Source organism: Carex rostrata, chromosome 1 (genome assembly GCF_964058835.1).
Source record: "Carex rostrata chromosome 1, lpCarRost1.2, whole genome shotgun sequence".
In the NCBI taxonomy this organism is placed as follows: Eukaryota; Viridiplantae; Streptophyta; class Magnoliopsida; order Poales; family Cyperaceae; genus Carex; species Carex rostrata.
In genome coordinates, this window is record NC_135918.1 from 2,445,626 (window position 1) to 2,517,714 (window position 72,089).

The 72,089-nt window shown below is 34.0% G+C and overlaps 5 protein-coding genes across 11 annotated transcripts; 4 read left to right on the forward strand and 1 right to left on the reverse strand.

Annotated features, from left to right (window-relative positions):
- Positions 1-2,604: 2,604 nt before the first annotated feature.
- Positions 2,605-7,084, forward strand: LOC144551702 (protein FAR1-RELATED SEQUENCE 9-like). Its single transcript, XM_078299778.1, has 5 exons — positions 2,605-3,114; positions 3,714-4,129; positions 4,607-5,713; positions 6,162-6,259; positions 6,628-7,084. The coding sequence occupies exons 1-4, from the start codon at positions 2,662-2,664 to the stop codon at positions 6,163-6,165; spliced, it is 1,980 nt and encodes a 659-aa protein (XP_078155904.1). The 5' UTR covers positions 2,605-2,661; the 3' UTR covers positions 6,166-6,259; positions 6,628-7,084.
- A 10,679-nt stretch (positions 7,085-17,763) lies between these two features.
- On the forward strand, positions 17,764-21,285 carry LOC144551712 (PHD finger protein ALFIN-LIKE 8-like). Its single transcript, XM_078299788.1, has 5 exons — positions 17,764-18,034; positions 18,149-18,181; positions 19,273-19,501; positions 19,936-20,062; positions 20,459-21,285. The coding sequence occupies exons 1-5, from the start codon at positions 17,941-17,943 to the stop codon at positions 20,750-20,752; spliced, it is 777 nt and encodes a 258-aa protein (XP_078155914.1). The 5' UTR covers positions 17,764-17,940; the 3' UTR covers positions 20,753-21,285.
- A 9,369-nt stretch (positions 21,286-30,654) lies between these two features.
- On the reverse strand, positions 30,655-32,161 carry LOC144565032 (ENTH/ANTH/VHS superfamily protein). Its single transcript, XM_078314663.1, has one exon. The coding sequence runs from the start codon at positions 32,016-32,018 to the stop codon at positions 30,951-30,953; it is 1,068 nt and encodes a 355-aa protein (XP_078170789.1). The 5' UTR covers positions 32,019-32,161; the 3' UTR covers positions 30,655-30,950.
- A 27,811-nt stretch (positions 32,162-59,972) lies between these two features.
- LOC144551769 (protein STICHEL-like) lies at positions 59,973-68,204 on the forward strand. 7 transcript variants are annotated; one of them, XM_078299890.1, is made up of 8 exons: positions 59,973-60,221; positions 60,293-60,452; positions 61,177-63,008; positions 63,484-63,703; positions 64,843-65,235; positions 66,136-66,607; positions 67,619-67,694; positions 67,797-68,204. In XM_078299890.1, the coding sequence occupies exons 3-8, from the start codon at positions 61,236-61,238 to the stop codon at positions 67,887-67,889; spliced, it is 3,027 nt and encodes a 1,008-aa protein (XP_078156016.1). In that variant the 5' UTR covers positions 59,973-60,221; positions 60,293-60,452; positions 61,177-61,235; the 3' UTR covers positions 67,890-68,204. The 7 variants fall into 7 exon arrangements, with proteins under 7 accessions (XP_078156016.1, XP_078156002.1, XP_078156031.1 ...); XM_078299876.1 differs by having other exon boundaries at positions 60,293-60,385; XM_078299905.1 differs by having other exon boundaries at positions 60,293-60,385; positions 61,181-63,008.
- Positions 68,205-68,926: 722 nt separating this feature from the next.
- On the forward strand, positions 68,927-70,856 carry LOC144551719 (NADH dehydrogenase (ubiquinone)s). Its single transcript, XM_078299800.1, has 2 exons — positions 68,927-69,241; positions 70,547-70,856. Exon 1 carries the CDS (start codon positions 69,021-69,023, stop codon positions 69,228-69,230), a length of 210 nt encoding a protein of 69 aa, XP_078155926.1. The 5' UTR covers positions 68,927-69,020; the 3' UTR covers positions 69,231-69,241; positions 70,547-70,856.
- The last annotated feature ends 1,233 nt before the right edge of the window (positions 70,857-72,089 follow it).

Below are 72,089 nucleotides of genomic sequence, written 5' to 3' on the forward strand. Positions count from 1 at the left end.
AAAACTAGATCTGCTGCAGTAAAACCGACGGAATATAATGGTGCCATTCGTTGGATCTTTTCTAATTATGCTCTTCCTTATGCTGAACCCTCTTTTTTGCGTAATCATTGTAAAAATCGTAAGCTTCTTCTTGGCTTGAGAAAGTCATACTTACAAATTTTTCATACTCGATCAATGATTCCACGTTAACTTTGTTAGCCTACAAAATTTGTGAAATGAAACCATCATTAGAAAGAGTATTTGTCTATACCTCGTGGATCCATGGATGTATGGTCATTACTAAATGTCAATTCCTCCATAAATAAGCTAGGGTATAAACAGACTTCTATAAACTATTGTGTAAATAAATGTACTGGTACAACAGTTGTCAGTACATTATTTTTTGTCTTATTCTTTTGGTGTCATCATGCCCGGTTGTATTTGGGTCAAGTAGAAGCAATAGTAGCTTTTTATATATTTTAAGTCCCCAAATTAAATCTTATGCCTACAATATGCACATTATATACTTTTATAATCGGCAACAAATACCAAAATAGATAAATACCAAGTTTGATTATTTAGGGTTCTGCAACAAGTATGGCTGAAATGGCTTAATTTACCCTGGCATTCATTCTACAAACTTCAGTGCTGATTTGGTGGTAAAAGAGACATGAAAATATGTAGGCACAGCTTCTGAATTTTGATATAATATGAAAGTACACGTGACTTGCTTTCAGTGTTCTCAATTCTTACTGGACCTAGTTAATTGCAACATTCCACAGCAGCAGCTTGTAAATACGGCTCAATTGGTTGCAATATCCTTAGAACTTGTCTAGGTATTTGATAAAGTTTCAATCTACAAAAAATTCTATAACTTACCATGCCTTTTGCGTCGGCGACTTGGCGCTAGCTACCAGTGTAATTTCGTTTCCGAGACCCAAGAAGTAAAAGAACCACAAACGTCGATCCCGAGCAGGACCTGCTTTGACCTCTCCTTCAAATCTCTTCCTCCTCAATGCCCCTGCAAAAGTTAATTCTTCACTTGTTCTCCTGGCTCTTTTCACTGGCTTATCACCAAGTATAAATTCTTGAACCAAATAAGTAAAAGAAAAGAACATTATTTAATTATCTTCATAAATGTAGTACAAAAGATTCCACTCCTTACCCAAACTTACACACAGGGTCCATAGTTAACCTCCAGTGGTACAATGAAGATATATTATTCCTTTTCCCCTCTCCTACCTTTAAAATATTAAATATTTGCAGAATTGATTAATAATTATAAATTATCAATTGAGCTGATTGAATTGATATATTGTTGAGCATCATTGATACTATACAGGCTCTACTTATCATGCTTAAATCAGGTCAGGTACTGGGAAGGTCTGATAAAGACTGTTAAACCTTGGTTCCAACTTTTGCATGGTACAGAAGAAAATCCTGCAAATTCTAACACATACCTAATGGTATATACAAATACTGGCAGAAATTAGTATAGTTGCTACAAATTGGAGGGCATATATGCAAAAAAAAGATATTTGCTAGGTTATGGGTGAAAGAACAAAGTACAGTATATACAAAAAGAGACGGAGGCAACAGATATACAAAAAGAAATGCAAATTAACTATAAAAAATGCAAACTTATTAGAAAACAAAAAAGATATACAAAAAGAAATGTATGCATTGCCAAATAGAAAAATTGTGCGAAAAAAGGTGAAATTGAGAAGGTAACAGATTTTCTACATGACTTATAACACTCTGATTATGCAAGAATGATGAAATTGTGAAATTTTCTACATGATTGGAACTTATATATGGGCTGTGCAAGAAAGGTGAAATTGAGAAGGCAACAGATTTTTGAAATAGCGAAGGCAATGGATTTTCTACATGACATGATTTCTAAAGCGCATCAGCGTGATGTTGTGACCATAACACATTTTTATTGCAAATTATTTGATATCTACTACAAGTTGAACCTGACACGACTTGATGGCAATCAGAATTTTGTTTCATATTAGATTATGAATTCGTCATTTCTTCGATCACCTTGAGTGCATCAGAATATGTTGTTTTTAACAACTTACAAGAAACTATTATTGTTATACCAATTTCTTGACAAAACAGAAATTAAAAGCAGCAAAAATATGGAATTAAATAAGTAATTTATACTGACAAATCAATAAATAAGGAATATAACTTGGGAGGATAACTTACAAAGCGACTGGAGAGATATCTCAGACCGACGGGAGAGGAAGATATAGAGCAAAGGAGGGGCCGACCGACGGGAGGGAGGGAGAGATCTCAGAGGATGCGAATTTGTCAGGGCGATCCATGAGAGGAAGAGACGATGGGAGGGAGGTATCGCAGAGATGCGAATTCGCCAAAGGAGGGGTGATCTGCGTGAGGAAGAGACGGGAGCGAAGAGACGGAGATCTAACAGAAAAGTTAACGGAAAGATATTATTATATGATGCTATTCCAATTTTACCCTTTTGAAATTAACGGCTGTGATTAATTCGGACAAAAATCTGAAAAAAAATTCCGATCCATGACAGCATCACTCTTTTTTTAATATTTATGTATCATTCTACACGATACACGGTCAGGTATATGTTCTGGAACTGAATTCTCCGATCAGAGCCTTACTCCAAAGTCCGAAGTCCGAACTGCAACAACTCTAACCATGGCTTTCGACCCCAACTCCACTTCCATGAACTCCATTGACACTACCCCATCCCTAAACATGGCTTTCGACCCCAACTCTACTTCCACCTTACTCCCACTCGATCCTCAATCCAACGCGCCTCTCCCTACCGCCGTTGAATCCGACGACCCTACCCCATCCTCCTCTCACAATGAGTCCCTCGCCGCCGACGTAGATCCCTTTCTTCCCCGCGTCGGCATGGAGTTCGTCTCTTCTGGGGAAGCGCGCTCCTTCTACAGCGCTCATGCGGAGCGGGTCGGTTTCCGGGTCAGGAACAGCAAATCGTTCACTTCCCGGCTCAGCGACGCCATCATCATGCGGCGGTTTGTGTGCTCCCGCCAGGGTCAACCGAGCAAGAAAGACCCTTTCGACCTTACCAAGAGGAGACGCAACCGCACTTCCTCCCGTGAAGGCTGCCACGCCATGCTCCAGGTTATAAATTGGTAAATTAGTGTATCAGATGTTAAATTTGGGCATGATTGTAGACGATTTTTGGTGTTTAGACAATTTACTTGATGAATTCATGAGTTTACAAGCAATTCCATTTTTTCCTTAAATGTCATGCATGGTTTTTTGTAAAACATCTGAATTAGCAATTATTTAGCTAAGTACGAAGACAATATTCAACACCCAAATGCCTATTTTTGTTTTACTGGAATGCCCATAGTACCTGTTAGCTCATTTTTTTTCTCTTCTTCTCAGTGATGAAGGATTTTTGTTTTAAGAATTAGCGAGAGGAAGCTACCATGATGTTCTTGTTAGTGGAGGTTTATAATACAGTTCCAGTTTTGCTGGGTTATGCATAAATGTTAGACTTTATGGACAAATGTAATATATGTCTAATTTAAAATCCATTTAAAGAGAGCCTGTGACAAATTATTGCAAGAACACTCGTGAACCGATTCACAACAGTCTGAAATTTTGCCCATTAATTAGCACTATCATTTTCATTTAATTGTAAGTTTATAGCAATATCAGTGCGCTTGAATGTTTCATTTAACTAAGGTAATAATGTATAGTACTCATTCCAGGTGAACCGCCGTGAGAATAATGGGCCTTGGTACATCTCAAGATTTGTATTAGAACATTGTCACCCTTTGGGCCTCCTTTCAGACCCCTCTCCTCAGAAGAAGTTCCCAACGAAGCCATTGGATCCACTTCTGACAGGCGCTGACACTGTACCGCCACGTCAGAATGGGCTGGGCCCAGGAGGGGGCGTTGCACAAAGCCTTCTAGAATACTTCAAGAAGATGCAATGTGACAACCCAGCTTTCTTTTATGCGGTCCAACTGGATCGCAATAATTGTATAGGGAATTTGTTCTGGGCAGATTGTAGATCACGCATGGCATACACTTACTTTGGGGATGCTGTTTCGTTTGATATGACTTGTAAGAGAAACAAGCGGGCTGTCCCATTTGCGGCTTTCACAGGCTTCAATCACCACAGGTACTAGAATTGTGTCAATACATGAGCATTATGGTAAGGTACTGCTATGGTTCCAATTGTTCAAACCCAATTATATGCATCTGTAATCTTCAGTTCAAAATGGAGATCCAATGCTTCCTATTGATTGTTGCTATACACCTAATCTAGTGATGTCCCGATGCACGTTCCATTTTCCTCAAATAAGTTTAATTTTAACTGATTAAGCTTTGAATATATCCAGCATAGCCTGACATGTCTATCCTTAATCTGGTGAATCCTTTAGCTTTGAATTTTCGTCAATTTAGCCTCACTTTGCCTCCATTGTACAACCGAAAACCAAACAATTTTTTAACGACGAAGAAGAAGAAAAAGAAAACTATGAAATGTTTGATCAAATATGGAACCATAAGATAACAGTCGGTGCAGTTCAATACTATGCTGGATCAAACTACCAGAAATTCTGTTGTTAACCTAGTTTTAGTTTCCAATTAACTACAGGCAACTGATTGTCTTTGGCTGTGCTTTCATAACTGAAGAGACTGAAGAATCCTTCACATGGCTGTTTGACACATGGCGCACTCTCATGAGCTGCCACAAGCCCACCTCCATTACCACCTGCTATAATGAGCCAATGGAAACAGCAGTTTCTAGGGTTTTCCCAGATGTCAAACACAGGTTCTGCCAAAGAGACATCTTTAGTTGTTTAAAAGAGAGGCTTTCTGATGTCTATGCCTCAAACCCAGATTTTAAGCCTGAGCTGAAACGTGTTGTAAAAGGGTCTGAAACCCCTAATCAGTTTGAATCTGGCTGGGGGTCCCTCTTGGAACGGTACAATCTGACTGAGAATTTCTGGTTAGGGTTTTTTTATAATATACGGTGTAAGTGGGTCCCAGCTTTTCTAAAGGATACATTCTTTGGGGAGGTTTCTGATGGCATAAAGCCAGAAACTATGCAAAAGTTCTTTCAAAGGAATTCAATAACCACCACCACCTTGCGTGATTTGGTCACTCAATTTGACAAGGCAATGGTGTATCAGTACGAAAAGGAAATACAGGCAGATGCTTTAACTATACAAGCCCGACCCATTATGAAAACCCCATCACCTATGGAGAAACAAGCTTCTGAGGTTTACACGAGAACTATTTTTGATATTTTTCAAAAGGAGCTTGTTGAATCGTCAGGCTTCTTTGCTGAAATTTTCGAAGAGCAGGGACCGATCTGCAAATATCGTGTTGTTAGATTTGGTGATACTAACAACTTACACATGGTTAGTTACAACCCATCTGAAAAAAATTTAACCTGCAATTGTTTAAGATTTGAAAATACGGGAATACTGTGCTGCCATGCTTTGAGGGTTTTCATAGCTGCTGGTGAGCTCTTGATGCCAGAAGGCTATTACCTTAAAAGGTGGGGTAGGAATGCCAAAGGGAATGCATTGTATCTGAATCTGGCTAGCAACTGGGTGGACGATTTGTGTAGAGATGCAATTCGGCTTGCCGAGGAGGGGGCCACATGCCAGGCGGTGTATAAGGTTGCCAAATCAGCATTGTGCAAGGCACTTCAAGATGTTCGATCTGCAAAGAATGGGACATTCCATTTAACAAAGTATATTTTACCATTCTTTGCCCTTTTGTTTTCCAAAATTTTGTTTCGAGTAGAATTTTGTAAATGAGAGAGAATTGATTTACCATCATAAGGCGTGAATATATTGCTTAGATTCTGCTCAAATTTCTTTAATATTCCAGACACCGTCCATTTTGTCTTGTTCTTAGCATTTTAATCTTGTATGGTTTGGGTTATTACACGGTAAACACTACTTGTTCTCTTACAAATGATTATGTTGTCTTGCTTTACTTTTTTTTTTTTTTTTTTTTTTTGGAGATACTTCAAATTGCTCTCATCCCTTGTAAGTGCCTCCATTATTTAGGGTAAAGGAGTTATTTGGTAGTTTGGAGGAAATGAGGGATTGTTAGAGGCTAGGGTCACTTTTTTTCCTTCTTTTCTTTCTGATATCATAAAGTTCTCTTGACATTATATTTTTTATTTTGCATAGGTAATAGGGTAGGAGCTTTGTAGTTGGTTTGCTGAAACCCAAATGGGCGAGCATTTTTAGAAGATGGAGAAGTCATGTTAAGTGAGGAGACATACAAGGTAGTTTGGAATTATTGGCTAACCAAACCAGTTTTTGGGTCAAGGTTTGTTGTCCCAAATTCTCAGGTTCCTATCAGTCTGATTAGCATGTATTAAAACTTCTATTGAAAGTAAAAAAAAAATGCCCTATTAACACCGAAAAAGATTTCATCAAGAAACACTTAAAAAGAAAATAGAACTTTAGTATCCAAAGAAGTCTTATTTTGTGAATTTAGCGATACCAACTCTTCAGTTTGATTTGGTGTGACTTAAGCCTGCAATTTTTTTCTTTCTTATTTTGGCAAACCCGTGCTGACCTGAGCTGAACTTGGCCTAAATCCACTCATTGCTACATCTAATACAAGCTATTATATTTGTCCCTTGTGCAGGACATTCATTGTCTGTATAGTCATTATTTCAGATAGTACGAGAGGGAATACTAAGGAGACAAGAAATGATGCCGTATGTGCATCATATATGGCCAAATTTTGTTTTAGTATAAAACAAAAATATATAAATAACAAAATGTGGTTGTTAGTTTCTTAGCCATTAGTCCGGAGGTTTCTTGTAGTTTATTTGTTTGATTTAGCTCCCAGTTAACTTTTGTGGTGGAACTGTGTTATTCTTTGTTCTCTCATGTATAGTGTTTTTGCTGGTACTTGCATAGCTGAAAAATTATGAAACCGTGGATGTAACAATGTGCTACATAGTCGAGTATTATGTATAGTAATAATAATAGGTTAGGGAGTTCAGATTAGTAAGCTAAAAACTATTATCAATGTGGCACCATTTGCTTTGGATTGGTTTGGGGTTCCAGTCAAGTTCCTTGTACGGGTCGTATCTGGTTAGTTCTTATCTTCGGAGATATCTCAATTTTTCAGTTTATCTAAAGTCAGGCTAAATTTTCTCTGTGCCTATTCAGAATGCGGGGGTCAGTATTATTGTGTTTTGAGATTCTTGCATAAAGGATTTGAACGGTTCGGATTTTCCACGTAGGATTTGAACAGATTTGAACGGTCCTATTCAGTTTATCTAAAGTCGGGCTAAATTTTCTTGGTGCCTATTCAGAATGCGGACTTCAGTATTATTGTATTTTGAGATTCTTACAGAAAGGATTTGAACGGTCGGGATTTAAAGTTTGAGATATCTCAGAGATGTGCATTTGTATCTGATGTGGTGTGGTGTGGGTCATCTCTGGATCGAATCAATTTGGATTTTGAGTCAAATTAGATGAAGCGTAGGTCGGTTCAACTCAACTCAAATGTCGCGGTGAGTACAATTGTTTCGTTTAGGTATTGGTTCAATTCGGATGCACAGTACATGCTTGATAAATTAATTAAAATGGTATTTTAAATCGGTTGGATGTGCACGATCAACACTCAATATGTTGTAAATAACGGTATGCGCTAGTCAGGTAGTTGGGTACCGTCAAGTGATTAATCGATATGCAGTTTAATTGAAATTATTCATTCGATTAATCGTTTTTATTAAAATTATGTGTATATATTCATATTTAATTAAAAATAATTTATTTAACTCATCAAATTTATCAAATAAATTTATAAATTTAATATAACTTAGTTCCATTATTATAATATAATACTACGCTTATTTCTTCTTAACAATGCATACGCACTTTACATGTACAAGTAACACATTTATTTAATGCAAAAATAAATTCGAAAATTAGGCATTTTCAAATACTAACAACATATTATTTGAAAGAAATCAAACATTCCATCATAAAATCACTAAATTTAGTTGATGATAATAACTAAATTTCATATATGAACATGTCATACTAATTGAAAAAATTACATCAGTAAATAATATATGTTATATAAATAATCAAAGGTTTTAAATAGCGATTATCGCATTATAGCGGAAAGGTTAAAAAAAAGCTATTGTGAATAGATCAATAAATAACACAAAATTAATTAAGGAAATAGAATATTTATATTGAACCAGAACAAAGTCCAAATTACTATTCATAATATCTCTAATAATATCATAAACTATTTATCTTTTTCCATTCAAAATAACCTAAACATCATGGTATAAATTATATATTTTTCAATTAAAAAAACATAGATATCATGAAATAAACTATCTATCTTTTTTTCTATTTAGAAGTGAAATTAATTTGGACATTGAAAAAAATGATCTTTAAAATTAATTTTCAGTTTGAACTTTTATATCTTTATATAAGAGCCTATGTAGCATAGCATCCGTTATAGTGTGTAGCGTGTAGCGCAGATAGAGGACCGCTATTATAGCTATAGCGGTCGTAGCTGAAATAACGCACTTTTATCCCATAGCGTAGCGTTTAAGGTCTGAAAACACTATAGCGCTGCTATTGTGTCGCTAGCGCACTATTTAGAACACAATTAGAAGAATTAATTTCAATTTCAAATGTAAACATATATACAAATATTAGATGTATATCCAAACACAAATAAACTATAATGTATGATTTATGAAACTTATTATTACACACAATCACGGAAAAACAATGTGAAAATAAATTTTTACTGGAATGAACGGAAATAAATTAGAATAAACGGAATAATCGAGAATAATCGGCCGATTAATCGGAAAAATTTATTAACATACCTTCGATTAGTATATTCGTAATGATTTGACCGCCTTAACAATTAAATAGACATTTAATCGGCCGTTAAAACCGTTTTTTACAACACTGTTTAACATTATAGGATGGTATTAACTATTGGTTAAAAAATTCCATCTCTCTTTCATTGACATGAACTCAGTCTAATTCTATAAAAAAAAAAACCTGACGCTCGCATTTAGTATGAGATTTATTTATTATTTATAAATTTGGTAAATAATTCACTATTCAAATATACATCGTTTTGTTTCGATGGAAAGGACGAAGCTTGTACCAAATGAAATTTAGACGATTTTTATCATACGAGTGAAATTATTACCCAAATTATAAATATAATACCAGAGTGAAAACATTTTTTTTGTTTCTAGTTTTTAGCTTTCTACTGATCTTTTTATTATGCTTATGTTATATAGTTGTTATGGTCTTTTCGTTTAAACATTTTTATTAGTGTCTTTAACTTTTTAAAATGTGGAAATAGAAATCTGGACCTACTATGTTTCAAAAATAAATAATAAACAAAATAAGAGGGATGGTGATAATATTTACGTTCTTATTTATTTGGAAATTTCGAATTCATTAGCTAGTTTTGAAGTTCCTACGTTTTTGAAAAAAATGTTGAAAATCAGATTTGAATTAGATAAAAGATCTGTACAACTCTTTGTTAGAGGATCTCTTCTCACTTTTGTTGAGAGCATTGTTTTAAAATGCGGTTTTGTTCATGCATGCGGAAGGCCACTGCATACCGCATATGCGAAATGCGGCCACATATGCGGATTTGTATGTGGAAGTACATATGCGGTTTTACTATGCTTTGTTAAAGAATTATAGATAGAGTAAGGCTACGGTGCTATGGGTTGCATAGAGGACTACGGTGCTACGGCTCAATATTCGAGTTTTCAAAATCCTAACGGTCGATCCGAACTGTTCATTTTGTTCTCCATATTAATGTGTTAGGAGACCAAATTTTACATTTTTTGAAAAAAATTTACTATTTTTTTAGATAGGTAGAAAATCACTTGATCTAAAAAATTCTGCACCATTCAGATATTTGATTTTCTATCTATCTAAAAAAATAGTAAAAAATTTTCAAAAAATTGTAAAATTTGGTCTCCAAAAACATTAATATGGAGACTTGTTTGATCTAGTGGTTTGTGCTCTTTACCATATTATAAAGGTTATAAATTATAATTTCCTCCACCACAAAATAACTTTTAGGCTTTTAAATTTCAAGTCTGTATGGACCGTATATGTGTCTGTATATTCAAAACTGCATGAACTTGACTGCATGAGATTCTGTATGCAGAAGACCACTGCATAAGCATATCTGACCGCATATGCGATCCATGCGGCCGCATTTTAAAACACTGGTTGAGAGTGTAATTGGAACTCAAATGTTTTTTGAAAAAAATCCAAAAAACCGCTAGGGACAAGAAAGCAAGGAAATATAAAATAAACACCCGCTATGTTTCTTCTTCTTGCATAGTTTCTATTCGTCAAAATCAAAACGGGGAGTAAAAGACAGAAATAGTGAAAAAAAACTAAGAAGGATTGAACGTCACCATTTTTATGCTTTTATCGTGCTTTATTTTTTTCAAGTTCAATAACTTGCAATTTATAACTTAAATATCAAAGTGAAATCGTTAGATATGACCTATTTGTAAAATGAACATATTTTTACTTTCAAAGTTCAAACAGTCGATCAGAACCGTTCATCTTGTTCTCCATATTAATATGTGCTTGGAGACCAAATTTTACATTTTTCTGAATTTTTTTACTATTTATTAAGATGGGTACAAAAAATATCAAATTCAGACCATTGAATTTTGTACCCATCTTAATAAATAGTAAAACAATTCAGAAAAATGTAAAATTTGGTCTCCAAGCACATATTAATATGGAGAACAAGATGAACGGTTCGGATCGACTGTTTGAACTTTGAAATTAAAAATATGTTCATTTTACAAATAGATCCTTATGTCCATAGAAGCCTTTGCCTTAAATATATTATAAACGGAGGTATTTAACATGAAGATATTTAAAGTCTTCTATGTTTTTGTTTACTATATGATAAAAAATCCAAAATTCTTGCTGGATGACAGTCTGACAGATGATTAATTTCTTATCCTAAAAATGTATGACTACTTTTGGTTTGAAAATTTGCCTGGCGCTGTTGGCGGGGTTTGAGGATTGATTCGTCACACAAGGACACAAGTTGGTACCCAGGAAAGCTTTTGCTTTCAGTTTATGCTTTTTCTTCGAGGCTCCTAGCTTTCCCATGCGGAGACTAAAATTATGCGGCCATTTTTATTAATATTCTAAAAAAAAAAAAAAAAAAAATTAAAAATACTTTTCAATTTCATTTTTTTTTATAAATGTCTCGACCGCCAGGCCGACAGGTGGCCTAGAAATACCACCAGACCGCCAAGTTCACGGGTGGATCACAGCACAAGCGGACCGCCCTCCACGGGCGGTCCACTCTTTTTTTTTTTTTTAGAGAGATCTTAGTATTTTGATTAAAATAATTTTGTAAAGAAAAAGTTTTCTTGTTTAGAGTGTATGCCAAAAAATAAGACATTTGATATATTTATGAAGTGATGTCGTAACTTTTGTGGTTCGAATCTCATATATGTATGTGTATGTGTATGTGTATGTGCATGTGTATGTGTATCTGTATGTGTATGTGTGTGAGTATGTGTGTGTGTATGTGTATGTATATGTCTAATGTCTGTGTCTGTGTGTGTGTGTATTATAAAAATCGAAAAAAGAGAAGAAGATCAACAAGCTGTCAGAGCTTGAAATTTTTTGAATAAAGACCAAGTTCTTAATTAGTGTTATATTTAGACTTATAATATCCAACTGACAAATAAAATCAAATTTCACCAAAAACATAAAAAAAATCAAATCAAAGTTATAAAGAATTACGACATCACTTTATAAATATATTAAATGTCTTATTTTTTGACATACACTCTAAACAAGAAAATTTTTTCTTCACAAAATTATTTAAATAAAAATACTAAGATCTCTCTAAAAAACAAAAAACAAAAGAGTGGACCGCCCGTGGGGGGGGGTCCGCTTGTGCTGTGATCCGCCCGTGGGCCTGGCAGTCTGGTGGCATTTCTGGGCCGCCCATCAGCCTGACGGTCGGAGCATTTATAAAAAAAATGAAATCGGAGGACATTTTTAAAATTTTCTTTTTTTTTAGGGTATTAATAAAAATGGCCGAAAAGTATGGGACGAGATGCCTTTATTGAAATGACTGTATTCTTTTGTCAGCGAAATAACTTAACGGTAATTGTTTTATTTTCTGTAGATTAGATAATTAAAATATTTTTTTAAGAGCAGTTAGGAAACATTGACCGCATTACAAGACCCTTTTAATCTATTTTTATGCTTGAATTGATGAGAATAGTAGTTAATCTCAAAATAATTATTATTCGGAATAGCAAAATTATTAAAATAACTACTATTTTTTAGCTATTCGAAATAGCTATAACAGCGTTAATTCTTTATTTCTTGTAAATATTAAAACAACTACTATTTTTGTGTGCGAAGAAAGAAAAAAAAATGTTTCTTTATAGAATTTCCATCACATAGTTCCGATCTGACAAAATTGATGTCGCTTCTACTATCTCTATGTCAATTTTTTTTTTTTTAGGATCACATTAAAATAACACTATTTTTTTATCGCACTTGCCAATCTTTCATCTTTATTAGCATCACATTAACACTATTTTTTTTTAGGTTACAACCATTCACCATTCCAAATATACAATTAAATTAACACTATTTTAATTGATGTCGCACTTGCCTATCTTTCATCTTTATTAGCATCACATTAACACTATTTTTTTTTAGGTTACAACCATTTACCATTCCAAATATACAATTAAATTAACACTATTTTAATTGATGTCGCACTTGCCTATCTTTCATCTTTATTAGCATCACATTAACACTATTTTTTTTTAGTTTACAACCATTCACCATTCCAAATATACAATTAAAATAACAAAAATAAAAACTTTAAGTTATTTAATAATTGTTATTCAAAAAGAATTCTCAAAATAGATACAACTTTTTATAAATTAAATGTCATAGAAGGATCACAATATTTTTTAGATTACATAGAAGTGACTTTTGAACCGGGATCAATAACTCAGAATCTAAGCATTTTTATTTTTTTTCCAATAACACATAAAGAAATATATTAATTTTTCTTACAGCCGCGAAAAATCCGGCCTGAAAAATATTGATCCGGGTTATTTGTTGCAGTCTTTCTAATAAATCAAATTATATTGTATTTCATCTATTTTTAAAGAAATATATTCAATATTTCTAATATTTCAATACAAAAAATAAAAAAATTTCTGTTTAAAAAAAATACAATTTTTTGGTGAATGGTTAACCGAATATATTGTTTTGAGTCTGGGAATCCATTGACCGGAAATTTGTCACAAATCCGGTTATTGGATAACCGGATTGGGTATTTTTCTAATTTCATTCAAACAGTGGGTAGATTCTGTAATTTTATATTTTTTTTTGGGTATTTATAAAAATTTCGGAGTTCTCTGATTCTACTCTATGTTCAATTCAATGTTATTCCATCTGTCGTTAGCAAATAGACTAACATTGTTCTGTACATTATCAAACATATTAACAACCGACCAATTGTTACAAGAGAAAGGTTTGTTACAAATAATTGCGACTATATACAAATCTAGAATGCAACAAGATATATGGCATTACCCGAAGGGTACGTACACGCCAAATTTCTGACGTCGTATACCTATTTTTGGAGAAAAAAATGTCATGGGTGCTGGAGTCTGCATAATGAACATTTTTTTAAAAATAAAATAAGGTATGTAGGTCTAAAATAATTGTGAAGATTATTTCATGTGGTAGGCCGGAGGCGGAAATTTTTTAAATCGGGTAAATTTTTTTTAATAAAAAATAAGAAGTGTTACTTGTGAGATTTTGATTTTTTTTTTATTAAAAAAGTTCTAAGATATTAGAAATCTCCTAAATTATACACAATTTTTTTAATTTTAAGAATGGTGGTCAATAGTATAAAATTTTACAAAAAATATGGGGGTCAATTTTCTTGTACATGTAGCATTTTACTATAAATTATACAATAAAAGTCCACTTCATTTTGAATAAATAAATAAATATCAATTGACCTCCATTCTACACTGTCACTACCTCTGCCTTTGGTAGTACTATACTTATATCATACAATTACACATAGCCCGAGATGGATGTAAGTTGAAGGTATGTGGTTATATTTAAAAAAAAAAATATTTATATATAATTTTTTACATATTTTACTAAAATGTTATGGTGCTATAAAATTGTCTTTCATTTTCTATCGAAAAAATTTATATAATTGACCCATACGTGTTTGATTTTTATAGTTTGAAAATCTAATTCCACTCCACATGCAGTCATCTTTTATGATTTTCTTATGATTGTAGCTACATGTGCAAAAAATTTAAATCTTATCCATTCATATTCGAATATATATGTAGATATTGACAAAATATGGATAATGCGGTATGGAAATGAATATACTGTCTTTAATAAGAAGTTAATAAAGTGATTATTTGAATACGAATAATTTCAATATCTTTTTAATAGGAAATATCTGTTTAAGAGACTTATATATCACATTCAATCTTGGAAATTTAATATATAATTTTACTAGTTATTACTCAATTATTAATCTTTATATTTCAATTACTAAATTACAGTAAATCCCACTATTTGCAGTGCATTCCTCCATGCATTTCACCTTCTATATATTAAGTTTTATAATTTGATGGTGTAGTCAGGGGCGGACGCAGGATTTTTGTCAGGGCGGGGCAATAATCGGATGCAAATAGCTTATCGGGTTCAAATCCAATAGCTTATCGGGTATAATTCAACATAACAAAAAAAACTACCAATCAATATAATAAAAATCCTAAATTACTTGAAAAAAATCAACAATTCAACATCTATAGGACATTTGAAATCAACATTTTGGTTCAACTTGGCAACCTCTGCCTTTGAATTAAAAAAATATATATATTTTGGTTCAACTAATTTTCGATATTTGGGATCAGCGCCTATTTGGGCTCCGCTAATTTGTTTCGCTCAGAGTTTATATGAGCTCCGTTCCATCTATTAGAATTCCAGAATGGACTACAAGGGGGCAATTTGAATTCCAGGGAGGGGCAGAGGTCCGAAAAGCAGATTTTTAGCACTATTTTGAAAAATCCAGCGGGGGCCTGGGTGTAGTTTAATTAACAAGAGGATAATTAATGATTATTAAACGTTGGCTAAATATGTGATTTCCAAACAACAAACTTGTAAAATGAAGTTTGTGTTATTAACCTTATAATTACACATATAATATGCGCATATACTTTTGCGAAAAATGCAATAATTACATCTTAATATTTAAAATATACTAAAAAAACTGCATTATTTGATAATATGCAATCCGCATCGTATTAATCTAATATTAGATATGTTTTGCTATTCAATGCATTTGTATCCTTTTATATATAATAACAAATATGGAAATAATTTGACTACGATATGTCTGTATCCAATTAATTTGCACCTCTAAATCTGATAATAACAGTTACTTTAAAATGTGCGCAGCGCATGTATGGACTATGGACTCTGGTCAGGATCTGTATCAGAGCAGTACTGTATGGTGGAGTTCACAATTTTATGGTCCAGATTTAATTTCAATCGGATCAAATTCAATTCAGTATTTATTTAGATCGTAGGAATCTTCTTTAAAATATGTGCCATTAAAGAATGTTCTGATTCATTTCACTCTATACAAATTTCTGTAGCCACAGGCAGTAAAAAATTAAAGCATTCAGAATTATGGTTTGCATAATATCACGTAAGATTTGGCTCGCCACACACTCATTTTAAATATTTTGCAGTGTTTTAAATAGCTAGTTATAGCAGCGTTATAGTTTTTATGAATCATAAACACTAAGTTATGAGATAAAAGTGCGCTAACTCAGCTACGACCGCTGTTACCGCTATATGTGACCCGCTATGCTACATGGACTTTTTTTGCAATTTATACAGACTTCTGTACTTCTATTCTTATTTCTAATGCTACATGGTCTTCTACAATAAGTATGCTAAACCAAACTATGTGCTTCTATTTATTTGTGATTTATTCTCTCATTCTATATTGAGAAATATTCAAATATTAATTCTTCATTTTGATTGCTCTTCGCATAGTATTAATTTGTAAAATTATTATCGTTCGTTTCAATTGAAAGCTGATTTTGATTATTATTATAATATATAAAATGTTTAAATATGTATATTGACTTCATTTACCTTATAAAATTAATCGCTCTTTGTCTATTATAATATGTAATACTATGAAGTATGAACTATTAAATAATGTTATTTTTTAGATTTTTTTTTCCTTCTTATTTCCATAATCGATAAAAAGTATAGACTTAGATTAGTTGTCATTTAGTTGTTATATCAATTCTCTAATATTAATTATGTTGATAATTAGTAGAAATATAGAATATAAAATTTGAAAAGGAAAAATCGCTATGTATGATAGCTTCGGTTACAGCTACGCTATTCGCAATAGCTTTTTTTTTTTCTCCCCGCTATGCCGCTATAATCGCTATTTAGAACTTTGATAATTTGTGATAATTAATATTCAAATACCTTTTGATTTTATCTAGCCTGCGCAGATTTGCCCTAGGCTGCAGTGCTATTGGTGATCTTTGAGAGTTGAATTATTGTATTTCATTAAAAGAATCTAATATAATGAAAATTATTAGAGATTATATGTTATGAAATTTATGGTTTGATAGAAATAAAATTATTTTTAAAGGAGAATAGGTACAGGATGTTTATGTTTAGAGGCAAAAATTTTAGCTATTGCTAGATTTTGTGCTTTAAATAAAAAATTATATCTTACATCTCAATTGAATCTAATTTTTTCTTATAATTTGAAATATTTGATAGGATTTACACTGATGATTTTCATAGATAGTGGCTACACAGGTTTCAATCTCTATGCTTAGAGCAGGGATCAGTTCCAAAAGTGGTGATACCAGCTCTACTGAGAATGAAATCTGCTCCTTTTCTTGAGAAAAGGAGGACCCTCCTATTCTCCAATCCGAACCGTTTAAAATCGATTGAACGGCTTCAATTACATCTGATTTATTTGTGCTTTGAGATTCGTGCCATGTTAAAAAGAAATTGAAGCTGTTTGATCGATGTTGAACGGTTTGGATTGGAGAATAGGAGGGTCCTCCTTTTCTCAAGAAAAGGAGCAGATTGGCTTCCGCTCTACTGAAGATTCTGACAGTAGCTTCAGCTCCTCTTTGCAAACTTTTGCAGTTTCTTAATTTCTAGAGGTTTTACTGCTTATTTTTCGTATTTTGTAATATTCTGGAGTTTTAGTAGGGGCTGTTATGTTTTTGTTATGCAAATGTGATGTCATGCTTTTGTGAATTCTTAGTTGTATCAGGTTGTAATCTGTTTATGTTAGAGCTATTTCTCAATACCATTAGATTAACTCTGCTTTAATACTTAGTACAGTCTGATAGTACCAGTGAACAATATATGAATCTTCATGTTAATGAAAATCGAGGGAAGATTTTACTTCATTCAAAAAGAAAAAGAAAAAATATTCAAATACTTCATTAGTATACCCGACCGTCATTTAGATTTTTGCTGTAGCATTGTATTGGAACGACTTCATAATCTGAAGCGCTCGATCAGTATCGGACAATTATCAGCCGTTCGTTTGCATTTCAAGTTCCGTGCATCACGGGAATGCACATTTATAAGTGTAATTAAAAACGTGTATTTACGGGGGTGTGAACGCAAAAGAACCCGAAACGAGAAATCACTCAAAAAGAGAGACTAGTGGAGAAAACAAAGAAACCCTTCATAACCCCCTTTCTTCTTCTCCAAACTCTCTAGCAACTCCTCCAGAACCCTAAACCTAATTCGTCTCTCTCTTTGCTTCCTTTACAATTCTCCTACTCGCCTCTCACCAATTCCGATAAAAATTCCGAGTATGGACGGCGCAGCGTACAATCCACGGACGCCAGAGGAAGTTTTTAAGGATTTCAGAGCTAGGCGCGCTGGAATAATCAAAGCCCTCACTACTGGTATCGGTTTTTCTTGAAATTGATTCCGATTTCATCCCAATTTCTGAAAAGTTTTCGCCTTTATTTTCTAATTCCTGAAAATTGTTCTTTTACCTGTCTTTTGACGCTTTTCAGACGTCGAGAAGTTTTATCAGGACTGCGATCCAGGTTAGGTTTTGTCTCATTTGTTATTAACATTTATTTTACTACTTTCTCACTTTCTTTTTAATTTATAATTTTTGGTGCTTTTCCTCTCTTCAGTCTTCCCTTTCCTTTTCGTTGCCGAGTGTTTAGTTCTCTATTATTAGGAATTTACTTCGGGCACTTGTATAATTATTAGGAATTTTACAGATATGTTCCTAGTAATCGTGAAATTAATGTTGATACCCTTAAAATTTTAGTTTAATGACAAAAATTCTAATTGAATGCGTCTTACAACCTAAGGCCATGGAATTTCTGAGTTTTTGTCGTTTGTCTTTTTCCTTATCCAATGCCCCATCGCAATACTTTCAGTGTTCCTGTGGCTCAGCCCGTGTTGCTTTCGCAGTAGCTGTGTTGAATAGGCAGCAAACGCATTACCAGCTACATAATACATCCACATAAGATCCATCTTCAGAAACATTTGACCCAAGTCCCAAAGAGTTATTTTTTCCTTTTATCAATAAGAGGCTGGGGCCCACGTACAACACAACTACTCCCACCAAATTAAAGAGGAAAATATTTTCTCCGATATCTTCTCCAATTCGAATTGTATAATTTGTTGACTAGTCAATTTTATTTCGAGTGCAAATGTAAATTAGGGTAACTTCCCCTCATTAAATGATGAAGACTACTAAGCAAAGATGGATATCTGTGCTTTTGTTCCATAAGTCTCTTCTGAAAAATATGGGATTGTCGCGGTCAATGATTGCGGCATCCAGTTTCAGTGTTACATTACAGTTATCTGGTAGAGACCCTTCCAGAGTTGCAGCGGTGCAGGTCCTACTAACAACCAGCAATCAGCAACCAAGTGGCCTTAAATATTAAGGGATGGTGAGGTTGGTCTTGGTCCATCATTGACTTTGCAAAGGAGCCTTTAGGAATAGAACAAAATATCTTCACTCCAATATATCTGTCAAGTTCATCCTTTTACAATGGGGGGTTGGTACTTATCTTTTTTTCAGGCTCACTGCATTACTGCCAATTCAGGTTCAAGTACTGGAAGTCTGGAACAAACCAAATATTATGTGAAATACTGACATGGCATATTCTTGATGCAGAGAAGGAGAACTTGTGCTTGTATGGACTGCCAAATGAGACATGGGAGGTGAACTTGCCGGCAGAGGAGGTACCGCCTGAACTGCCCGAACCAGCGCTGGGAATTAATTTTGCAAGAGATGGGATGGATGAAAAGGATTGGCTGGCTCTTGTGGCGGTGCATAGCGATGCGTGGCTACTCTCGGTTTCATTTTACTTTGGAGCCCGCTTTGGATTCAGCAAAGAGGATAGGTAATGCAGAAGAGGATGTAGCTTTTTATTTGTGCCAGCATATATTGTGTGCTGCACATGCATGTATGAAGATATTTGTTTCTAGCCTGTCTGTACATCAAAACCCACCTATAGTGCGGTTATATTATCAATTAATTGCTAAAGTAGTAACCTGTGTTTAGAAAGCGAGAGAAGGTAATTTTAAGTAAATTGAAAATGTTGAATTAAGATGAAAAATATAAAGAGCTATATTTTTCAATGTGTATTTGTACAATGTTGTTTGGACTAAAGGCTTGGTTGTTGTTGTATTTGTACAATGTAGATAAATACATTTATTAAAGAGTAAGTCAGGTTAGGCACTGTTTTTTTTTTTTTTTTTCTAAATAAATATGTTTATGAAAACTGAGCAAGATATATTCAAACAAATTACAATACTTTGGTATGTTGCATTGCAGGAAAAGGCTTTTCATGATGATTAATGGCCTTCCCACCATTTATGAAGTTGTGACTGGTGCAGTGAAGAAGCCAACCAAAGAGAAAACACCAAAAAGTAACACCAAAAACATTAAATCAGGTTCCAAGGTAATAAACTCTGCATTATTTAGATATCTAAAGACATCCTAATTATTCTACTGCTATTTTTATTTTTGCATAAATAGCAGTCAAGTATCTAAAGGTTAATTACAATTACCATATTTGCGCTTAACTTCTTCATATGAAGTGAACCAAATGACACCTAACTTTGTATTGTATAAAACTTACAGAACCAACATGTAAATATGCTTGGTGGGTTTTTGATTCAACTAAGCCTATTAACATAGGTTCCAATTAGGGTTCAGATAATTATGAATATTTTATCAATGCATGCCCCTTTTTAATAACTTCAATGAGTTGAACATTTGGTTTTACTCTTCTTTTATTTGCATGTACTTGATCATAAAACAAGTTGATTGACATTGCTTATTTCCATGTTGTCAGTCTGATGCACCACCCCCAAGAACTGCAAAGCCAACTCCGGCCCTGCCAAAAGAGGAGGGCGATGAAGGTGAAGACAATATTGGGGGCGAGGAGGGGGAAGAGAACGAGGACGAGCATGAGAACACCCTGTGCGGGGCTTGTGGGGACAACTACGCTGGCGATGAGTTCTGGATCTGCTGTGATGCTTGTGAGAAGTGGTTCCATGGCAAGTGTGTCAAAATAACCCCGGCCCGAGCTGAGCACATTAAGCAGTACAAGTGCCCTGGTTGCAGCAATAAGCGTGCTCGGGCTTGATGGTTGGTCATGTAATGCCCCTCATTGTAGAGTCTCTCTCTTTTCAAAATGTTACAAGAAAAATTAAAAAAGATGCAGACAGGACGTAGAGGAGTTCTATTTTGCAAGTCTTAGGCATAACTTTCTTTTGTCGCAGCTGAAGTTGAATTAATTTTCAGATGCTAGGATGCCTAGACTTGCAGAAATTACTATCCTTCTGCCTTTTTGCAGTCTTTTTAGTTTTTCAGTGATTGTTTTGAAAAGGGGAGCCTTCTTTGGACATATTGTTAGTTGTTGGCGATGATGGTAGTTTTTCTGAATTTGGTTTCTTTGGGATGGTTTCTTAGTCAAACTGTGTAGCAAGTTCCTGGATAGAAAAAGTGCACCAGAGAAAACTGTTGCAAAGGAATTGGAGTTACCTTGTAGTTTAGATTTATGTCGCTCATGTAGTGCTTAATTAAGGATTAGTTGATGTTGTTCTTGTAGCGTAGGTGTTTCTGTATTATGATGTGTAGTAGAAAACAGCTTTGAAGGGACGTTGTGTTAATTATGGAGCTTAATTTTGTGGTCTTAAAAGTGTGTTTATTTTAGCTGCTTAAACTCGGGAAGAAAGTTGGATCTCTTTTACCACAGGTTTTATGTTTGCATAATTTTAGCATTGCTAGTAATTTATATTTTAACCTATCTATGACATAATTGTGGTTAGATGATGATGTACTAGGGCTATAATAACTGTAGTGTGTTTGGGCTGTTGGGTAGTAGTTGTTCTTGCCTTTTTGAATGAGCGGGGAGGTGGAAGTATAAAAATGCTTGGGCTATATTTATCACTACAATGTCAAATTATGTTCTGTTGGCATACGGTTCTACTCTTGGTGTTATTCTGCTGATCTTTGATCTCACTATGTATTATTTTATTGAAACATCAGATTTTTGCTGTTTAAACTCACGTTGTTAATTTGTCAATGCTATGCTATTTTGTAGTTTGTACACAAGCAAACTTACATTGTTAGTTACTCTCATTGGCGTTATTCTTAGATGTTTTTCATTTATTGGGCCAACTTCTCTGGCAGGCCTGATTGTTAACACATTGAAGAAATAAATTGATCTTTGACAAATGGATATGGAGACAAAAAAAAAGACTTCTATTAATAAGTCGCTATAAAGTCCGGACGGTATAGTTTAAATTCCACCTGACCAGATAACTCACTAAAACGTTTTTTTATTACATAAATACATAATAGTGGTTAATTAGATACAACTCGAATCATTTGATCTACACCAGTTGGTCTAGAACTACTTGAGACTCGCCAATTGTAGATAACGCACCATGTTCTCTAGGCGTTAAGCGAAACCACCAAGTGTTTTTTTTTTTTTTAATATTTCTCCGTGTCTTTCATGTCAAGAAAATAATCCTAAAATGTAGTCACGTTTCACTCGATGCATGGCGTCGTCATTGAGAGTGGGGCAACTGACATTCACCTTGTTGTGTTGCATATTCTCCAACGATCATGCATGCACTTGATCAATGAATAGATGCTTTTGTATATTTCACATTTTGAAATACATGGCCCCCAAGAAAATTTTCTCTATTTTGTTAGATAAATGCTAGTTACACACAAATAGTAGTGTTACTATTTCAAGTAACAGACCTTAGACCTAGCTACAAGAATTCCAGCAAGGTGTTGTTATTTCCTGTGGTCGTTGCTATTTTATAAAATGACAAATCAAATCGTCAGGATCTGAATTTTGTAGCAAATAATTGATTTTCTGTGACATTTTTTTCACTTAACTCAATAAATACTATTTTTTTTAAGAGAATCAATAAAAACTATTTAGTTGTAACTTTTCATAATATTGCAAGTTTTTTGTTTGGTGAAAGCTTTATATGTCACTGTTGCGTGTATACTATTTTGGGATTATTGCTTGGAAGAACTATGTTATAATTTGCAAGTAAAGATTTAATTTGATTGCTATAATATCGGTTGAGAAAACTCACAGAAGTACAATTCCATAAAAATGTATCACTGCATGACAGATTTGTTCAGCTACTGCATTCTAAGATTTGGATTCGTATATTAATGCATTCTTACGAGATGAATGAAGCTTAATATATTTAATAATGCATCACATGATGGCAGTAGCGAGACTAGAGTTGCATATATTTTAAATAAAAATATTTAAATATGATCAAATAGCAAATCATAATGACATCCGAATCATTATCAGATAAACTTAATGATCATATTTAGTTTGGTTGCTACTTAAATTTAAAGAAGATAGTTGCTTATTCGTTTAACAACTTAAGTAATTATTTAAATTAATATGTCCGAAGGTGAGTGAAATTGAAAAATAAATTTGTCTATGACAATAAACTCCATATAACAATGAACTCTATATATATAGAGTAAATATAAAATAAATTAATCTATTTGAAAATATGATTTAACTTAATTAGTAAGTTTAATTTCTTATATTTTATATTTCGTTTGACATTTCAGTGTGAAGTGAGAGGAAACATATTTTTTTACAATGGTCAGGGATAGAGTTAGACTTTTGAATTATGGAGGTCAAACACATATAGGATCAATCATATAAATTTTTTCTGTGAAAAATAGAGATCAATTTTACAATACATGACATTTTACTCTAAAATGTATAAAAAATCATACTTAAATACAAACAACTTTTTAAATAAATGGGGGTCAACTGCATATACATATGCAGTTGGCGACCGATAGCTGCATCCATAATTCCATGTAGTCCTTCTTATGCGGTTTTGAGTATGTGTTCCACATATGCGGATATGCAGGCAACATATGCAGATATGTCGTCCGTATATGCGGATATGCGGGCTGCAGATGCGATCCATTCCATTGCTCCCAAATCTGAAAAGGACCCATAAAAATATTACTTTAGAGAAGGCTTGAGCCCATGACCTATAAAAATGTGGTAAAAACATAAACTGCTTGGCTAGAACACTCGATATTTTTATTAATGCCATAAAAAATGAATTATCAAATATGCCCTCTGATTTTTTTTTTAAATGCCCTGATCGCTCAAACAAGGGACATATTTGAGGGCAACTAAGGGTCAGAAGTAAAAAGTTGATCTCACAGGATCACTCTGAGAGTTGTTGAATTAGTTGAATAAGCTTGAGATTGATTGCGTATATTGAAGTTGTGGTGCACAAGCAACAACGGCTTTCTCTAGATCTGGTAATTCGAAATGTTGAAGTTGGGGGCGGCTAGAGTCCTTATCCAAACCTTGGTATTGCTTCTATTTATAGAGAGCTGATAAAAACGAGGTAATTTGACCCGACCGTTATAATGGTTCATGGACCGTTACAATGGAATGTCAACTTATGCTGGTTTAGACTGCCGGGAACCATAATGGTAGATTTTGTGTATAATGGTCCTTGACCCTTATAACGGTTTCCACAACAGAATTCCTCTGGAACATTGACCGTCAGGTGACGGTTCCAATAGATTTAAACTATCACACGTCAGTAAAGGATTTATTTATTCCATTACAACGGTTCCTGGACCATTATAACGGTAGGTCTCACTTAGTTCATTCTCAAGCTTATTTTACCAATTTTACAGATTAATTATCCTAATATTGAGATGATACTTCTGCTGTCCAATGTCTTGTGCTTCATGAATATATCCTTGATGTTGTACAACAGTTTATTAATTCATCATTAATGTGTAATTATTGAATCTTCTGTTGTCATGAACCTCCACAATATCTCAAGAAGGAAAACTATAAAATGTAATTTATATATGTTTCGCAAATCTAGTCAAAAAGACAAGTAGATTACGGTACAAACCAACAATAAGTACACGAAACAAACTCATCGTTCGATGTTGGAGGCTCTGCATCAACTTTTTTTTTCAAACCATATTCGTACGGGTTTTTCACAAAATCATCGTCTAAATTTTCAAACCGAATAGGCTGCCTACAAAATATTTTTTTTAACAAATCATATTTTAAAAGGGCATGTTTTTTCCTCATTCCTACCTCGACCACTTATTAACACTCCTCTCGCTATGCCACGATTGGACGATCTACCTCGGTTGCTACTATTAATCATGTTCAACAACAAAACAAACATAAAATAATACAATTCATATACAACATATTATACTACAACATAAAATAATATAATCCAGACACAACACAAAATAATACAATACCGTAGAGTTCATAAAATAATACAACATAAAATTCAGATATTAAAAACCAGTTCAAACATAAAATTATACAAGCCAATAGAGTTCATAAAATACTATGACACAATAGAATTCAGACCATGGCTTATGAGCTGAGGAACTTGCTCCACTCTTATCCTCAGCCTGGCGGACGCACACATGACACTCCTACTTAATGAGACGAGCGTCATTCACCGGATCTGCATTCTTATTGATGCAATTGGGGTGAACAACTATGCCACAGTTAAAACAAAAGAACATATCCACCATATCTCCCTTCACCTGACATAAGCAGCAATGTCCCCATCCAGTTGGAGGGTTCATGTCTTCCAAGTCATCATAGCACATTTCTCTAATTGACGGATCAACAGTACTAAGAAATTCTTCGAGATTGATGACTCTAAATAAGTATTACTAACTTTTAGTATATAAAAATATACTTAGTTACCCTAATTCTACTATGTCGGATTACAAGTGTATAATCCTACCGTGTATTAGTGTCGGGTGTCGATTCACATGGATAGATCTTATAATGATTAACAATGTTATACTAGTCTAGGTTCTCCGGTTTGTTTATTTGTTTGTGTGCTAATAATAATAATAATAATAATAATAATAATAATAATAATAATAATAATAATAATAAGTATAGGTTGATTTTACAGTTTACTCTGGCTAGGTTTTAGGTGGAGATGCTAATTGCTATAAACTAGAAAATAAGGAACCTCTAGGGTTTTAGATGATATCCTTCTAATTATTTCATAATATATTTATGACACTCATGTTTACACGTATACAACACTGTCACTAACCCGCATACGGTATAAACCACCCTGCAGATAGAGCCGCACATTAGTACTATAATTCCCTATGGATGCCAGGGTTCGGTCTTATGCGTATTTGAAAGGTTCTCTGACTCTAAGGTTGGCTTGTGGGGAACAATTCAGATTGTCACGGGATGTAATGTAATTAAACCACTCACACTAATCTAATTAATCACATTCTCCTATTACTCGCTAAGTAATAATCCTAAACCCTACTTATTACGAAGTAATAAATAAATTTCTAATTATAATTCAACATGCAATCTAATCTATATCCTGCCAACGGAGCCCACTGGGTTCTAACCCTAGTCTTTGAACCACTGCCAAGCCTCGTTAGCCGAAGTGCTTAGTACTTACTCATATACGTTTGTTACCATATATGATGACCTTACACCTATTGGTATGTGGAGGACATTGACATACAGTAGACAGAACTATGTATGCAAGGATATATTTCAATAACATTCAAAGAATAACAAATTTTCAAATATACATAAGAGAAAAGTAAATATATAAAAAAATAATATAGAATTCAATACATTCAAATCCTAGAGAAGAGAAGTTTAGCTACTCAAAGCCATGATAAAATTAAAGGAATAAAATAAGAAAGACATAACCACAACCCTTGAAGATTGAAAATTCTTCTTCCTTAGATGACGCATTCTTCTCTCGTCTTGGACTTCGAGCGCTTTCCCTTCTCCAACTCTAGAATTTACACACTATTCTACTCTAATTTCTGGACTTACACAACTAAAACATGCACACCAAATCCTATTACATGAGGGGTTTATATAGTAATCCTAATGGTGTAGCTAAGGCGGTCATGGAGGCTATCTTTAGCATTTCAAGGTTATTTTTAGCCTCTAATACTATAAATAAGATCGCCATATATAAACTTCCAATCATAACAGGCCCGCCACTGCTGTAAGTTCGTCCTTCTAGAAGGTTGTTGCTCAACAATTGAGATTTAATTCAACCAAGACAGTTCACGGATCCAATCCGTATGCCCGTGTGGCCTAGGTGTTGAGCCCGCATACGGCCTACTCCAATCTGCATGGCACTTGACTTAGTCGATTTTTCTGTGTTTTCACCATGTGCATGTTGTACACTTTGTGTGAGGTGTTGCATGCTTCATGTGATGTCCTATTTTGACGCTTCCTTCAGAATTGACCTAAATATGACATTTTTTCTCTATTTTCGGCTTAAATACGCAGCTTTCTCCAAAATTTGCCAAAATAGACTAAAAACATGTTTGCGGTAAATAATTCGAGAAAATGGCTACTTTGCATACACTTTTTTGCATTTTTCGTACTAAAAATAGTGATTTTTGCTATATAAATTGGTGTTATCAAGGATCTCTAGGTGAAAACATACTTTCCAAATTCCTCCTCGCGAGGGCTTCACCCATCCAAAAATTGTTAATAAGTATTATTTTTTCCTCACGTTCGGTTTCACTTCTTGCTCTAATTTTTTCGACTTTGGGTGCCATTGTAACTAGGGTTTCACTTTCAAATGACAGTGATGGATTAGACAATTGATATTGATTCTAAATATTTCCTAACAATTTGTAACAATATATAACAAGTTATTAGTAATAAAAAAATAATAAATAAATAAATTACCTTTAGTCACCAAAAAATCGTCCGAAATTGCCTTTCTCTTCTTCTATTTCTCTTTCCTCTGAAGTTGGAATGAATTTTGAGTGGGTAGGAGAGAGAAAACAATAAATATATAGAAGGTTTTATATCATACCGCCCCACTGGGGGCTGTGTGGTGCTGAGAGCTGGTCGCTCCTTGTTTGGGCGGTCAAGCATTTAAAAAAAAAAACTTAGGAGGCATATTTGATAAATTTTTTTAAGGGTATTAGTAAAAATTTCGGCTAGAACATCATTGTATTATAAATTAGTTTTATTTTATGTATATTTTTTAACAATTCATAATAAAATTGTATATGTACTGTCACAATAAAATATGTATATATAACTGCATATTGCATATGCAATATGTAGTGATTTTCTACATGAATGAACAAAATTGTATTTAAAAACACTGATTATGAAAACATTCAAATTGATTTTTGAAAAAATACCAATGTCTACATTGGGCAAACATACGTCTAGGTACATCTGTTATGCTTACTTTTTTTTATATATATATTTGTTATGAATCGCACATGATTTGGTTGGTGAGATGGCATGTCGCATTCCACTTAAGCAGATGGGAATGTTTTGTGAGAACTTGGTGATATTTTGCATTATTGATGAGATATAATTAATTATGAAATTGGATTATTATTGAGAAATATTTAAAGGTTTTTTTGTTTACCAAAAACACGTGTTGTTGCTCTCAGACCAACTATAGTGCACCGAATTTGCATTGGAATATATGATTTATTATTCATAGATGTTTTCTTTTTTATATATTTCTAGCAGATAATAAAAATATTTATTTTCTAACGATATAGAAGTATAGAACTGATCAACAGCTTTGTTACGTTTGGGTGACATAAAAATAGTGCTAAATTAGGAATAGTTGTTATTTTTGACGAGTTATTCTCAACACAACACGTTTGGGTGAAAAAAAAAAAAACGCTATTCTCAAGAAAGAAATAGCTCGGGTTAACTGCTATTCCGCTATTTCTATGAAATGTTGGATCAACGGCTCTTCCGAACCTAAAAATAGCTGCTATTCTAAACTATTCCTTGATTCATCCAAATGCACCCTAAAGATTTGTTATTAAGATATGATAAATTTACATGGGAGACATTATCTATCAATTTAGCTAGTTGCAAAATTAAAGAACACCCATTGAAGCATGTTTGACTAAGCAGGGGCAGAGGATGAGTAGCGGGCAAGATAGGCTAAGTTCTTCTTATAAAAAAAAAAAAAAACATTGTTGTTCTTTTAATTTTTTTATTTTTGCAAGAAACAATACTATTTGCACCCTTATAAAATAAATTTACAGAACATATATTTATTCAACCCACCATCTTAATTTTTTGGATTTGCCCTATCATTAAGACATGCCATTACAAGTACAATTTATATATATACTTATATACTTTTTCAGTATATATATAATTTTATTATCCATTTATCTTTTAAAACGGCGTGAGAGTTTTCTGAAAAGACAAATCCAGATAAAATATGATTATTTATAATTGACATATATCTGAACCACGTATATATACATCTTACATAAACAGATATCAACTCAGAGAAATGTTAGTGGATGGAAAAAATAAAGAAACAATTGAAAGTATAAGAGTTGAGTCAGACTTTCGATCTATGGAGTTAAAGACATATTGAGAGTCAATTATATAAAGTTTGTATGCTGAGATTAAATCAATTTACAGTGTGTATATATGACATTTACTTTAAATTATATAGAAAATTATTAACAAATACAAATTTTAAAGAAAAAATAAGAATAAATTAATCCCATTATAATTGAAAGATAAATAACAGAAAATATCACACTGCTAATCAAATTCTAAAAATAATTATGAAAAAAAAATATAAGTTTTAATTAATACCACACATATCCAAACTTTTGCTACATGGCAGATGGGTCCGTAAATTTTAATTTTGACAATCATTTCCCGAATTATTGAAATCCCTGACATCTATCTTACAACAGTTAATTTACTATGGAATGTTTCATTTAGGATAATAAAGCAACCATAATAATATTTGAGATTTATACTGATATAATTTGATTTTTATGATTTATGACTTCTTTTATTTTGTGAAAAAGTAAAATTTTCTTTTAAAAAATATATACACTCGAATGAGTGAGGCCATGGTATGTTACGGATAGTACCATGCTATAAATTCGTATCTTTATTTTCAAAATTCAAACAGTCAATCCTAAACGTTAAACATGATTCTTCATATGAAAGGTCTAGAATTGTTTTTTAGATAGATATAAAACCATTGTTTTTGAAAGGTCTAGAATTTTCAAATCAAGTGATTTTCTACCTATCTAAAAAAATAGTAAACAAATTCTAAAAAAATATATAATTTGGTCATAAAGTACAACATCATATGAAGATCACGTTGAACGGTTCAGACTAACTGTTTAAACTTTAAAAACCGAAATATAATCAATCCATAGTGCGGGCTATTGTGTAATATGCATATTACCATAGCCTCACTCCACTTGAATTACATATTCATAATATATGAAATGGTAGCAATTTATTTATTTTATTTTTTGGTTTTGTAATTTTTTTAATAAGAAAGTTCGAATTTTATAAGGAATTAAAATTGATATAATATTTTTGTTTAAATAAAAAAATAGTGAACAATTTGAAGAAATTACAAATTCGAAAAGATAGAAAAAAAGTTTCTGAAAAAAGTTTCTGAAATTACAAATTCGAAAAGATAGAAATTACAAATTCGAAAAAAAGTTTCTGAAAAAAAGTATTTTAAAGTTTTTTTATGTGTAGATCATATTGAGCGACTTGAATTGATCGTTCAAACATGAAAAAAAATATTAGCTGGATTGTTTTTTGCTTTGCATGAAATACAAAATATAAATTACATAAACATGGCTGAGTCTCCATTTCCATAGCTATGCACACCATTCATGTCCTCAACGGTCTCGATCATTCTTCTCTTCTCGTTTATATTTTTGCAACTTTTTGTTATGCACACCATTCTCCATAGCTATATATGCACACCATTCATGTATTCTTCTGCAGATTTTATTTTTGCAACTTTTTGTTATTTTCATTATACATAATTTTATCATTTTGAAAAGATACTTATAATTCTAGTGTGTGTGTAATAGTGCAATTCTGTGTCCCTCTCTCTTTACACACATTTATATAAAGGTAACAATGTATATATTATCCAAAACAGCAAATTAAATAAAATACATATGGAGAAAGAATACTAATTATGACAAATTTCCCATTAATTTATTAATCAAATTACATGATTTTAATTGTAGTATAAAGAATAACAAAATATGTAGCAGAACAAACCAAAAACACAAACGGCATGTTACAAATGGCAAGCTAAGTTAATGAAGAGGAAACAAAAGGAAAACAAAAATAAGACACAAAACCATGCAAATCCCCAAATTGTTAGATCCCTTTTCCATTAGGAATCACTAACAACTCAAAAACATTGTTGAATCAGAGGCATCAATACTTGCTGGCTACATATCATCTATTGTTATATGCTAATAGCTTCCAAATCTTCTTCATCAAACTCAACCCAAACTGTGCTTATTGTTGTTTCCAACTTGCCAGGGAACAAGTTATCAGAGTTCTTGTTCTCTACAATTTGGATTTCCTCTGTTGTAATTTCGCCTTTCTCTTGTATTTGATCCTTGCTTGCCACTAAATTCTCTACCGATGGTATATGACTTGGATTAACAATTTTCACAAATGGATAGTCCAAAGCCTTACCAACATGGGTTCTCTTACATTTTTGGTAGAATTCTTGGATTTGGGGTGTTTGAATGCATGATTTTTTAAGTATCTCGCTGACCAAAGACCTCAAAGGCTTACTAGCATTTTCAAAAGGCGATTGCATAAGACAGTCTAACCCCTCTGTGTAACCCTCGTAAACCCGAAAGCTTTCCCTTAAGACTATACCGATTACAGACCGAGCAACCGGACTGTCTAAACTTGAATTTAGCGGAAAGCAATCCATGACACGATAGAGAAGGGTTTGGCATTTGGAGAGTCTAAAACACAGCAACTCCACCATTTCATCGTTGTATGATTGTAACCCTAATTCCATGAAAGGCGTTCTTACCGGCTCGAGATTGCCAGACTGACTGATGGCCCAGCTTATTCTCTCTTCAAGGAATGATGAATAGCAACGAACCAATGAATAACCTTCATCACTATAGTCCAGCAACCATGAGGGATCTAGTTTAAGGTCTTGAGATGACCAAAGGTTGCGCAAGTCTTGCTCGAAATGACGGTCACCACCACGAAGGAGACGGTGGATTAATAGAAGGGTTTTTAGGGCTCTTACCGGCTCTCTTGTGCTTTCAAGACGGGAGGAGATCCTTCTCGAAAGGAAGGTGATCGACCCGGGTGCATTTGAAACTAAAAATAGTATCTCGTGCACGTATCTCTCATCAAAAGCTGTGTCATGTAAATCGGTGCACCGGTCGATCGCTGCTTCTATGTCTGTCAAAATTGCACGGTCGGCTGCTGAGGGTTTGCTGATCATGGCATGATCCATGAAGGAACCTAGCGCTGACCAAATCTTGCTCTTCACCTTCATTACTCACTCTATATATCCTCTTGGCATAAAGATATGAATATTATTTGAGGTGTTAACAGGACAGGTACATTTAGTACTCATAGTTGAGGGGAGAACAGCAAGGGGAAAGAAAGAGGTGATCTCATCTATAAAAGAAATTGTTAGTTACTTAGTTGAGTTCTTTGAACCAAGGTGACCACTGTTGGGCTTATGACTAGAGAAAAAGGTGAAGAAAGGAGGCTCCACTAATGAAAAGATATTAGTATAATTTATATTCCAAAGTCAACTCTTTGTGGCCATGGTGGGAGCATCGCATGCTAGGGAATTTGGTTCCATGTGCATCCAAAACTTCCTCCATTGGGAAATCCACAAAAGGTTTGACTCATAGGCCATCTTTTTCCTAGCGATCTCCCTATATGCTCCTGTGCCTGTTGGGATATGATCAGCACGCCGGGGTAAAAAGAAAAGCCTCATTTCAAAATTAACATCAAACATCGATTTTTTTAGCACCTTTTTTTTTTTCATATAGTATATGAGCGATTAGTTATTGTAAAACTAAATCACAGTTTTACTGACATAAAGATTTTTTTTTTTTTTACCTCGGATTATAAACTGCGATGTGATCGGGGTAAAAAGAGCCTCATTTCAAAATGAACATCAAAGGTCGATTTTTTTAGCATTTTCTTATAGTATATGAGCGATTAGTTATTGTAAAACTAAATCACAGCTTTACCTCCAAACGCTTGGATAGAGGCATTCGTCCAACTAAGTGGTTTTTGCAATTTCAAAGTTAATAGTTGATTTGAAGTGTTAAACATGTTCTACATATATATTAAAATGTGGTTGGAGATCAAATTATAAATATGTATATATATTTTTTATTTTTTGAAAATAATTGTTTTCATATTATTATTTTTACAATATTAAATCAGAAGTATAACTAAAGTGTTCTAAAGTTTATCTGTGAACTCAAACTCTAAAATCTATCGGATTGACTTCAAATGACGAATTAAAATTACTGAAACTCATCTACCTTACAAGTGATGCATCTACATGTGTAAATTTTGAACTTTCGATTTAATTTAGTATAAGTCAACCGGTCAAAATTAGAAGGTTTATAAATTAATTTTAATGCATTTTATCACTTAACTCTATACAAAATTAATTCAAAACTTCAAAATTTTCACATATAGACGCACCACTCGTAAAGTAGATGAATTTTAACGGTTTGAAATTATCGTTTGAAGTCAATCTAATAAATTTTAGAGTTAAATTTACAAATGACCTCAGTGAACTTAAGAACACCCTGGTTCTACTGCTAAAACATTTTTTTTTAATCCTTGGCAGAAGTTGCCAGTGTAAAACACAATATCAATTTATTTAATAATTATCGTTATTCGTTTTATTATATGTTATCTTAATGGGTAAGGGTAGAGCATGTGTAAGTTTTAATATATATATATATATAATAGATAAGGATAAAATATAACTAAAATTAATTGACACTCCTATCTAAGATAGACTCCACCAAGCTCGTAACCTCTATCTAAGACAGGCTCGAAAATAAATTATTCGGCTGGAATTAACTCGGTTTGGGTGGTTTGGATGGAGCAAAAATAGTACTAATCCGAGAATAACACTATTTTTTAGAGTTATTCGATGTTTGGATGGAGCAAGAATATATAGCACTAACCCACTATTCTTTGTTTGTCCTATATGGGTTAGCTCACTATTCTACTAACTCAATCAAAAATTGAGTTAGCTACTATTCTCAAAACTTAAGATTAGCTCTATTCTTGCTATATTTCTTGTTTCATCCAAACGTAAAGAGATGCTCTTTCATGTGGGAAAGAGGGTAAAGCAGAGGGCATTGTAACTCCACATTATTCTTATAATCCACCTCTAAATGTAATTAAGATTGAAATTGTTACCTTTACATTAATCTCAATGTTTTTCTCAATTGACGGCAATTTTTGCTAGCTAGCTATGTAAATATGGAAATAAATCTGCTGTGATTCCAAAGAATTGCAGGTCCCTGCAATTCCACATCAAATCATTTATTTTTTGTTATGTACGAATATTAAGAGCAGTTATTTTTTGCACAATTTCAAAGTAAATGAAGGGATGGATGTCGAATCATAGAGTTCCTGTGATTCTTTGGATTCGCAGCAGATTTATTTCCTTGTAAATATAGAAGAATGGCCTTTTAGACCGAAATTTTTAAAAATACCATTTTATTAAAATTATTAAACCAAAACACCAATATGGGCTGAAATTAATATAATTCGCATGGCCGCTTCCAGGGAAAGCGGGCAGCTGGAACCGGGCCGCTGCGAGGAGAAGCGAGCAATTATATGGGCCGCTTCTAGGCCCAGTGGGCTGGCCGCTTTGGGGGCCAGCGGCCACAGTGGCTGCTTCGGGGGGCAGAGGGCACCCTGCGCAAATAATATATATTACAGAGTTGTATTATAGAGTTGAGAGAGAGATTCATTTCACGTTATTTTCACCATTCTTCTCAGCAGAACAGTAAGTTTTTTATTTTCTATCTTTTTAAAAAAAAATTAGTATTTATAATTAATTTAATTAATTTTTAATTTTAGGTTTTCTTATACTCATACCAAATGGCTGTTATGATATCTATTTACACTGGTGGTGAGATTTTAACAGGCCCTAATGGGGTTTATTACAGTATCGGGCCTGTTTCTGTGATACCAGTAATCTCAGGTACTGATTTGTTGGTTCTGAAATTGATTATTTCTCAGAACCTCGGATTGAATCAGGATTGATATGACCTTGATATTCAGGCCAAAATTAGCATGCCCACTGGTTCAGGCCAAACTTGGTTCCAACTTTTTCCTGTTCAGAATGATGGAGTCTGGCAGGTACTGTACAACTAGACAATTAGTTTTTCTGGGGGTGGATACAAGATAATTGAACTCTTTATGGAGATTAACCGAGTCCAACGTCCTAACCCCCTTGCAAGGTTAATCCAGGGTGCTAGTCGGGCCAATGCGTCAACCTCCTCAAGTCCAGTGTCCCAACTGTTGGGTTTCGGGATAACCAAAACCCGTTTAGGCTTAAGCTGGGGAAAGAACGTAAAACAAAAATTTTACTTCTAACTTAAGCCAAGGATTAAACAGGGTATGTCAGGAAACTTTCCAAGGCGGTCCACCTTCAGTATTCCTTTGGCATCAAAACCCAATTTAATCCTTTTAAAGATCTACTCCATGATTGATTTCTAAAACTTTAATCTACTTACCAATTAAATAGATTAATATAACATATTTATACCTTGTTTCCAAATCACAGTTGGAATGCAGACCGAGCGAGTAGAGCTACATCACGGGAATGATTCTACTCGGAGCACCAAACGTATGGTACCTCTATCGGTTATCCACCAGGACTAACCAGAGAGCGGTTTATTTCTTTTGCCAGAAATACCGTAAACCGCAGAATTATGCAAAAACACTATTCACGGGGAAAAGACGAAAACCCGTAAACACGAATTTTCGGTTGCTCAGTTTCATCAATAAGCAAAACTGACATACCGCGAAATTTGATAAAACACTATTCATCAATCCAGTAAATATACTTCACAACAACCCGCAAGATTATACGTCAACTACGTATTGTTAGTTTGTAATAATCTAGAAGTCAATAATACGATAATTTATCATAAAGCTTTGTTCATGAATTGGATGATTAATATCATTTTATTGCCTTGAGTATTATTGAATTTATGGATCATTTCGAGTTCATGACTGAAATTGTGAAACTCCATAATATAGATGATATATACTCTTAATCTTAAAAGGTCACTAACCAAGGTAATTAGCAGGAACACTAATTACCGCTATAAGGTTAGTATGTGGATTAAAAGATGGTTAAGTTTTACAAACCATTTGACACGAGATGTCATTTTAATCACATAGATACATGTTCTAGGAACATGGTATTTGACAGACCCCGAATGAGACATTAAATAGAATTGTGTTCGTGTCGTTAATGTTTCTCATTCAGTGTCACGTTCTAAAGTATGAGGTATTTATCGTTCCCACTAAGAAATATATATGTGTGAGTGTTATCTAACACTGTCCGTAAAAAGCAGTCATAACGGTAGCATTTCGATATATATAGCTTAGCTGAGGAAGTGATAGTCTGCCAAGAATACTACTTGTCCCTCGTATCTCTATACGAGTTATAGCATCACTGGGCCCCTTGATAGAGTAAGATTATCAGCGCGCGGTATAATTACAAGAGTAATTATATTTGATAATCTGCTCAAGATCAAGAAAAGATTCAGTTAGCAAGGATGACACACATCTACCTTGAAACTGATCTGATAGCTATGAGATAGAAGAACAAACACAAGTAAATTGTTTACTGGATCGTGATATTGTACAGTACAGCATCATCTGTGTAATTGGATGGTCATGATGTGTTGCCAGACGCCACCCATGATTATAGAAGTTAAAACGGTTTTAACTCTATTTACCAACATAACACAGATCCTATTGGGTCACACCATATAGGAGTTAATCGGAGAATCTTATTTTGATTGATTATAAATTGGTTATGATCAATGATAAGATGGTTATAATTAATTATACGTGTTATAATTAAATTATAAATGTTATGTAAAAATAACAAGCAAAAACATTGGTTAATTTATAAACGTGTATGACACGTTGTATAAAAGTTAACCGGTTAATTTATAAATGTGCAGGACACATTGTATAAATTATCGAAACAACAACCGCAAGAAAAATATATATAATTATTCAGAATAATTATACGAATATTATTTGTGTTCGGGCCGAGGGCATTCGAGTCTTTTCAGATTCGTCCTTATCCGCATGACATGTCATCGATCTTATCCAGATGACACGTCATCAATACCGAAACAAATAACCGAAAGAAAAATATATATATATAATTGTTCAGAATAATTATACGAATATTATTTGTGTTCGGGCCGAGGGCATTCGGGTCTTTTCAGATTCGAGCTTATCCGCATGACACGTCATTGATCCTATCCAGATGACATGTCATCAATCCTATCCACAAGGGCAAAATGGTCATTTCACACCTATGCCACCTTGCATGTGTAGAAGCATGGAGAAGGATGTCGAAGGGTGTGGAAGGGGTATTTTGGTCATTTCACATATAAAAGGATGAGGTGTCAATGGCATATCTTGTAAATAGGCCGAACTTGGAGGGCATTTTGGTCTTTTGCAACCAAATCTAAACACTATAAATAGGGGTGGAGGGGTAGAGAGAGAAAGAGATATTCACATATATACATATGCACATTCACATGTATCTTTTCGTGCAGAAACGAATCGGTATTTTCTCTCTTTCCCGGTTTCTCTCCCAAATAGTGTTTCGGTTGAGAAAAGAAAGTTATACGTAGTTGACGTATAATCTTGCGGGTTGTTGTGGAGAATATTTACGGGATTGATGAATAGTGTTTTATCGAATTTCGCGGTATGTCAGTTTTGCATATTGATGAAACTGAGCAACCGAAAATTCGTGATTACGGGTTTTCGTCTTATTCCCGTGAATAGTGTTTTTGCATAATTCCGCGGTTTACGGTATTTCTGGCAGAAGAAATAAACCGCTCTCCGGTTAGTCCTGGTGGATAACCGATAGAGGTATCACACGTGTGATACTCCGAGTCGATTCCTTCCCCGGTGAGGCTCTACTCGCTCGGTCTGCATTCCAACTGTGATTTGGAAACAAGGTATAAATATGTTATATTAATCTATTTAATTTGTAAGTAGATTAAAGTTTTAGAAATCAATCATGGAGTAGATCTGTAAAAAGGATTAAAAGGGTCCTTGCAATGAAAGACTTCAGAAGGAACTCTGCTTTGGTCTTTCCGGCATATCCCTTTTAATTCACGGCTTGAGTTAGAAGTAAAAATTTTGTTTTACGTTCTTTCCGCAGCTTAAGCCTAAACGAGTTTTGGTTACCGCGAAACCCCAAAAGTGGTATCCGAAAACCCAACACGTATAACTTTCTTTTCTCAACCGAAACACTATTTGGGAGAGAAACCGAGAAAGAGAGAAAATACCGATTCGATTCTGCACGAAACGATACGTGTGAATTAGTGATTTTTCTCTCTACCCCTCCACCCCTATTTATAGGGTTTAGGGTCAGTTGCCAAAATACCAAAATGCCCTCCAAGTTCGGCCTATTTACAAGATATGCCATTGAATGGATAAGGATGATGACATGTGGATGAGATCGATGACATGTCATCTGGATAGGATTGATGACACGTCATGCGAATAAGGACGAATCTGAAAAGACCCGAATGCCCTCGGCCTGAATACAAATAATATTCGTATAATTATTCTGAACAATTATATATATATTTTTGCGGTTGTTGTTTCGGTAATTTATACAACGTGTCCTGCACATTTATAAATTAACCGGTTAACTTTTATACAACGTGTCACACACGTTTATAAATTAACCAATGTTTTTGCTTGTAATTTTTACATAACATTTATAATTTAATTATAACACGTATAATTAATTATAACCATCTTACTATTGATCATAACCAATTTATAATCAATCACAATAAGATTCTCTGATTAACTCCTATATGGTGTGACCCAATAGGATCTGTGTTATGTTGGTAAATAGAGTTAAAACTGTTTTAACTTCTATAATCATGAGCGGCATCTGGCAACACATCATGACCATCCAATTACATAGATGATGCTGTACTGTACAATATCACGATCCAGTAAACAATTTACTTGTGTCAGTTCTTCTGTCTCATAGCTATCAGATTAGTTTCAAGGTAGATGTGTGTCATCCTTGCTAACTGAATCTTTTCTTGATCTTGAGCAGATTATCAAATATAATTACTCTTGTAATTATACCGCTAGCAGATAATCTTACTCTATCAAGGGGCCCAGTGATGCTATAGCTCATATAGAGATACGAGGGACAAATAGTATTCTTGGAAGACTATCACTTCCTCAGCTAAGCTATACATATGGAAATGCTACCGTTATGACTGTTTTTTACGGACAGCGGTAGATAACAATTACACATACATATTTCTCAGTGGGAACGATAAATACCTCATACTTTAGAACGTGACACTGAATAAAACATAAATGACACGAACACAATTCTATTTAATGTTTCATTCGGGGTCTGTCAAATACCATGTTCCTAGAACATGTATCTATGTGATTAAAATGACATCTCGTGTCAGGTGGTTTGTAAAACTTAACCATCTTTTAATCCACATACTAACCTTATCGCGGTAATTAGTGTTCCTGCTAATTACCTTGGTCAGTGACTTTTTAAGAGTATATATCATCTATATTATGGAGTTTCACAATTTCAGTCATGAACTCGAAATGATCCATAAATTCAATAATACTCAAGGCAACAAAATGATATATAAATAAACATTCAATTCATGAACAAAGCTTTATGATAAATTATCGTATTATTGACTTCTAGATTATTACAAACTAACTTCAACCCCCTTTACAGATTGACATGCCTGAAAGTAGTAATGCCCCAGTTCAGGAGGGCCGACGGTCTACTAGTCGGCCCTCCCGTCGATCCCGAATCCCTTTCCCGATTGACATGCCTGAGAGTAGTCAAGCCCCAGTTCAGAGGGACCGACCGTCTAATAGTCGACACTCCCATCGATCCCGAGCCCAACCTTGTGATCCGAAGGAAACTGAGGAGACGGTGGATCCGGAAATACAAGAGGCAGAGGAAAATTTGGGGGATGTTGATCCTGATTGCATGAGCGATCATAGTGACACAGCAGATACGAGGCCTGTGCTCGGGCAGAGAAAAAAAATTCAAGGTTGATAAAGGGTTTCAGATAATGGGTCGTGGGGTTGAGCACCCGATTGGAGCTTTCAATGACCTGTCAGGTTTTCAGGAAGCAAATGTGGGGTTATTTGGTAGACATGCAGAGTTTGAGAATGAATTGTCAGAGGGACAAACCTATGATTCAAAGGAGGAAATGAAAGCTGCAATTTACAAGTTTCACATTCTTTGTAATAAAGAGATTAAGAATACGCACAGTGACAAACAACGGATTAGGTTCAAGTGCAGGGACCCCAGATGTGGTTGGTACATTAATGCAAGGGTCACTGGTTTTGGTACACAATGGAAAGTATCCAGGTGCCCAACAAAACATGTTTGTCATGCGGATGCCACAAGAATAGATCATGCACAGTTGACCGCTGCTATGGTTGCCGATTGCATCTCGGTGCACATGAGAAATGACGTAGATTTGAGTATCACTGCTGTCAGAATAGCTTGTGCACAAACGTACAACGGTCAGGTACCAGCGTACAATAAATTATGGCGAGGAAGGGAGTTGGCAATTGCCCGCCAATTTGGTAGTTGGGAGGGGTCATATGCGCTTATAGTCCCCTTATTGGAGGCAATTAAGCGAAAAAATCCAGGTACATTGTTTGATGTTACCTCATATCCAACTGGTGAGCCTGGACCTTACAGGTACTTTAATAGGGCGGCTTGGGCATTTGGACCATGCATAGAGGCTTTCCAACACCTGAGACCTGTCATCACTGTTGATGCCTGTTTCTTATCAGGCCGGTAAAATGTTGATTGCAACCGGGTACGATGTAGAAAATCAGCTCCTCCCGTTGGCTTTTTCATTGGTAGATACAAAGAATTTTGAAGATTGTGCATGGTTCATGCAATGGTTGAGGCGCAATGTAATTCGCTCCAGGTTTGTGTGTGTCATCACTGATAGGGGTAAGGGCAAAAAAAAGGTGTTTCGACAGGATGATCTGGGATGGAATGAGGAAGATGAGGATGAGTGCGTTCACCGTCTTTGTGCTACTCACATAGCAGAAAATATGAAAAAGAATCATTGCAATGAACAAGCAATCAAGTACTTCAGGATATGTGTGGCGAAGAGAAAGATGAGGAGATATGAGCAAGGAATGCAAGTAATGGGAGATGTATGTGATCGGGCTCTGAATTGGTTGGACAGTGTGGGTAAGTATCTAGATCAAGATGAGAACGAATGTTCTAAACCATGGAAGATATTCCAGGCGTTGGATGGGGGTTTCCGTTGGGGAATTATGACAACGAACGGGTCCGAGTCTACCTCGAGCTGAATTCATAAATTTTAACACTTACATCAATCAGATGTGCCAAGATTTACAATTTTATTTAGATCAAATTTTAAATAAAATAAGAACTTACATATTCTCTGTAGGGCTACCAGGTAACATACTCTGGATCATCCCTGAGATGCTCGATCTCCTGTCTCTAGTGATTGATGCCGAGAGTCCCGCCATGACCTGCCCCGATATAGGTCTTCGGATAGCTCCACATATGCGCATATGCAGGGCATGTGTCTGGCTCGGGTCTGCCCCAATCTGGCACATCTGTCTTGCAAGTGATTGTCGGACGGCCAACAATCAGATGCGCTCAGGACCAATGCTGCAACAACATGCATGATCCAATAAATGTCTTGTTCTTCTTCAGACATGCTTGATTAAGACCCCTGTACAATGTTAGTGTCAACAACCGGTGTAGTGATGATATTTTTCATATTGAAATTTGTAAACAATAATTTCAAGTCACACACCTATACAAGCATGCGAGAGTCGCAGCCCCCCAATTTTACTTGCTCGCATTGGGCAAATCAGCCAGCAATGGGAGATAGCACAGCCGTACCTGATCTCATATGGAGTGGGTATAACTGGTGCACCTCCACTGGAAGAAGGTACATCCCTACTAGAAGACGGTCCAGATCCCATAGATGCCATGCTGTATTTTATATTTTGGTCTTATTAGGATTTGAAATTAAATTTCATAAAATAATTATAGTTTGGGTATTAATTATTTTGGTCAATAACTAATTTTCATATTTATTTTGGTGAATAATCAATTTTGGTACAATACGATAATTATTTTGGTCAAATAATCAATTTTGGTACAATTTTATAATTATTTTGGTCAATAATCAATTTTCATACCATTTCATAATTATTTTGGTCAATAATTAATTTTGATACAATTCCATAATTATTTTGGTTACTAAATAATTACATGATCCTAAACCCTAAATATTTACCTTACTCATACTCCTACTTTAAACTAAAATTTAAATTTAGAAAGAAGAAGAAAATTACCTGATTTGAAGGGATGGCTCTCAAATGAATCGTATCAAAAAAACGAGACAGCGGTCACTATTTATAATACCATGGCCGCTACCCTCCAAAGCGGCCCAGCCCGCTGGGTCCAGAAGCGGCCCAAATAAGCGCCCGCTTCCCCTCCCAGCGGCCCGGTTCTAGCTGCTTGCTTCCCCTGGCAGCGGCCATGCGAATTATATTATTTCCAGCCCAGATTGGTGTTTTGGTTTATTAATTTTAATAAAATGGTATTTTTAAAAATTTCGGCCTTTTAGAGGGATATGTTCATGCAAATATACTTTTTAATATATATATAGAGAGAGAGTGTGACTAATGTGCATTCGAATGTATATGGGCCGAAATACATACGGTTCAAATTTAACTTTTCAAAATTCAAACGGTCGATCCGAACCGTTCATCTTGTTCTCCATATTAATATGTGCCTGGAGACCAAATTTTACATTTTTCTGAATTTTTTTACTATTTATTAAGTATTTTACAAAATTGTTGATCCAACGGTGGCTTAACAAAACAGTAAAATAAGCAACCACCTTTTGTGGATTTTTTTTACTATTTATTAAGTATTTTACAAAATTATTGACAGTTTTTTCCGTCAATCATAAAAGAAGTTCTCAATTTATCTTGTTGAATAAAAAGATAAATTTTATATTTATAAAATTATTATTTTATACTGGAATGTTTTGTTTGATTAATGCTTACTTTAGATGCTAAGTTGCTAACACAAGCAACTTTGTACTAAGATAGTAATATTTAGCCATTGAAAGTTGCATTTTAGAGAATCTCAACTTCGAAGTATATCGCTTTCATAGTAAAAAAAAAAAAAAAAAAAAAAAAAAAATCCGTTTTAAGTTATTTAATTTGAAAATAAATCTTGGAGTAGGTGAGGCCGTGAGGGAGCAGAGTCGGAGACGGTAGTCAATTGTTACACTAGAATAAAATTCTAAAGCCTATTGCTTTATTTGGCATTTTGATTTTTCTAAATAATAGAAACTTAGAGGGACAATGATGTTTCTCCTATAATGTCAAGTTACAACTTGTAACTCAGTTGGAGAAGCTAGCTGTAGCTTTCTCCTTTCAAAGTCTCTTTATCCTCTCTTTCTCTGTTTTTATTTTTGAAAAGTTAGCCGTGGTTGTATTTCATAGAATTATTTTTACTTCATACTGAAAAACATATTTATTATAAAAAGACACATTTAAAAGTTAATATTTATTGAAATAAAATTTAAAATTACTGATTTTATGAAGAAAAAAAATTATATGTAGTAAATTTGACAATAAATATTTTTTTTGAAATGTTAAATTATAAGTTAAATATCACAATTAACTAGGTAGGAATCTTTACCGAGTAATTAAAAAAAGTTACATAGTATTTTAAATACAACAACTATATTTTCAAATGAAAATACATGAATTCTTCAATCAAGATAAATCAAGAGGAAAAAAAATATCTAACAACTAGTATTAAGTGTGACGTAACTAGGGGTGGCAAAAAAAATTCGTAGTCCGTGATTAGATTTGGATTTGATTTGAGTTTAGTTCGATTCGAAATTAGTTCATTTAACCCAGTTCGGTTTAAATCTTATTTAAATCAAACTCAAACTGGGTATAATTCATTCAAAATTGATTCATGAACTATTTAGGTTCGAATCTCAAATAATACAACTAATGAATTCAACCATTAATTTTAATAATGCAGAAACCAAACTTGTATCACAGCTCATAATTGTTAATATAATGGTAACTTATAGTAGGAAAATGTTTTAGCAGCGTAACAAATTAACATTGGAATAAATTACATTTGACTAGGTCCATGCCGTGATTTTAATCAATCCAGTAACGTAAAAGATAAGGAAATCTTGAACTAATCCATAATCCATTAGTGTGAATTCATGAAAGATAAAAGAAAACCATGTGAATTTTATCGCTCGAGAAGAAAACTAATACATAAACTACCGGTATAACTAGAGTTGTCAAAAAAATTTGTAGTTCGTAATTCGATTGACTTCGATTCGAAAAATGTGTAGTTTGCAATTAATTTGATTCGAAACAAATTAAATCCAGTTCAGTTTGAATCTCATTCAAACTCAAACTCAAACTAGGTAAGTTCGATTCGGTTTGATTCGTCGCCACCCCTAGACGTAACCGAGAAGTGTTAAAATTCAATTACTTTTATGAAATATAGATTATAATTTATAAATAAAGAAGGTCTACATCTCAGTGTAAATCTCTATCTAGCCTGATGTCCCTGTAAACTGTCTAGATACATGCCCCTCTCCTCTCCTTTCCCCAACCCCACACAATTCTCCTTGGCATTTCAACGGGTAATATGCCCATGTGTTCCATTGTCCTTGACAATTGTTGGATATCAGATTGTAAGCGTATATTATTATATTCTTTTATTGCTATTGGTAGCAGTATATATAAGACATCTTTAAAGATTCGTGTCTTCTCCAGCTTGTTCAGTCGTCCAGTTTGACAAAATAAGGAACATAAGCGATGCTATTTAGAAAAAGAAAATTAAAAATGTAAAATTTGGCTCTTAATATATGAAAATTATATTGAAAGATTCAGATCAATTGTTTGAATTTTGAAAATAAAGTATAGATCCAACCATAGTATATACTGAAGTGCGCTAGGCACCTCACTCTAGTCTGTGTGAATAATAATATAAAGTAAATATTATTATATAATTCAGACATATGTATTTTTGTAAAAAAATATAACTCTTATTAATGAGTTAGGCTAATATGACACTAGTGTTATATCAAACTAAATAACACCACATCTTAAACCCTTAGATCTGTTTTAAGATTCGTACAAAATGAAGTGCTTGAACAGTAAAAGTGGATAGTATGAATCTTAAAGCAGATCTAAGGGTTTAAGATGTGGTGTTATTTAGTTTGATATAACACTAGTGTCATATTAGCCTAACTCCTTATTAATATCGACTTTAATTTTTTTAGATATTTCTATTACAAAAGTTTAATAAGGTGAGATGAGATCATTAACATATTTCATTTATTTATGATGAAACTTGTATAAATTATTGTACGAAGCTAGTGAAATTCATATGATAATATATTTCATATTGATCAATTTATTTGATTTCTTTCTTTCTGTATATCCTTTGGGGTTTGATTGTGTGTAATTGTAACAGATGATGGCAAAATTAATATAAAATTGAATGAAATTTTTAAAAGGTAGAAAAGATTAATTGATATGAATTTTTACAGTCAAACTTATATTTTGTCATTTAGCCCCTTCTCTATTTTATGTAATGAAGAACGCTGGGAATGGAATAAGAAACTGATTATTTTTAGAAATCGAATATCTTCATTTTCTTTTCCTTGTCACTTAGTGAAGACTCCGACAAGATACAAATTTTATTAATTTTTGTAGAGACAACAATTATTCGACCATTCTAACAACTAAATGGGAATTATGGGAGTGTCTCCCATTTTATGTACACTCTTTTTGTGTGTGTGTGTGTGTGTGTTGCTTTTACTCGTCTATATGTATATATTTTAAGAGAAGTCACTTGGCAATATTTATTTCAACATTGTTGAAGATGAACTTTCAAAAACATAAATATAATTAAAAAAATAAAAATAAATTTATATACATGCTATTGTACATGTAGATAGTCTACCAATCAAATTTCATATAATTTAAGCATTGTTTGATGATACATCAAATAATGATCGTTAATTTAGAAATTTTAAATCACTTGATATATAATAAAAGGTATATTAAATATTATCATAGTTTATAAATATAATATATGAATAATGTAAATTATGACTATTTGATTTTAAATTTAAAGTTTATTATTGAAAATTGTCAAAATAAAACATTGTCAAGCGATCCTTCCTGATTTTTTTTAAATCTACAAATACTGTATAAATACTTGTCTAAATTTAATGCACTTCAATAAGTCCTAAAAACACTAACTTATCCACACACAAAATTTCCATTCGAATTTCGAACCCGCAACTTCCTACACAAATAACATTGACTTTGTCACTATAGATACTTATAATTGTCTAGTTATTTGAAATTCTCAATTATTCTGTATAGCATACAAATTTATTTGGCTAAAACTCATGCCCAGTTAAAATTAGCGTAAACATGAATAGTAGGAATATCATGTTTCTTTCAAATAGAATGGGTACTTCATTCTAAAATGCACAATTATCTCAATTCAATATACATGCACTTAGTTAGTATTTTGAAAAGGGCTTATGCCTTTTACATATTTTTGAAAAGATTTTTTTTTAGTAAAAATTGAAGGTCAAGTCACCTAACTATTTAATATTCACAAAAAGATTTTCATTCGTAACAAGAATGAGACACTTTTTGCGAGGATAAAAAAATGACTTTTCGCGACGGAGTATCGTCATTGTTCTGTTTTTTCTATTCGCGACGGTGTACTGTCATAAATGCTCTTTTTCCCTCGAGAAAAGTGTCTACTATGTCGTATTTCGAATCTGCAACATCTCATACAGAGAGCATTGTCATTGTCACTAGATCAAATGCTAGTTCTCTTTTGAAAAGATATTCACATATGTTTTTTTTTTTTGTCCATCGTGCGTGAGGATTAAATTATGGTAAGTTGCGAGCTAAAAGATTGAAAAATTTAGTAAAATAAAATTTATTAATTTATATTTATATTTATGTGTTGGGAAAAATATTCTGAGTATAATTCAGTGCAACATATGGTGCACTTTTAGCTATTGACAGAATGGGTACTTATTTCCTTTGCAAGATATACACGATAATTAATTAGATCGAAGCCTTTGCATTTTCCTTTTTGGTATTAAATTGTTTGGTGGAGTATGCTGTTCTAAGTACTAACCACTTTAGCATCATGCCTTTTTCATACTTTTTTTTTTTCCAAATAGAAAGAATCCATCATCAACCTTTTCACATAAGACATTTAATTATCAAGTAAACTTGCCTTATATAATCCAATTACTTTAAACCTAAAAAAGCTGATCCCATTGTCTCCTCGGTTTACACTTATCGAAATATCATTGGCCAATCCTTTCTCAAACCATCTTTTGTAAACAACTACATTGTGAAGAGATTATGAGGCATTATTATTGCATCCGAATGGTCAAAAAAATTGGTTTAAAATTACCATAACATCAAATTATTTTAAAAAAAAAAAAAAAAACATCGTCACCGATATAAGATGTGAAATATATATACTACAAATTTTATATAAAGGATTGATAAATTTATAAAATATATTATCAAATTAGACTAAAATTAATTCGCGGTTAATTAAATACTTAAATTATAGGCAACATGTAATTAAATTCTTTTGATAGTAATAAAAATTGAGCAGATGATCAAAATTGTCAAATAAAGTTAGTGTCTATATATCATTTTTTACAATTAACTTTAACCATAATATCAAGTATCATAAATTTTCATGTAGATGAAGAAATTTTTTTATGTCTCTGTTTGTTTAATAATTGAAACATCATACTAACTATTTTTTTTTACTCGTTTGCACTTTGAACAACATACTTTCCTACCTCGTGCAACATCCAGCAAGCTCCGAAAGTCCGGGGATTTTCGGGGGACTGTTAGCTGCTTCCTTTTCTAAATTAAACTATTATGATCACTATTATAATTTTATGGTATGGTGCGCTAAATTGTTACAAATAGTGTTCAAGCTATGAACGCTATTTGAACTTTGAACTAATATTTATGGCTTAAAACTATTTTTTTTTACTCGTCTGCACTTTGAACAACATACTTTCTTACCTCGTGCAACATCCAGCTAGGGGTGTTCAAATGGTTCGGTTTATTTGGTTTTGAACCGAACCGGTAAGATTTGGTTTTGAACCGAACCGGTAAGATTCGGTTTTGAACCGAACCGGTAAGATTCGGTTTAAATGGTTCGGTTGTTCGGTTGAATTGGTTCGGTTCGGTTGATTTTGTGACTTAGTTTGGTTTAAATTGTTCGGTTCGGTTTTGATTTCTCAAAACCGATTAAACCGAACCGACCGATTTTATTGATAGGGTCAAGACTTCTAGTATTATTTTGGTTCATTAATCAAAACCGAAGTTTAAATTGGTTCATTAATCAAAACCAAAGTTTAAATTGAGTATTATAGATGTATTGAGTTTTGATTTTTGAGAAAGTTCGGTTCAACCGAACAAACCGAAGTTTAAATCGGTTTAAATGGTTCGGTTTTAATTTGGTTTGCTATTTTAGTTCGGTCGGTTCGGTTGGATTTTCAAACTTCGGTTTTAAGTTCGGTTTGATTATTTTAGTTCGGTTTAAACCGAACCGACCGTTTGAACACCCCTACATCCAGCAAGCTCCGACAATTTCGGGTTCCTATGAATTTCAGTCTAGTGAAGGAACACTAACTCACTATGTTCAATAACTAATTAAGATATATAAACACTTAGACTAGATGGTGTAAAGTATCGTAACTAATAGATACTAATTAATTAAGGATAAGGTGAAGACCAAGAACATGTATGTTGTATGGTAAACAGTACTAAGACTAGCTAGATAAAGTAAATAAAAACATCCTAACTGAATACTAATTAAGGTACTAAGACTACTTAATTTAACTCTAATGCACTGAGGTTAATTAGGTGAAAAAATTGATACAAAAGGATTAAAAATTGAAAAGTTAGTTATTAGTTTTTAATATAGTGACAAAGACAGTGTCATTTGCATGAGAGGTCTCAACTTTCAAACGTGAAAATAAATATATGGTTCTCATGACTTTAAAGAGTTCTATTAAACATAATATAATTCTCTATTTTTTTTTTTTTTTGAAATCATAATTATCTGTTCTTAATTAATCAATTGCTAAATTGACTGAAAAAATAATCTGGAACTTAAAGGGGTAAAAAAAAAAATGGAAGTAAAGGGGGTCTTTACTCTTGAACCGATTATAATAAAACAAAATAATACACACATTTATACTAATTAAACAGTTTATCCTAAATTAATTAATTAAGTTCACATCAGCAGTGTGTTTGGTACTTGAAACATTTTCATTTGTTGAAACAATAGTCAGCCCCTTGGATTACATACAGCGGTAATTCAGTATATCTGCGACAGTAATACAGTATAATATTGCATAATGGCAAATCCACTAAGTAACAAGGAATAATAATGTTCTAACTTCCTAGAGAGATTGAATCAGATTCTTTGGTCAAGTGGCAGCAACTTGGAGCTGTACCACACCAACCCGGAGATATAATTCCTTTCTCTATTAACTATTAAGTGGACTTTGAATTTTCATTTTTCACTAAAAAGTATTTATGAAGTGATTTCCCACTTGTATAGGTTCTGCCTTAAACGTTTTAAATAGTGACATTCGAATTAATTTGTTTTAGTTGAAAAACACATGGGAGGCCTAGATGCAAGTAGGATGGAAAATGCTATCCGCCCCAACTTATTTATTAATTAGAGCAAAGATAGTGTGTGCTATGTTCATCGAGATAGTTTGGCGAGGTAATTACTATTTCGATCAATTAAATGTGAATGAGATTTATATTTTTTCTCAAAAAAACTATAGCTTGATGAGCATAACTCTAAAATTTATTAGATTTGTTTTAAACAATAAATTAAAATCGTTAAAATTTGAAATCGATATACTTCACGAGTGACCTATACATTTAAAATTTTGAAAATTTCGAATTCATGCAATACAAAGCCAAGTTGTCAAAAAAAATGAATGCATTAGAATTACTCGTAATACTTCATGACCGCTCCACTTTGTATTAGATAAATTCAAAAATTTCAAAATTTCAAAATTTTACATTTACAAGCATCACTCGTAAAGTAGATTGTTTTCAATATTTTGAATTAGTCATTTGAAGTCAATATGTGCAACTAAATCACATAAAACACTAAAAACAGTTAATTATAAATTAATATAAACTTCAATTAGTTTAAAAATTCATCTGAAAGATTTCTTATATAGATTTAAAACTATAAGATTTGATCTTATCTTTATCTCAAAAAAAGCATATTAAATTTCAATTAATACTTGCACGAGCCTTGGTACGGCCCATCGAGCTCAATTTAAAGGGCTGGACCAGGTTATGAAACAATCCGTTGGCATGGTGGTGATGGGCTATAGAACAAAATGAAAAATTACTTACCTGTAAATAATTAAATAAAAAACAATTCATCTTTAGTGAATCAAGAATAAACCATTTCCCATGGGCAGTTTGGCAAAAAGAAAGAAAAAGAGAAGAAAAGAGAGAGAGAATATTTTTTTTTTGATTGAAAACCGTAGGTATTTTATTGAATCTTAAAGAGAGCATATTACATTCACTAAAAACAAAACTAGTAAGTCAAAATGCATAAACTGAAATAAACTACAATCCTAAAACATAACAGTAAAATTAAAACTAACATTAAAACATTCTAATCAATCCAAATTCCAATCAGGCTTGGTTACTTGCTCAAATACTCGTGTAAGCCTTAATTTGTTTTGTCCTTCTAGTTCTCAACCTACCCCTTCTAAAGCATGAAGCTGAAAGTGGTCAGTACTTAAATAAACATATTTTTATTTTCAAAGTTCAAACAGTCGATCCGAACCGTTCATCTTGTTCTCCATATTAATATGTGCTTGGAGACCAAATTTTTCATTTTTCTGAATTTTTTTTTTATTTATTAAGATGGGTACAAAATTCAATGGTCTGAATTTGATATTTTTTGTACCCATCTTAATAAATAGTAAAAAAATTCAGAAAAATGTAAAATTTGGTCTCGAAGCACATATTAATATGGAGAACAAGATGAACGGTTCGGATCGACTGTTTGAACTTTGAAAATAAAAATATGTTCATTTTACAAATAGGTCCTTATGTCCATAGAAGCCTTTGCCTAAGCGTTGCATTTTAGTACGTTATTTTTTTTTTAAATGTGCACATTGATTGCAAAATGATAAAGAGGATAACGATAAATACTCTATAACATATACAATTAAAGAGGGTCCAACAACTAAAATGTAATATGAAGAAATTACAATAATACATGTCAATTTCTGTAAAAATAGAAGAGTTTTATAAAGAAAAAAAGAGAGAGAAAGTTGACGTAGTAATACTACGGTAATTGTAGAACGAATCCGGACCGTTCGATTCGTATTTGAATAAATATTAAAGGGTCCGTACATAGCGGTCAATCGAAGTATGAAGAGGATAAGAACCACTTGTTGGCATGAAGCTATGTCAGATCCATAAACACAGATCACTCTAGAATCTAAATAGACTTATTAATATTAAATCTAAGATAATAAGGTTTGGTTGGTAATGCCATGCATAGAAAACCCCCCAAATCCAATGTTTAATTTGCCTTTTGACTCCAGTGCATGTGGAAACCAATCAAACTCAATGTGCGTCCCTAGTTCAGACATGCGTAGGTTTTTATTAAAAGAATAAAGTTTGGTAATTTTAGTGCCTAATTTGTTGTTAGCGCATCTTTGATCTTGACCAAAAAAAAGAAAAAGAAAAATTCAATCTTTGACCAAAGTGAAGGCTGTCATTCATATAGAGTTTCATTTTGTTCTTGCACATCAAGTTTTTGTCGCTTTTTCTTCTTCTCTGATCTCTCTTATCAGATCAAGCAAGCATCAGCAAATCAGCATACTCTGATCTTGTTGTACAAGCAATTTTAATAGAGAATCACAAGAGTTGACAGAGTCCATTGAAATAGTTGAGAATTATTAGGACTCGTAACAGAAATTAGTTAGAGAGGTTATGCTTGTAGAGTTGTATTCGGGAATTAGTTGAGAAGTTATGCTTGTAATATTGACCTATAAATACATGTTCTCTGTACAGAACAAATATCAATAAAATACAATATCTCTTTTTTCTTAATTAGAATCTATAAATTTATACCCCAAAAATAAGATCAGTATCTTGTAATGGACAACACGATCAAAACAAAATAAATTCAAGAACTAGAAAAATATAGCCCTCCGGTAAAATTATCAACAGATCTACAGTCGCTTAGGATCAGATCAAAGCCATCAGAACGCTAATCAGATTAGATCTATTCTTATCGAGGAATTATCCAAATCAGATCCAACAAAAAATTGTTTTTATCCAACAAAAAAAATGTTAAAAACAAGGGAGCAGCTAACAATCCCCTCCCTTATGTCCCCTAAACGTCCCCTAACTAATTGATGCGTAAAGTACGACATCTACCACTAACTACCTGAAGGGATCATTAACTACTTTGGAGACCGCTTATATTTGTAAAAAAAAAATACAACTGACGCGCACATGTATGGATATTTATGCGTGCAAGTATTACTATATAATATATTAAGTATTTATATCTAGGCATCAAGTATTTTTAAAAAAAATGGACATCAATTTTTTTTTCTCTCTAATCACACACCCATGTTTTACACGTTTTTAAATTTTTTTTTCTTCGTTTAATTTCGTCAATATTTTTGACGATCTGTAAGGAATTTTGCGAATCTAAAATCACAAACATTTTCTACGTAATTTTCTCTTTCAAATAAGATCCATGATAAAGTATTTTCGAATTTTTCGTCATTCAAGTATTCATACCTCGGCGTGCAAGTATTCATTGTTGGCTTATGCTATAATATACTTGTTTGTTTGACTAGATTTGCAAAACATATATAAGCTGCATTTTACTATTTTCCTTCTTGAGACATTGTGCAGGTTCATGACAACTGAAGATTCAATAAATACACACCAAAGATGAATTAATGAATTACAATATAACATCAATGATGTAGTCATGAAGCACAAGACATTGGACAGCAGAAACATTATCTCAAGATTAAGGACATTTAATATGTAAAATTGATAAAATAAGCTTGAGACTGGCCTAAGTGAGGCCCTACTGTTGCAACGGTCCAGGCATCATTACAATGGAATAAATAAATCCTCGGCTGAGTCTGTAACGGTTTAAATCGATTAGAACCATCACCTGACGGTCGACATTTCAAAGGATTACCGTTGAGGGGACCGTTGTGCATAATTTTTCACCGTTACGATTCCTCAAATTCAAATTCAAACATGTTCAAATTAACCTACCATTGTAACGGTCCCTGTATTGTTGCAACGGTTAGTGCCACATAATTTATTTTTATCAGCTCTCTATGAATAGAAGCTATACCAAAGTTTGGAATAGAACTCTAGCCGCCTCCAACTGCAATATTTCGAATTCTCAGATCTAGAGAAAACCGTTGTTGCTTGTGCACTCAAACTTCAATATTCACAATCAATCTCAAGCTTATTCAATCAATACAACAACTCATAGAGTGATCTTGCAAGATCGAATTAACTATTACCTTGAGCCTTGTTGCTCACCTTGTAATCCTTGAGCCCTTTGTTGCTCGGATTGTTTTCTTTGAGCCTTTAGTGCTCGTGAGCCGATTTCGTGCTCGGACCATGTGACTTCCCAAAAGATTGTAGGGGCTCACCAGTTCCACCTTGTACTCCTTTCTCATTGGGTAAAGAAGGGCGCACCATCTCGAAGGTCGCGGGCCCCGGAGACGTAAGCTTTAGTGCCAAACTCTGTAAATAACTCTCGTGTCAAGTGTCTCTAAACTCTATTATTTATTTTATTGTTTATTAATCTAGTTTAGAATCAAGTTATTCTAGTTTTCGTCAAAAATAACTATAAGACACATTAAGGACTTATAACTTAGATTAAAAGTTTAAAAAGACCCCATTCACCCCCCTCTAAGTGCCTCTGGGACCAACATTCATACTTTGTCAAGTATTTATCTCTAAAATGTCAAGTATTATTCTCTAAAATTTCGAGTATTCATACTTACTCAGTAAAGTGTAAATATTTATGTTATAAAGTATTTATGAGAAATTTACACACGTGTCTTAGGCATTAACTACCTGGGGCAACCGAAAACGTCGCTTGAAAGCGACCACGATAGGGACCACACGTAGAAAACCTAGGACAAGCGGATGCATAGCGACAATCGCAGGTGTCAGTGTTATAATTGTTGTAAACGTTCATTTCTAAAATATCAAGTATTCATAATTATGCATTGAAGTATGAATTTATATATTATAAAATATTCTTGAGAAACCCCGAAATGTGCTCTGTGCATTAACTACCTACATAGGGGGACCGCATATGTCACTTGAAAGTGACAGCTACGGGGACCATAAGCGCAAAAGCGCATGCGTAACAACCTTACAATCACCAGCACTGTAGTTTTAGTAAAAATATTAATATCTAAAATTTTAAGTATTCATACTTATGCATTGAAGTGTAAAATGTTATGGTGTAAAGTAACTTAAATCAGTTAATTTGTTTGGTACTTGAATGTATTGATAGATACCGAACAAAGTATTCATACTTATAACTGAAGTATGGCACTGAAACAACATTGTTCAACAACACTTCCAGAGTCATTCGTCAAATAATCGAACAAGTTTCTCTTAGACAATCTATTAAAAAAAATTGGCAAAAAAAAAAATGATGGGAATTTGTGAGACAATATTTACAAGACCAACCAAAACCTAAGGCTAAACTGCTAAAAAAATGACTCTAACTAAATGAATCACATCTTTTTAAAACTGTGCTTGCAACTTTCACTATTCACATAGACATTTTAGCAAACACCTTATATGCATGAAGAATATTGACATTCAAATTCAAACAAAATTAGAAATCAAATCAAGATGCATAAGGAACTTTAGCTATCCTCGCCTTCCTATGCTCAAGCAGTAACATCTAATGCAACAATGGAAATTGTAAGAATAATCAAATCAACAAGACATAAATAAGACCTAGTCATCACTTATCAATAGAAAATTGTTGAAAGTGTTTATGCTTACTAAAAAAGCCTCTAAATGATTTGAGATTTAGAAAATTACAAGATAATAAGATGATTTTATCAAAAGGAACAGGAAGAATCACGTGATGCGTATTGCAGCCTCGATCTGTAATCGAGGGACAAATAAGCTAGATGTGTCCTATGATAGGTTAACATGTTTTCTTCTGGAGTTTTGAATTGTAAATTCGTCTTCGATATTTTATTTCACAATTTAAAAAATATTGAGAAATGAATACTTGTTTGGAGACTTTGAAAAAGAATATTGGCCTCCTACCAGAGTCCGAGCGTTGAGAACATGCCACAGAACTAATCTACGGGTATAATTTCTCATATTTGTCCCTTTCTAATCCTAACTCAATCCAATCCATCAAAGAAGTGAGCACGACTAAAGACTGAATCCAATAAAGACTCAAGGTGTGCTGCGGCCACCTCTTGGTCGTTGAAGGGAAGGTGGACAAGCGAAGGCGGTAGAGAGTGGACACCACCTCAAAGGCAAAGTGATGAAGCTCGAGCTTATCATATCTGGGATGATGATGCGTTTACCAGCCAATAAAAGGAGGAGCGAGTCACCGGAGATCCATGTCACGGCGGAGGCGTTGGTTGATAAGAACGAAAGTGGAGGAAGCAGATCGGAAAAAAGAGGCGGGGTGAATGATAACGCCAAAACATATAGTGAAAATCACTACCTTTTAGTACGAAAAATGGTGAAAATCCGTATGCAAAGTACCCATTTTCCCGAATTATTTACCACAAACATATTTTTAGGCTATTTTGGCAGGTTTTGGAGAAAGTTGCGAATTTAGGCCGAAAAAGGAGCAAAAATGTCATATTTAGGCCAATTCTGAAGAAGGCGTCAAAATAGGGCAACACATGGAGTATGCAAACACCTCACACGAAGTGCACAACATGCAATATGGCAAAATTCACTGAAATTCAGCTAATACAGTGCCCTACGGCCTCGGGTATATCGCATGCAGCATAAATGCATATGCCGCAGGGGCACACGGATTCAATTCGTGGACTGTCTAGTTTGGATTAAATCTCAACCGTTGGACAACAAACTTCTAGAAGGATGCGTTTCCAGATGTGGCAGGCCTTGCCTCGCCTTGAAGCCTAAGTTTAACACTCCAAATATAGCATTTTATGCTATATTTGGCACCCATGATCTCCCATGATCTCCATGTTCTCCATGACTCCTCACCCATAGGCTAGGCTATATAAACCCCTCTTGTAATAGGAATTAGTGTGCATGTTTTAGTTGTGTAAGTCCATAGTTTAGAGTAGAATATTACGTGAAATATTTGGAGTTGTGGAGAAGAAGAGGCGCTCGAAGTCCAAGGCGGAAGAAGAAGAAGTCTTCTAAGGAAGAGGGGTTTCTTAGGTTCTAGGTTATGTCTTTCTTTTATTACTTCTTTTATTTTGTCATGGCTTTGAGTAGCTAAGTTCCTCCTCTCTAGAGATGGATGTAATGAATTCTAATTGCTTTTTACTATAATATTTAATTTTCTTGTATATTTATTTGAGATTTTGTTATATTTAGAATGTTATTGAAATATGTCCTTACATACATAGTTCTGTCTACAGATGGTCCAGTGTCCCCCACATACCAATATGTGTTATAAGTCATTGTACCTCGGTGTGAGAGGGGATACATGTAAGTACTATAAACACTTCGGCTAACGAGGCCTGACCACGGTTCAAAGGCTAGGTTTTGAACCTAGTGGGCTCCCTCAAGGTTTAATTAGGAATTTATTTGTTATTTGTATCCCACATGCTATGAGGTTGCATAGTCGTTGCGTCCTTGTGTGACAAACATGTAAGTACTAGCACTTGTTGCATAGTTGTTGCTCCCAGACAAACATGTAAGTACTAGCACCCAAGCAACATAGCATTGGGCTATCACTTGTAATAAATAGAGTTTAGGGTTATTACTTAGTGAGTAATAGGGGAATATAATTAATTAGATTGGTGTGAGTGGTTTAATTACATTATATCCTGTGATAATCAGAATTGTCCCCCACAAGCCGATCTTAGAGTCAGAGAACCTTTCAAATAAGAATAAAACCGAACACAAGTAATCCGTGGGGAATAATAGTATCGGTATGCAGCTCTGCTCTGCGGGGTGGTCTATATCGCATATGGTAGTGACAGAAGGCCCTAGGCGAGGCCGTATACGGCAATGACAGTGCCGTATACGGGTAGACATGAGTATCATAAATATTGTATTGAGTTAATTAGGAGGAATTCGTCCAAAACCCTAGAGGCTCCCTAAACTTGATTTATAGCAATTAGCATCTCCACCTATAAATTCGCCAGAGTAAACTGTAAAATCAACAGGCACCTATTATTTATTTAGTATTCACACAACTCAAACAAATCCGAAGAACCTAGACTAGTGTTATTGTTGTTAAACTACTAAGATCTATCCCTGTGGATCGACACCCGATACTACTACATGATAGAATTATGCGCTTGTAATCCGACAGAGTAGCAATAGAGTAACTAAGTATATATTTATATATACTAAAAGTTAGTAGTTTTATTTCGAGTCATTAGTGAAAATGGAAGAGATGAAGACAATGAGAAATAGTTTTAAATTTTTAATTTGGTAGGACTTTGACCGTTAATTGGTAAGACTCTGACTTTAGAGTCAGGAGGGTGTTTAGGTAACCAACTCGCGGGGACAATATAAATACCCTAAAAACAATATGTCAACCGCAACCAATACCAATCACACATATTATTTTCTTTTTCCACCAATAATTATATCAAATTATAATTACCAATGTCTTCCTTTTTAGTAAACCTCACTTGATGTTGAATTTTTAACCTGATAGCGTCATCTTAACTGATTTTACGTCGTTTAATATCATAATTCAACTATAGAGAAGTTCCTACGAAGCTTTGATTCCACCCATTTGGAACTGGGACCGGTCCAATAGGCATCAGATTAAATGTGATCGGATGCTCAGTTAAATCCGTCCAATTCACATTAAGATTTGTACGTACTTGATCCACATAAATTTTAAAGTTGTTCATACGAATATTAGAATGGATTAGACGGTTCCGATCTAGTATCGAACCGCCCTCTGATTCTATGAGATAAAATAATGCAACATTTTGATTTGATTCAATTGCAGTAAAAAAAAAAAAATATTCATACCTTTCTCCATATGAATTTTAAAAGATGTGCAACCCCGTATATCAGCGAGTCGCCTCATGTATGCGCAGATTGTTGCGCCACAGAGCCTCGCACAGTCGCACTCATCAATGAATGTGCATTGATTCCAAATTCCAATCAATTATTAGTTAATGGATGATTAAAATATAAGACAGGCACAGTACATCTACAATTAATCAGAGTGGCCCATTATCGTTCAAGTCGATTATGAACAAGAGACCAAGCATGCGCCTGTACCTTCTGACTTCAAACTCCGACCTATTTTACGGTTGGCCTTTTTACGAACTTATGTTTTTGAAACCTCATGGCAAAATGATTGAATCTATGAAGCATAAATTGCGGTGGTTACGTGTAGCGTGTATAACATACAGCATGCTATCTTGTTAGAAATATATATATAATAGTAGAACCTGATTCAATTATTTCTTGAATGTAACTTGGATCCAAATTTAATTTTACATCTGGACTCAAAAGAGTTATCTTCTTAAAAATGATGGCTCAAACTCATAATGTGTAAAAACTATGACTTGTTATCACCGTCGCTTTCTTTTTACCGAAATGCAAAAGAACAATATTTATTTGAGAAAAAAAATTAAAATAATATAACTTCTACACTTTATAAAACGTACGATTTTTTTACAGAATAATACAAACAAAAAATGATTTTTTTTTAAGTGTTGGATTGCATATTATGCACGTCTGTGTACTTTTTATTTAAATGGGGAGAAAACACTTAATTTAAATATATAAATGTCCTAATTAGAATAAATGAGGAAAGAGGTATAATTGAACGACTGAGGATATGAGTGTAGAAGTGCTATCGGGTCAGGTCGGATTCAGATACTATTAGATTTGGATCCGTTTTCTAAAAGTGTTGGGGGTTTGAATTTCGATACATATACTTATCTGTTTCAAATCAAATCAGGTTCGGATTCAGATACCTATCTATCCGTAGATATTTCGGGTCTAATCTTTCGATTCCGAATAGATAGATACCCATAACTTGTTATAGATTATTGGGTCCGGTCTGAATACAGAGCGGTTCCGAATCTAGAGCAAATATATGTCACAACTCTCAAGAATTTGAAAAATCATTTACATTTCAATATAATTATAATTTTTTAAACATCTCACATAATAAATTATTATAATATAAATTAAAAGTTGCTGTAAAATAAAAAGTATACTATTATTTTCTTCATAAATAATATAATAGCAAAATAAAAATAATCACCCTAAATTAATTAGTTATCTATCTAAATTAAAAAAAAAATACTATTCTATTGATTAATTATGCCTGGAAAAAAATTGAATCAAAATATTGACAGAACACAAACACGAGAAAATATACATCAAGAAATTTCGTCTTATGTCTACCCAAAAATTATCAACATCAACCAACCCGACGCATTAGCATCATTAATGCTTTCCGAGTCTCCGAGGAGAATGATTTGGCGTTAAAGACCCCAGGCTGGGTAATTAAGATCGGATCCAAATCAAATTACTATCAAAATGAGAATCTCAGCGGATTTGGGGGGAAACTTTTCCTTTTTGCAATTTCGGCTTGTCCCCACCACGTGGCCGGTTTCTATATGTTAATCGGTCTCACTCTTTATGGTACAGTAGCATACTGCGCAATGCAATTTTGGCCACATAAAATCTAATACTAGAAAGTAGCGAGAGTGTGCAGTCCAACTCAAAACCCTAAACAAAGGCATAATTAATATTTTTAAAATACTTAATTAAAATAGATGCCACTGTAACACTGTTTACTTTAACAGAAAAATAAAAAATGAACATTTTTCCTTCATCTCTCCATACCTCTCTGGGGCCACTTTAACAATCTTCCTCTGTGTGTCTCTCTCCAATCTCCATACATTCCTCTGCATCTCCACTTCATTCGCTGCACGGCTGCACAACCCTGATCGGAGACGACGGAGAGGTCGCTTCTCCGTAAAAGCGCGAAAGTGATTTCGCGAAATTCTGTAGGGTTTTGTGTTTCAGGTGATTTCCCTCCCAAAAGGTGCCTCTTTAAAGAATATTCCATTTATGTGATATTTCTTAAATTAGTTCTCACGTATTTAATTTGATCAGGTGAAATGTAGGTATCATCGCCATGATTGTAGGCGAAATCGGAGCCTCTTTTTATTAGATACCTGTCTTTTGCTGGAGATCTTGGCCACTAAGGTGAGTAGTTCACACCTCCACTTTCAATCGTCAATGCCAGTGTAGTTTTCAATTTCTTCTTTTCCAGGTACATGGCGACCTGTACATATTTTTTCTTGGATAATGTGTTTCTTAACGAGAGCTTAGCTGTAGGGGGAGTCATTGGTTTTGATGTTTGATCTGTGCTAGAACCAAAATTTTCTTCTTTTTCAATTTTCTTAAATAATATCATCTTCTTGTCTTGGTTTTCTTTCTTAATTTCTTTTTGCAGTATATTTTTGCTCATCTAATTGTTGGGGGATTTCAGCAATCAGTTACGGAGGAAACTTTTAGTTAGTAACTGCAATTTATGCTAATTACCATTCTAACTATTCTGATTAAGTTAGTGTGGGCAGATTAACCTTCAAAGAGTTGTTCTGATAGATTGATTATATTTTGTAAAATTACCTTGTCAATTTTAACCTCCATAGAAAAATTTATCCTGGAATTCTATTTCATAGATTGAAATACTTGAATGAATAAGCCATTGTAAAAATCCTCATATATAGCAGGTAAACCAACCATGTTCATGGCCAAAATAGTACACAGTAGATGAAAATCGTAACTCTGATTAGGCTTTTTTCTTCTAGTGCGAGAGGCATTTTTTATGACTTATTGATAACTTTCATATGAATTACTAGGTGTCTAATTAAGTCAGAAAAACAACTTACTAGCAGTACTTCATTTACTAATCTGTAAATTTGTTTATATATTTTCACAAAAAGGGGTATATTGAATAATTCAACTGATTTAATTTTCTTGCCTCCCTTCAGATAGTGCTAAGACACTGGAGTTGCCTTCCTGAATTTCCAAATTTAAAAAAGATTCCATAATGGTAGAAGGCTGCGTGGGTCCTAGCGAGCTCCATTTGAAAAAAGAACTAACTGCACTCAGAAAGGCACGATTCTTACGTGACCCTGAGACATGCTCATCCTATCGCTCTCCACTGAGCTCAAAATCATTTGTTGCCTCTTCATCCATCATTCCAAATGATTGTGTAAAAACCAACCAAACTCCAAAGAGCTCAGCTAATGTGCTTTCTAAAGGCAAAAACAAGCGCAAGGTGTACCTGTACAACTGGAGGAACCAGTCAGTCAGGTCCAGCGAGAGTGGGTTCAAGTCAGGAGAAGAGGAAGATGAGAGCTTGGCTGAAGAAAGCCTCAGCGAATCGAAGAGTGAGACATATCATGAGTACAATGTGGTGGGCTCAAATGCCAGGACGACTGTTCGAAAACCCGTCAGAAGGGTGAAAAGATACAAAGGCCCACGAAAAGGCACAACTCGATTGGAGATGCCAATTTCGGCTGAACAGTCTGACGACTGCCGGCCTGGTGGCTATCTGTCCCGTACTGCATCTCCCTTTTTCTCAGGCTCATGTGGTAGTTGGTCTAATCCTGCTAAAATATTGAAAAGTATCCGAAGGGAAGGCTCATCTTTCTCTTGCACCCCTGTTTCTACCTGCTCCTATTATGGTGCAGGTGCTTCTTTTGATGGTGATGAATTGCTTGACCGAAAGGGGTGTGGCATTTTTTCAAAAAAATCCAATTTTTATTCGCAATCGCCATCACTATCTGATACTCTAAGAAAGAAAAGCAGTAGCCTCTTGTGTGGTAGTAACAATGTTTATATTAATAGTAATCATAGTAGAAAGAGGTCAGCAAGTTCTAACAAAAAAAAACATTTCAAAAGTAATGCTTCCCCTGGGTTGCCTTTGTTGGCTAATGGTGAGGTTGATTCGCCATTCGACTCGGGGTCAGATGAAATTTCAACTAATTTTGGAGAACTTGATTTGGAGGCGGTGAGTCGATTGGATGGAAGGAGGTGGTCTACTAGTTGCAAAAGCTATGACGGGATTGAAATCGGGTCGAATACTAAAGCGGGTCTAGATTTGGAACTAACCAACCAGAGAAGCTTAAGTCACAAGTACCAGCCGAGGGCATTTGAGGAAATAGTCGGTCAAAATATTGTCACACAATCGCTTAGTAATGCGATTCTAAGGGGCAAGATTGCCCCTGCTTATCTTTTTCAGGGTCCGCGTGGTACTGGCAAGACATCCACTGCTAGGGTTTTTGCTGCTACACTCAGCTGCATGGGCCACATGAAAGAAATCAAACCGTGTGGTGTGTGTAATGAGTGTGCGAGTATTGGAAATAATTTAATAGAGGTTGATGCCACTAATAAAAGTGGAATAAACAAAGTTCGGCACTTGGTGAAAAATATGCCAACAGATGTCCTCTCTACAAGGTACACCGTTTTTGTCATAGATGAGTGCCATGTGGTATCAACCAAGATGTGGTCGGCCTTCATGAAATTGCTTGATGAGCCGTTGTCACGAGTCGTCTTCATATTCATAACAATAGACCCTGATAACCTACCGCGTGCCATCATGTCACGTTGCCAGAGGTACATTTTTTCAAAAATCAAGGAGGCGGACATGGTTTGTCGGCTGAGAAAAATTTCAATCCAAGAGAGGATAAATGTGGATTTGGATGCGCTTGATTTGATAGCTCTAAACTCTGATGGGTCATTGAGGGATGCTGAGACCATGTTGGATCAGTTGAGCTTACTTGGTAAAAAAATAACTACATCCCTCGTAAACGATTTGGTAAGGATATAAAATTTACTGTACTCTTCCTCTCATAGAATCTATAAAAAGTTAGCATGATAAGAATGATGAGTATAAATCACTTGTGAATACCTTTCTAGAATGACAAGAAGGTAGTAATGAAAAATTACAAATAAATGAACACAAGACTTTCATTTGTTCAGTACATCTCTATATATTTTTTGTAAAAAAAGTAAGCTTCGGAAATGAGAAATGTTGCATATACCCCAATATATATGAGATCTGTCAAGAATAGAAATTCATTATATCCTCTCCCAGTTCCTTCAAATATCTTCGTAAACACCCTTCCAGCCTCCCTGAGTTTAGTTGTGGAGGAAATACAAGGGACAATTTTGGTTCTCAGGAAGAAAATTAAGAAGAAATGAGATGAAGATTTTTTCATAATCTTTTAAGTTCTCAAGATATTTTCTCCATAGGCTAAATTAAATTATAATGTACAAAATCTGTATTTTAGGTAGGAGTTGTATCAGATGAGAAGTTGCTGGATCTGTTGGAGTTGGCCATGTCAGCTGACACTGCTGAGACAGTAAAAAGATCGAGGGAATTGATGGATTCGGGTGTGGACCCCATGGCACTCATGTCTCAGCTAGCTGGTCTTATAATGGATATAATTGCTGGCACATATCGGTTAGCCAACTCAAGGAATAGTGGTACAGCACTAGGAGGACGACGATGTAAGTCACATATTTTATTCCTCTTTATTGTGCAGAAGATAAGGGTTTTTACTACCTTAAGCTGATATGTAGAGGTCCTAGCTGACCTGATATGACAAATCCATCATTATTGATTGGGAGACCTGCTTTCATGACTTGTTGGTATTTGCCTATTAATGTATATTTTAAGAACTTGGAAAATTATATTTCCTGTTGAAATAGATCTCACAATGACTTGATGGGACCTAAAATTCTTAGTTGATCCAGTTTATGAGATGTATATCCCGTCCCCAGCTGACCTATTTAATCAGCTCCATGTCATTTCATAGCTGTTTCCAATTATGACGTCGTTGGCAAATCTATATTTTAATAAAAAGGACAAGACTCCATATTGATTCCACATTTAATTAATTATTTTTCTATTCGGATCAAACCCTAATTGGATCAATATAAAGTTTGATATTTTCTTCTGATCTTCATAAGATAAAGCTACCTTAGCTGCTATTGTTATCCTTTTTATAGCAAGGATGTTCCGAGAGGTAATGGCTTTGCTCTAATATAGAAATTTCAACAAATTTTATATAAGAACTTTCTCATATGGAAAGAACTTATCATCTTTTCGATCTACAGCTGATGTTAAGGTATAAACATTTCTTAGGTTCTTTCACCTTGAAAGTATTTAATTCTGCATGCATAACAGGTTGCTATGAACTGTCAGTTTGAAGGGATTACCACATGTTAAACTACATAACAGTATCCTTCTTTTGGGGAAGCTATCTGTAGCTTCCAATTTTTACATTTTCCCTCTTTCCTGAAAGCGGGGTGCTAATTATCGCCCAGGATATTTCGCCTCTTTCCGTGGACAAGGTTCTCCTTTTATTCGCTTTAAAATCCGTGTATGGTTCACTCTTCAAATGTACATGGTCTTCTTTTTTCTGAGTGAAAAAAGTGTGAATCCTGAACTGGATGAAATCTGGGTGATTTGTCCCGGGCGAGCAAGATCATTACCGTTCCTGAAATACCCTTGTGGCTCCCTGAACTCCGACCAATAAACATGCTCAAATAACAAGCTGTATTTTTAACCTAGTGCTGCTTTTTTAAGCTTTCATCTTTGAAATCAGTGTTAACTTCTTATCTCTGTTTTTTTTTTCTTCTCTCAGTAACTGAATCTGAGCTGGAGAGGTTGCAACAAGCTCTAAAGATTCTCTCTGATGCTGAGAAACAGATTCGCCTATCCAGTGAACGGTCCACATGGTTCACTGCTGCACTTCTACAACTTGGCTCTAGTTCACTCTCAGACACAAACCACTCACGCACTAGCTCCAAACAGAGCGCCAGAACATATACAAACTCAAATAAGGACAGAACCCTGGTTGACTTGTCAGAAAACACAAGTAATTGTAACTCGGCTGAGAAGAGAGCTTCTTTGAAAAGTGGGAGTGAGGAGAAATTGGGAGAGATTTGGAGGCGGTGCATTGAGAAGTGCCATTTAAAGACGCTCAGGCAGTTGCTTTTTGACCATGGGAAGTTGGTTTCAATCAATGAGAATGAAGGTGAGAATTTCCTTTTTTTTTGTTGTTGTTATAATCAATTAATGCCAAGAACTGCAAGCTGTGAGGCTGAATACATAGAGAGTTTGCTATGTGGCAAATTTATAATTGTCATTTGTTTTTGTATACACGCAGTGTACGAAACCTTAGACCTTTTAAGAGAAGAACCAATAAGATTTTTGGTGCCATTACACTTTCTTCTCAATAATTCCATAGCCAGCGGACTAATTTATTAAAGGAATATGCTCAATTCTCATGCCATCTAGCTTAGTTTAATTTACAATATGCTGTTTTGATCTTAAGACAAGTAGAATATTTAATTTTTACAAGACAGGTATTTACTTTAATGGAAATTAGTATCTTGTTTTTTTTTTCATATATGGAAGGGAGGCACTTTCTTACTACTATCATTTTCAGTGTTTTATACTTTTATATAATACAAATTTTGATAGGTCTACAGGAGTGCCACTGCAAGTTACTGTGATATTAAATTAGCTTTTTGTTTCTCTCATGTGGGTTTATTGAAGCACAAACTTCACGGACAATATTTAAACTTGTGATTTTATTATTAGATTATTCCATTAATGCTATATTGTGCAGTTGTACTCAGTTTTTGACCTGTTCGAATGTGCTCTTTTTTTTAATTTTTTTTTCTTTACTGGAGGTCCTTTTCTTGAACTTAAAATACTTTGGAAGTATGCCGATCTTTTACCAGCATTTGAAGAAAAAGGTAGCTATATTTCCAATGCTTTACTGGATTGGTAAATTACAATCCTAACATCTTCAATCACATAAATTGTAGATGATAATAACTCCTCCCATGTTCAATAAATTTGTAAACCCTCTTTATGTTGCTGTACATCCTATAACTTGCTCATTTCTATTTTTCATTTAAATATGAAGGTGTGTTGATTGCATGCATAGCATTTGAGGACAGCGAAATAAAATCCCGGGCGGAGAGGTACCTCAGCAGCATAACCAACTCAATTGAGACTGTTCTCAGATGCAATGTGAAGGTCAGAATTGGCTTGACGCCTGACCCCTCCATTACAGGGGAAGCATCCAGATCAGAGCCTGGCTCATCTTTTTCCAGAGGAAACCCTAACACCTCCGATGGATCATCCCAAAAAAGACTAGAGAATGCATGGCTCCAGGCAGGGATGACTAATCAGCCAAAACCAGAGAAGAACCAAGTTTTGCCCCAGAATAGTGGGGCCCAATCGAAAGAGCAATGGGATGAGGAGATTAGTCGTGAGCTCAAGGCATTGAAGATTGGTGAAGAAATTATCAAGGAGCAGGGGGAGAATGGGCTTGTGATGTCACCGAGTTTGTTGCATAGCAAAAACTATACGATAAGCCTTGACAAGGAAAAGACGTAAGTGATACAAGTGCGGAACCATTGTTAGAAGAGCCATCACAATTCAAAAAAATGCCACAACCTCACTTTTCCATTTATATTGCAAGATTTGAAACCTAAAAGTAAAATCCAAACCAATTATCTTGTTCATTTTTATGAGAGATGCCTTTACATAAAATTTTATGATTTTTGAAGTTCACTTTTATACAAATCAAGTGGTAAAAAAAGGAATGAACAGTTAACTATGATGAATTGATGATTAACTTTAATGCGTTCATTTTTTGACATCGTGATGCTAGATTGAAATGAACTCCAAAAATCATAAAGTTTTAGTTTTATATGGACACATTCTAATGAAAATGAACAAGACGAACGGTTTAGATTCAACATTTGGATTTCATATTTTGAAATATAAATGAAAACGTGAGGTGGTGGTTTTATTTTGTTGCACAAACAGATATTGGGACCTTCCCCTGAAATGAAAATAAGTAAACAGTATGTGCAAATAAGGGTTTTTATGAAATAATCTTTTACTCTAATATATATAACATTTTTGCTTTAGGTTTGAGTTTAATGTTTAGTGGCATGCAGAACTTCAAAACACGAGAAAATTTTATTTTAGTTCTCTTTTCATGTCTAACTAGAGCCAGTTTATATCTACATCTGTAAGGAGGGCAAGAAAGGTAATTTTGGTGTTTTTATTTATATTAGGAGTTGCAAATTATATTTGCTTTTCTCCCTCCCTCTCTCTCTCTTTGTTTGTTTTTGTTTGTGGGGGGGGTATCTTGGGGTTGCTTGTTAGGCACTTCTTGCATTGCATGGGTATACATGATTATTTTTGCAGTGTCCTGTACAGAAATTAATGTAGTTGTTGCTTTGTAAATGGAATGATGCCAAATTATAAGTCAACTTGTATACTGTCACTTGGCTGGCAATAAACGAACAAATGAATGAGTATAGAAAAAATATTGGTAACATTGTCCTGGCCTGTGGGTAATACTAGTATTAATTGATGCTATATTTTAACAGGGGTTATGAATCTGGCTCTGCACCGGGATGCAATGGGTTGCTTTGCTGGAGAACTCAAGGCTCACGGGGTCGAAAGGTATAATGTCAAAGTTAAAAATGATGCTTTATGTCTTTATTTGGTTTTCTGAGAATTTCATTGACCTTTAAGTTAAAAATGTCATATATCATCAATCTTTAGGTGAAGCAAGGAGTAATTGCGAGTCCCAACAAAAACAGCAGCAGTCTCTCACTTTTTTGGGCCATGCGGGAAGTCAAAGATAAGGGAAAGTAGATTGAACAATTGAGATTCGAATGGAGCTTTGCCTCCTTTTTTTTTTTTTTTTTTTTCATATATCTCTTTGATGATTATGCATTTTTTCAGGCATTAGAAGGTTTATTGAATCTCCTAGAACTCGAATTTTCTGATTCTCTAGACTTGCTGTAAATGTTTTGTTATCATGAGCTCTATCCCTCTCATCAATTTGTTGTTGAAATCGATTGAATTAATATCAAACTCTTATTGAGTTCTTCCTTTAATATTGGGGGACATTTGTGTATGGAGATACTTTGGGAGTTATGAGACAATCTGAAAACAAATTTTGAAGGATGTCGCTATGACTTTCATTGACTTTGATGTAAGCATGTTCTTGAAGGTAGATATTGTGCTTTGGAATGCCAAATTTAAAAAAAAAATCATAATTAATTGGTTTTTAAACATAACAAGTTGCCATGCAAGTGTTTAGATGACAACTTGGGAGATTTCAACTGTTTTGGTGAACTTTTTTTTTTCTTCTCAAAATTAAAAAGGAACTGTGGAAGTATACATTTTGCAAGAGTTCATAATATCGTAAGAAAGGTGATGTAAACTTCAATATTTTTTTAGCTAATATAAGAAAATGTGCTGCTTAAACTGCAATGCAGAAAGCAAATGTTTACCCGTAATGCAGAAAGATATAATAAAATGGCACGTTTACCCGTAATGCAGAAAGCAAATGCCATAGGCCACAAAGACAGCCGCGCTCAGAACGTTTATCTATAGCTCGCTATAATTACACCCAATATATGATACCCTGGATTTTAGTACATTTGTCCTATTTATGATAATTCAAAATAAATTTCCTTCCCTATTGACTTTTATGCGGGTGTGAGCACTTGTATCAGGCTCTTGCAAAGGAAAACAGACATAGAATAGGCGGGTAGATTTCTTATCCGTAAGTAGTCGGCCTATTTTAGCCCAATATTCCCTCGTTCCGCAGGGGGAGAGAGCGAGATACACCAAAGCCCAAAATAAAAGAGAGGAAAGCGCTTGTCAGTAGTCGTCCTGCGGCACCTGTCTGTAGTCTATAGAGCCGACGAGCTTCGATCGAGAGAGGAGAAAAATAGAAAGAGAGAGTAGGAGTGATCGGAAGGAATCGATCCACCAATGGCGAAACCACTGGGACCAACGGGAGAGTTCTTCAGGCGGCGGGATGAGTGGCGGCGCCACCCGATGATGATAAATAACTTCCGCCACGCCACCCCTGGTCTCGGGATCGCTCTTGTCGCTTTCGGTATATACGTCGCCGGCGAGTACGCCTACAACCACTTCTCCGCCCCCAAGACTCACCACGCCGCGGAATCTCACCACCACTGATCTCTTCTAGGGTACCGCCTTTTCAGTCTCAGATCCCCCTTTCTTCCTATTCTTATATCATGATTAGGTTCTGAGCAGCGGCAGAACTAGAAATTCATGATAGATGGTGTTAAAACTTAAAATTTGTTGTTGGTGGGAATTGAACCCAAGCTCTCCATAACCACAAAATAGGCTCTAACCACCAGTTACAAGTAGACATACATATTTCATGAGGGGGCTGGAATATATAAGAAGTTCTAAAAAAAATAAAATTCAATTAAATTTCAATATTATGAAATTTAGTTACTGTATGTAGATTTTGAATTATTGATGGGTTAAGAGTAGGCTTCTCATACTGATGCAGCAATTGAAACTTCCAATTTAGTTATTATCCAAGGAAAATCTCTTTTATCTTCAACCTTATGAAGGTTGATTTTGTTTGATTCTTGTTATTTGATCAGAACTAGCTTCTGGTTTAATTGACATCTGTTTCAGCTGCTTAATTAAACATGAGGAGGGTTCAAATGCCTCCATTTTTAGAGCTACAATAACTTAAAATGTAAAACTTAAATGTCAAAATAAAACCATTAGTTATGATCTATATCATTTCTCTATGCACACTTAAAAGATCATGACATTTTGATTAGTATCAAGAGCTTGAAAAAATACACCGATGTGGTTAAATTCTTGATGTTTATATTTCAACCTTTTGATTTATATAGAACCAAAATTGAGAAGTGATAATTTTTTATGTGCATGTAGAACTTAAATACATCACATCTAATGGTTTTATTTTTGACATTTTAAGTTATAAATTAAAATGGAAGCATTTGAACTCTCCTCATTAAACAGATCCTTTTGTTCTTAGATTATGTCTAAAAGAGTACAACCAGATCCTTTTGTTCTTAAATAGGTATCCTTGATGGTCACATGAAACCTTTAATCAGAAATTTTCTGGAAGGAAAGCACTTAAAACTTCAATAGGTTATGTGTTTATGGTGCCTATTCGCACTGAAATCTGTAGTGCTGTCTTGCTTCTGAATTGTACTGAAATCTGGTACAATATCAATTAGCACTGAACATGTACCTATTTTGTAAATTTTTTGTCTATCTGGTTTCAGAAAACGAATAGGAGCTCAATCTAGGCAATATAAACTAATAGCTTGCCCAAAAGGGTTGAAAATGCCTTAAACCGAACTTGGCAAAAAGGTGCTTTGTTAATTTGAGGAATTTTCACCGTGTATGTTATGAATTATATGCAATCTGATAAATATTACTCAGGTAAATTATGAATGAAATTTTTAATAATCCTTGAAATATTTGTACCATCGTTCCAGGTTCCGCAATGAAGTCAGAAGCACAAATGCAATGCTTTAGTTTTCCTTTTTTTTTTTTCTTTGGGTGATTTACCTGCAATTTGCATGTGGTGATGTAAAAGATCTTATCTGTGTTTTGCTTTAAGCAGCACTCGTAATGTTAACCAGAGAACAATTTACTGGTTAACGCATCTGTTTTCGTTTAATAAGTTACAATTGTCATTTTTCTCATCATTTTCTGTTATTTTTTAATACATGATGTACAATGTGGATGGTCTTGCTGGAGATATTGTACCCTTTATTTGCAATTATTCTGTTTGTTCTTGCATAACTGGAATTGGTTGGAGTCAGAGAGTCATTTGTAGGAAGGACTTCAAAAAACTTATTTCATCCTGACTAATTTGTTGGAGTAAGAGCTGTTCCTTTCTGGTAATTTGCTAGATTGGTATCATAATCCTGTAATGACCGGTACAAGAAACACAAAATCATATGTTTAGTTACAAAATAAGAATAGCTAGAATAGCTATCATTTGTCTTATTAGAATAACTAAATCTGAAAACTTTGGGGGTGTTCGGCAATCCTCCTTAAGAGGTCAAGGATTAAGATTTTAATCCTTACTAAGGAGCACTTGTTCGGTAAATAGTAGGATTAAGAATGAAGACTTAGTATGAATACAATATATTATTTTGTCTATAAAGACCTAAATACCCTTGCATTGTTGTTGCTATACAATTTAATTAAGAAGGCTCATTAGATTATAATATAGTGTAAGCAATTACATTTAACTAAAATTCAAGGTACTCTAGTTAATAAAATTAATAAACTTTAGCTAAAATTTAATGCTCTGGCCAAGACTTACCAGTATTTGCTAATTGATGACATTAATTAATTTATTATTTTTCCAAATATATTATTCATTCATAAATTTAAGCACACAAATTAATTTTAAAAAGTTATTATTCATTTGCCATCCTTAATTAGAAATCCAGCAATGAAAAACCTCATGCTCACAACTAAAGAGAAATAAAATCAACCAAAGCTTGGTATTGTAAAATAGCAATTTTTCGGTATAATAATAAATCAGGTGATCGTATCAGATGCGGTATTGTTCAGTACGGTACCGGTACATGTATCAGAAAACACAATACTACCAATACCAGTGGTTAAGTAGAATGCTAACACAAAATCTAAAAATTATAAACAAAAAGAAAATAAAAAAAAGAGGGTAGATATATTTATAAATAAAAAAGAGGGTAGATATATTTATAAATAAACTGAAATTGAGAAATTAACCAACAATCAATCTCTGTCCCATCCGGTGTCTAAGCATTCTCATTTCAAAAAACTTGACTTTACTAATTCTTGCTCACTTTGTTCAACGAGAAAAGAAAAAAGTATTTCACAGCCACCAAATAAATACATGAAATTATTATTCATAATAAAATTCTTATGTCCTAATATACACGATCTCTTCTTACAAATAACTTAATTTTGAGAAAACATTAAGAAAAACTAGAATAATTTGATGGAATTCAGAAGTTAAAGCTCACAGTATATCGGGTT

Excerpts from the sequence above, each read along its gene's own strand:
- LOC144551769 (XM_078299890.1), top strand. The coding sequence starts at position 61,236 with ATGGTAGAAGGCTGCGTGGGTCCTAGCGAGCTCCATTTGAAAAAAGAA. Across the intron at positions 63,009-63,483 it reads CATCCCTCGTAAACGATTTG|GTAGGAGTTGTATCAGATGA; the intron begins GTAAGGATATAA and ends TCTGTATTTTAG. Across the intron at positions 66,608-67,618 it reads AGCCTTGACAAGGAAAAGAC|GGGTTATGAATCTGGCTCTG; the intron begins GTAAGTGATACA and ends ATATTTTAACAG.
- LOC144551719 (XM_078299800.1), top strand. The coding sequence starts at position 69,021 with ATGGCGAAACCACTGGGACCAACGGGAGAGTTCTTCAGGCGGCGGGAT.
- LOC144551712 (XM_078299788.1), top strand. The coding sequence starts at position 17,941 with ATGGACGGCGCAGCGTACAATCCACGGACGCCAGAGGAAGTTTTTAAG. Across the intron at positions 18,035-18,148 it reads AATCAAAGCCCTCACTACTG|ACGTCGAGAAGTTTTATCAG; the intron begins GTATCGGTTTTT and ends GACGCTTTTCAG. Across the intron at positions 19,502-19,935 it reads GGATTCAGCAAAGAGGATAG|GAAAAGGCTTTTCATGATGA; the intron begins GTAATGCAGAAG and ends GTTGCATTGCAG.
- LOC144565032 (XM_078314663.1), bottom strand. The coding sequence starts at position 32,018 with ATGAAGGTGAAGAGCAAGATTTGGTCAGCGCTAGGTTCCTTCATGGAT.
- LOC144551702 (XM_078299778.1), top strand. The coding sequence starts at position 2,662 with ATGGCTTTCGACCCCAACTCCACTTCCATGAACTCCATTGACACTACC. Across the intron at positions 3,115-3,713 it reads GCTGCCACGCCATGCTCCAG|GTGAACCGCCGTGAGAATAA; the intron begins GTTATAAATTGG and ends TACTCATTCCAG. Across the intron at positions 4,130-4,606 it reads ACAGGCTTCAATCACCACAG|GCAACTGATTGTCTTTGGCT; the intron begins GTACTAGAATTG and ends AATTAACTACAG.